General features: G+C 39.5%; 2 protein-coding genes and 1 non-coding gene across 4 annotated transcripts; 1 reads left to right on the top strand and 2 right to left on the bottom strand.

The window, feature by feature from the left end:
* Positions 1–3,250: 3,250 nt before the first annotated feature.
* Positions 3,251–3,357, bottom strand: LOC136221210 (small nucleolar RNA R71). The gene has a single exon (XR_010684990.1). It is a non-coding gene; the product is annotated as a small nucleolar RNA R71 (small nucleolar RNA).
* A 28,190-nt stretch (positions 3,358–31,547) lies between these two features.
* On the top strand, positions 31,548–34,345 carry LOC136218407 (probable E3 ubiquitin-protein ligase BAH1-like 1). Of its 2 annotated transcripts, XM_066005260.1 has the most exons (6): positions 31,549–31,906; positions 32,332–32,570; positions 32,648–32,908; positions 33,174–33,311; positions 33,848–33,906; positions 34,014–34,345. In XM_066005260.1, exons 1-6 carry the CDS (start codon positions 31,747–31,749, stop codon positions 34,117–34,119), a joined length of 963 nt encoding a protein of 320 aa, XP_065861332.1. In that variant the 5' UTR covers positions 31,549–31,746; the 3' UTR covers positions 34,120–34,345. The 2 variants fall into 2 exon arrangements, with proteins under 2 accessions (XP_065861333.1, XP_065861332.1); XM_066005261.1 differs by lacking the exons at positions 33,848–33,906; positions 34,014–34,345 and adding an exon at positions 33,705–33,841 and having other exon boundaries at positions 31,548–31,906.
* A 327-nt stretch (positions 34,346–34,672) lies between these two features.
* LOC136218409 (nucleolar protein 16) lies at positions 34,673–36,523 on the bottom strand. The gene is made up of 3 exons (XM_066005262.1): positions 36,035–36,523; positions 35,170–35,291; positions 34,673–35,091 (listed from the first exon to the last, which is right to left on the bottom strand). The coding sequence occupies exons 1-3, from the start codon at positions 36,366–36,368 to the stop codon at positions 34,978–34,980; spliced, it is 570 nt and encodes a 189-aa protein (XP_065861334.1). The 5' UTR covers positions 36,369–36,523; the 3' UTR covers positions 34,673–34,977.
* Positions 36,524–72,089: the final 35,566 nt, after the last annotated feature.

Genomic DNA, 72,089 nt, shown 5'->3' with positions numbered 1-72,089 from the left:
AAATTAAGATATATCATATTAAAATACACTATTTTATTTTTTAAATTCATCTATATCACTTTTTACAAAAAAAAATTATTTTTTTTTTTGTTAAAAAATCATCTTAATACTAAGCAATTTTAAAAGTTAATACAATAATCATCTTAATACAAAAATCATCTTAATACAATAATCCTACAAACCATTATTTTATATATAATTTATTTTAATCATAAATTTTATCAATATGTAAACACTCTCGTTAGAAAGCTGCTTAAAAAGTAATAACTTTATTTGACACTCACCACACTCCAATAGATGACATTCTTCAAAAGTCGTCAAAGTTATTGCTACATTATCAAACATTCTTCCAAGCACTCTTTATTGGAAATGTTCTGAGAGTATCTCCAATAAAGATTGCTTCGAAGAGTGCCAAAACTAGGGATGGCAACGGGGCGGGACGGTAGCGGTTTTGCATCCCTCATTCCGCCTCCAATATTTTCGGGGGAGGTTTTGAAAAATCCAAAAAAAAAAATTCTGAGATTTTTTAGCACCCGCCCGCACGGTTCTCCACGGGTTTCGGGGAATCCTCAATCCCAAATAAAATTTAAAAAATTCCTCAAATTTAAAATTCACCATATGTTACAGGTATAAAATATCAGTTTAGAGCAGCAATAAAACGAAATTATAAAATATAACTTTAGAGCATTAATAAAATAAAATTAAAGTACTAATATAATAAAAAAAAACTTAACATCAGTATCAGTACTGATATAATAAAAAAACTCAGCATTCAGTACTGATATATCTAAATACATGTGATATATCAATAGTAGCAATAAAACAAAATTAGAGTACTGATATAATAAAAAAAACTCAACATTCAGTACTGATATATGTGATATACCAAGAGCAGCAATAAACCTAAATTAAATTGTTGTAGATGTAGATAATAGTATTAGTTAACTTATCAAAATACTGATTATTTTTTTAATCACATTTAAATACTAATTATCTTATATATATATATATATATATATATATATATATATATATATATATATATATATATATATATATATATATATATATATATATATATTTGTTAAGTCCAAAATATACCTTAAATATTATCAATATTTATATCAGTTCTGCTACGAATTTGTGTTGTTTATATCTATTTAGAGTACTTTTACGTCCGAATATGTTTCTTTCATGCAAGGTACCTAAATATTTGATAAAATCCAAATAGGAGCGAAAAAGGTCAGAAACGAAGGAAAAATCCTACAAAAGGAGTCAAAGACGATGAAAATCAAACGCACTGAAACGAAGACAAGGAACGAAGTCGGAAACGGAGAAAAACCTCCTGTGTCGCGACTGAGATTCCTTATTCTCGGTCGCGACACGCGTCGCCCAGGCACTTCTCTCCTCCGTTTTGAAGACTGAAATTTACCCCCTATTCTCGGCAGAGATTTTCTATTCTCAGCAAGATCAGATTTTCAAGCAGCACAATTTACAAATGTTCGATTTCAAAGATACACGTCCGTTCGATTAGATAGAAATGTCTCTTCACAGCAGACACGTCCCCTAGACTTGACTCTTCAACAACTATAAATAGATAGTTGATTTCAGAGTTGATATATAGAATTTTTTAGAGTTAAGATTTAGTGCAGAATTTATGCAGAAATTCTGAGTCAAACGATTCAGAGTTAGAAGTTTGATTTTGTAAAAACGATATGATGTAGACACATTGTTTATCAAATAATTACATACACAGTAGCATTTAGATTTAGATTTAGATTAAGATCTGTTTATATTAGTTTAGATTTTGGTAGTAGAAGAACCATCTCTATTCTGAAGATTCAGCGAGAAGATTAAGTAGCGGATTCGACCCAGGAGCCTGACAAACTCTAACGAGGTTTGAGGAAAGGATTGACAACCCGAAACTCTCATGTCGTTTGAATGCTTCCATGCTTTTTATTCTCTATAAACTTGTATCAAATTCATACTTCATCTAATAAAGTTCATGCAATTCAATAAATTTTTATGTAGCACTTCTGTAAACGATCGGAAGTGAATTCTGGTGTTTTCATTAAAACGTAGTTAAATTCAATATCTTTACAAGGAAACTTTGTTGAACACTTAGACAAATTCATTCTTCGAGAATTAATTTGGTTAAGGTAGCAATCTATCCCGACCGTAGGAAGATTGTCTACGGTTCAAAACCTTTTAATTGAAAGAGTTTACGTTATTACACTTTTATAGTTTATACAAAGTTTAAAGTTGTTTTCTTTGCTTAATGCAAACGAACACAATTATTCTCTTATTTTAAACACTAAACGTTTCTGTTTTGTAATTCATATTCAAAAGAGAATTGATTTCTAACATTCTACATATTCTAGCCTAATTCTTATTCTATCAATCTCAAAATAAATTTCAAATAACGATTATCTATTTTTATAAACCTTAAGTCGTATTTAAACTACACATAAATAAGTTTTTTGTTGAAAAACGTTCCATGTGGGATCGATATCTTTTTATTACTACAAGCGAAATCGTGCACTTGCGGAAATCGCTCAATAAGTTTTTTACGCCATTGTCGGGGAACGCCAAATTTTTTAACAAAAATTTAGATTTTTTCGTGTTTTATTTCGAATCTAGGTTTATACATACTTATTTTAACTTTTGTAATTTATTAATTTTAATTTACTAACATATTTATTTTTCAATTCTGTTTTGAAGGTAGTTTTGGTTCGTGCAAAAATTTCAAGTTCATGCGCAGTTCTCGAAGTTCGGGCATAACACCAAACCCAATTGACCCAGAAATTGAAAAGACCATTAAAAAGAAAAAGAAAGACAAGAAAAACAAAATTCAGAACCACAGTTAGAAAATATGGCAAATCCACCAACACTTATGGAATATGCTAGGCCAGGGGTGGCCGGTGTAACCAATAGTATCGTTAGACCCAGAAGCATCGCAAATCAATTTGAAATTAAGCCCGCTTTGCTTAATATGTTGTAAAATAACGTAACATTTTATGGATTACCTAACGAAAATCCTAACACCCATTTGACAAATTTCCTTGAAATTTGTGACACTTTTAAAATACCAGATGTGACTGCCGAAGCAATCAAACTTCGACTTTTTCCCTTCACTTTAAAGGATAGAGCCAAAGAATGGTTAACTTCTATGTCAGGCGCAATATTTGCAACTTGGGAACAATTAGCCTAAGCGTTTTTTTCAAAATATTTTGCTTTAGCAAAAACCGCAAGAGTCATAAAAGAGTTAACATCTTTTTCTCAGAATGATAATGAAACACTCTATGAGGCTTGGGAACGTTTTAAAGAACTTCAACGTTTATGCTCACACCACCAATTGCCCGATGCACTTTTAATTCAAACATTTTATGATGGATTGAATCCTACAACTAGAGGATCATTAGATGCTATGTCGGGAGGGTTATTTATGAAGAAGACATCAGCCCAAGCAAGAGAACTTCTGGAGGAAATGGCAATTAACAGCAGTATGTGGCCCGCGGAACGTGGACACATACCGGTGGCGAAACCATCATCCTCAACCACATCATCAGTTAAAGGTATAGTGAATCTTTATCCAGTCATGATGTTACAAGCCCAATTTTCTGCTTTATCGCATAAAATTGATAGATTTATGGCACCGTGCGATGCCAATGGTAATCCAATCCAAACGGATGTGGATTATGAAGGTATGAGCGAGATTGAACAGGAAAATTTTGTCCAAGGGCAAAACCAAACTAATAATCCTTACTATAATACTTATAATTCTGGATGGAGGAATCATCCTAACTTTAATTGGAAGGATAATAATAATAATGCAAATGCTAATCAAAATCGTACCAATAATATTATCAAAATCAATCAAGAGATATGATTAGCACTTTATCTTCTAAAATCGACAAATTTATAGATACTATCGGTGGAAAAATAAGTAATCACGGCGATGGTTTTAAACGGATCAAAAATAAATTCGATCAGCTTATTAAAAACCACTCATCTAGCATCCATAATTTGGAGGTTCAAATTGGTCAAATTGCTAAATCAATTCAATCCCGAAAAGAGGGAAGTCTTCCTAGCCATACGGAAGAAAATCTGAAAGAGCAAGTAAAGGCTATCAACTCTTCGTTCAGGAAAAAATTAATTAGGTCCGGAAATGCCCGGAGATTCTACTTTACCAGGAAATGATTTACCAACGAAATCCAAAGAAGATACATTAAATGCAAAAAGTTTACCAACTGACTCAAATACAAAAACTTTTGTACCCAAACCACATTTTCCACACAAAGTCCGAAATAAAGATTATGACAAACAACTTTTAACATTTTTAGACAAACTTAAAAATTTGCATATTAATTTGACGTTTATGGATGCGATAACGCAGATTCCTAACTATGGTAAGTTCTTAAAAGATTTGATTTCAAAGAAAATTAGTTGGGAAAGAATTTCATCCATTTCGCTAACTGAGGACTATAGTTCAATAGTGTCAAGCAATTTGCACACTAAACTCAAAGATCCCGGATGTTTTACCATCCCATGTAAGTTGGGAGATATTGAATTCTCAAACTGTCTTTGTGATTTAGGAGCAAGTATAAACTTAATGCCGTTGTCTATTTTTAACAAGTTAGGTTTAGAAGAAGATATCAAACGTACCAATATGGTTTTGCAAGAGCAGCAATAAAACAAAATTAGAGTACTGATATAATAAAAAAAAACTCAGCATTCAGTACTGATATATGTGATATACCAAGAGCAGCAATAAAACTAAATTAAATTGTTGTAAATGTAGATAATAGTATTAGTTAACTTATCACAATACTGATTATTTTTTTAATCACATTTAAATACTAATTATCTTTTATTTATATATATATATATATATATATATTAAGCCCAAAATATACCTTAAATATTATCAATATTTATATCAGTTCTGCTATGAATTTGTGTTGTTTATATCTATTTAGAGTACTTTTACGTCCGAATATGTTTTTTTCATGGAAGGTACCTAAATATTTGGTAAAATCTAAATAGGAGCGAAAAAGGTCAGAAACGAAGGAAAACCCCTACGAAAGGAGTCAAAGACGACGAAAATCAAACGCACCAAAACGAAGACAAGGAACGAAATCGTCGCGACCGAGATTCCTTATTCTCGGTCGCGACACGCGTCGCCCAGGCACTTCTCTCCTCTGTTTTGAAGACTGAAATTTACCCCCCCCCCCCAATTCTCGGCAGAGATTTTCTATTCTTGGCAAGATCAGATTTTCAGGCAGCACAATTTACACATGTTTGATTTCAAAGATACGCGACTGTTCGATTGGATAGAAATGTCTCTTCGCAGCAGACACGTCCCCTAGACTCGACTCTTCAACAACTATAAATAGAGAGTTGATTTCAGAGTTGATATATAGAATTTTTGAGAGTTAAGATTTAGTACAGAATTTATGCAGAAATTTTGAGTCAAACGATTCAGAGTTAGAAGTTCGATTTTGTAAAAACGATATGATGTACACACATTGTTTATCAAATAATTACATACACAGTAGCATTTAGATTTAGATTAAGATCTGTTTATATTAGTTTAAATTTTGGTAGTAGAAGAACCATCTCTATTCCGAAGATTCAGCGAGGAGATTAAGTAGCGGATTCGACCCAGGAGCCTGACAAACTCTAACGAGGTTTGAGGAAAGGATTGATGACCCGGAACTCTCATGTCGTTTGAATGCTTCCATGCTTTTTATTCTCTGTAAACTTGTATCAAATTCATACTTCATCTAATAAAGTTCATGCAATTCAATAAATTTTTATGTAGCACTTATGTAAACGATCGGAAGTGAGTTCTGGTGTTTTCATTAAAATGTAGTTAAATTCAATATCTTTACAAGGAAAATTTGTTGAACACTTAGGCAAATTCATTTTTCGAGAATTAATTTGGTTAAGGTAGCAATCTATCCCGATCGTAGGAAGATTGTCTGTGGTTCAAAGCCTTTTAATTGAAAGAGTTTACGTTATTACACTTTTATAGTTTATACAAAGTTTAAAGTTTTTTTCTTTGCTTAATGCAAACGAACATAATTATTCTCTTATTTTAAACACTAAACGTTTCTGTTTTGTAATTCATATTCAAAACAGAATTGATTTCTAACATTCTACATATTCTAGCCTAATTCTTATTCTATCAATCTCAAAACCAATTTCAAATAACGATTATCTATTTCTATAAACCTTAAGTCGTATTTAAACTACACATAAATAAGTTTTTGTTGAAAAACGTTCCCTGTGGGATCGATATCTTTTTAATACTACAAGCGAAACCGTGCACTTGCGGAAATCACTCAACAATATATGTATAATATTTTATTTTATTGTTTGAGGATTTTCCGGGGATTTTACGGTCGATTTTTTGGGACGGTTTGCGGGTCCCTGCGGTTCAGGGATAGTAATACCCACCCCCACCCAATTATAATGTTCGAGACTAAAATTTCACCGGCTCCCAGCTCCGCACCCAAAATTTTTGGTTTTTCCCCGACCCTATCAGTTCGGATCCCTTCGATTTTCCCCCGCCCCATTTCCACCCCTAGCCAAAACTTAATACATCATACTAAAATATAATATTTTATTAATTTAATCATCCACATCACTTTTGACAACTTTTGTTAAAAATGCTCCAATAGTAACCAACTTTAAAAGTTGTCGCAATAGCCCCACAAATCACTACTTTGTCAACCAAGAGTGAATAGAGAGAGAGACTCGCCAAAAAGGTGCATCAATAATAATCAAGTAAATCATTTTGTATATTAAAAAAAATTGACAATCTTAAAGCAATGTTGTAAAAAATTAGCAACATTCATTAGCACCCATCATCACTCAAATAGTAGGCACCCTTTAAATGTTGTCAAACTCAATGTCATATAGTTGATACTCTTTTGAGCACCCTCTATTAGATATGCTCTAATGGTTATATCCAACCATTGACACATCACTCATTTATACTGTTACAAAATATTATCCTCGTTTAAAACACTCTTCTTAAATAACTCATCTAATGGTTAGGTACTTTTATTATTTTATTAATTAGTTTAGCAGCTTAAAAAAACAAAAAGAAAAAGAAAACAAAGTTTTAGTTCAAATGAATGAGGGGGTGAGACAAAAAAAAAAAAGCATATTCATGCTTTCCACAATTGTTTGACGCGCTCTCAAAGACCATGAAGACCACTGAGTGTTTCCATGTTGGACATGCCAACACGTATATCTCCATCCCTCAGTTGGTTGCCATTTTCGAATTTCTTCTTTAAATTCAATATCAGTGTCTAAATTCAGATACACACCACTTTTGGATATACCGATTTTTGCACAAAGTAATGGTTTGACATTCATAGATATTTGCAGACCAGTCCTAAAAATCACCACCAGAGGTGTTCTAATACATTCTATCTATTAAAACAGAGATGTATACATACTAAAAAAACAAAAAATTTGTTATTTTCAAGTCTCTCCATTTAGGTTTTTCCCATCAGAGTGTTTGTCTCTCCGTCCAAGCATTGTCGTGAGAGTGTTGGTTTCTACCACACCTACATTTAGTAGTTTGACCTTTCTTAGGTTCTATCAATATATTATTCAAGGGCTCGAGGAAATCATGTTCCGCTAGCATATATGCAACCTTGATGCTCCAGGCATCATGGTTATTCCCATTCAATTTGAGTTTTTTGTTCAATTCATCAATGATTGATTTGGATGCAATTATCATTGTAATAAATTGATCTACATTTATTGTACAAGTTAATAACAAGTTATCTCTATCATGCATCTAGGTTCTCCATGCAAGTTATACCTAATCAACAAAGTTTCTCACTATATTCAATATTGATAAATTTTATTAAGAAAAATGAAATAAGAAAAATAATTAATATTTTTATCCATAAAACTAACAGAAACTACCTCAAAACTTCTAAATAATTCTTATTGTACCTAACCAACCAAACTAAGTTCTAAACAAGTTTACTTTCCGATCACATAACCTTATCTTTCTGTCCGGGATGGAGTTTCAAACTTTCTCAGTTAGTTCATCCGGGACTCGACTAAAATTTCTCTTGTAACACAACATTGCAATTTGTTTTCGAGAATTTAGATCCATGTAGGAATTAGCTTCAATCATACTTACTCCTAGGCGGTTTAACCATTCCATAAAAGTCAATATAGCTGGCTTATAGCTCATTATGTTGAACCTCCAACAATCAGCTAATAAATTTCTTAGTTTTGGAGCTGAAAGTGAATTTCTTAAAGTTTTAAATAGCAGTCCTTGGTCTAACCCACGAGCTAAACCTCCTGCCATTATTCCCTTTGCATCAAAATTTTCATCCTGGTGATTAGGGATGATGTTTCCTTGATATCACCGCGTCGAGCAAAACAACTCATCTTGCAACGTTTGATTTCCTTCATCAAATTATTTAGCTAGATAATCTGAATATGGTAGCAAGTAATGGCAAGAACTAGGATAGTAAAAGCTATAACTGCTAAAGAAATATAATCAGTAACTAAAGATTTCTCAACCTTTATTATCATAAACAAATTTTGAACAATTCTATTTGGTCCAAAATATTTTTCTGGAATTACTAAAAATTTTCTTAAATATTCCATAATTTCTAGAAATTTTTAAAATTATTTATGTAATTTTACAATTATTTTTAATCTAGTTTAGTTTAAAAATAAATATCGTGTTCATAAAAAAATTAAACAAAATATCCTAGAAAATCAGAAAAACTATTTAAACATGATCTGGAAAAAAAGAGGAAAAAACACCTCCAAAAAGTAATGCACGCCCCACCTAGGGCATTGGGGCATGTGGTTCATGCGTCACCTACAGTGGCGGAGCCAGAGCTCAAAGTCCGGAGGGGCTCCATTGCATGAAGATTTTTTTTCTTAATAACAACTTAAGGCTTTGATTCATAGTAGTCAAATCAAAATTTTCAAATTTTTGATAATATAAGGGTAAATTTGATCATAATTGGAAAGATTAAGGTACAAAACAAAAGATTCAATATAAAGTAAGGATAAGATGCAAAAATACTCTAATGTTTACACCTAAGAATAATTTTACCCCTAACGTCTAAAATGGTGCAATTTTATCCTTAACGTTGGCAGTCAATAGCAATTTTATCCCTAGCGTTGACAAGTTTGGTCAATTGGAGAAATTATTCATTAAATTGTCTTCTCGGTCATGAATTTTGTAACATAAAAAAATACAATTGAAAATAATAAAGGAGAATAAGGTTAATAATGATTAAAAATGATACTTAATATTGATATTTTTAAAGGAGAATGAGATTTAAGGGAAAAAATTAAAATGAGATAAAAAGTGAAGAGAGGGAGATTTGAACATAGGACTAATTGGATGTAGAGATTCCTTTCATTATCAAACAACCAATTATGCAAACTTAGTTTTATGTCATATAATCACATTCTACATTATAAGTACTAATTTTAACTATTTTGGGGGCTGCTCGGGATTGAACCATTGTTCGTCAAGGGTGTTCCGGATGGTCGGAGGGTCGGGAGACCCTCCCCTATCCCCCTAGCTCCGCCCCTGGTCACCTAAGGCATCAGTGTGTGCGGTTCACATGATGCCATGTGGCATCTCGTGATTGTGCCATGTGGTGCCCGTAAACTAATCGCGAAGTGCCATGTTGGTGAGGTCGGATTTTTGAAACGACAAACTGACTTTTAGATATAGACATCACATGCTTTGTCTACGATTGAAATAGTGTTTCAAAGCAGAAAATGTACTTTTTATCGCAGGAACATTGTATATTGTATATTGTGATTTTCAGTCTATTTTAATAGAAAAACTGTCCAAAAATATGTTATGATCATATAAAAATTAACTCTAACATATTAATTAATTTTTATATGAATATAGTTATCATTTCGACTATTAATTCTGAATTAATTAACTAGAATATAAGTTCCCGAGCTCTGAGACCAATGAATGGTTATGATTTTTCCTATCCAAATAATCAAATGGACTCAAATACGAGTTTGGGGTTTATCTTTTGGATCTTTGATTAATTTTGAGTAAGCAACAGAAGAATCTTTTAGAACCACGAATTTATATCATCAGACACGTTTTTCTCATGCCAAAGTTATTTGGAATGAATAACGATTAATCCACGAACTAGGAACGAAGTCCCACAACAGAGTGTGACATCGAAAATAAGGGGAGGAAAGGGAGATAGATTTCTCTTTTTTATTTTATTGTTTGTTATGTCTGACTTAAACCTCTATTTACATATTAGAGTTTTTTTATCTTTCAAGAATTAGACAAAAATTAATAATGTTGAGATATTCATTATAATAAAATTAGATTAATTAATTAAAAATTTTAATTATCTAAATTATTAATGAGGGCGCCAACTCCTCCCTCTTAAATTAAATAAATGAGTAGATCCAAATTGTTAAAAATAAGCAAAGATAACAGTGTGGGCGGAAAGAAAGGGGCACAAAGAAAAGTTCACATTGGATTGATGTCCTCCCCTCGTTATTTTCCACCCTCCAATACTTATCTGCTTTTCTCTCTTTTTTCTTTCTTTAAAAAAGAAAAAGAGAGTAAAGGTTTCTTTTCTCTTGTTTTATAATATTGTTTATTTGGTAATATGGAATTAAATTAGGCATTGCTCTCTTTTTCTATATATGTTAAGGATGGATTTTAAGGGGGTGTTTGGTAGCTGATTTTCGACCTTCTGTTTGCCTTTTCACTTTGAAAATGAGAGTTTAAGGTGTTTGGTTAGACACCTCCTGTTTGCTTTTTGTAGCCGAGAAAGTAGCTTTTTATAAAAAATAGGGACTCCCTGCTTTTTGGAACAGCAGTCTTTTCAAACAGCAAACCGTAACAGGAAACAGCAAACAGCAACAACAAACAGCAGATAAAACAAACGGACCCTAAAATAGTCAAATGAATTTTAAAATACTACTAGGTTATAGAATTTACATTTGATTTTACGCCTCTTAATTAACTAGTGGAGAATAATAATAATAATAAAAAGAATTGAATTCCAAAATCGCACTTTAATTCTAGGACTTCATTCATATCTGATTCTGATTGCTTAGCTGTAACCAACCAAACCCTTCCTCCGCGTGGCACAATTCCATTCAAATGCCTATTTGCCATTTTATCTATGTTATCATAACATTTGCTTTTCGATATTTTAAATAGCCAATATTTCATTTATTTTAAATTAAAAAATTAAATGATTTGTTAATTTTGTATCACGAAATAAAAGTTAATGGCCTTTTTATCATCAAAATAATTGTACATTTTTTTATTAACCGATTTCATTAGTTGATGATAGTCTAAATTTGTTTGATAAAATTTGTTTATGTAAGATGATAAATAAAAATATAATAAAAAATTTATTTGAGGTTAAAATGTAATAATTAGACGTAAAAATATCATTACAAAGAGATGGAATATTAAGCTAATTGAAACAGCCCGTAAAACCAGCCTTTTCAAAATTAGCCTTTTGGATTCAATAAGCTCTATCAAACATTTTTTCACCAAACACCGCTATTAGAGGTTTGACTAGTCAAAACCTCCAAAGTGTTTCAAACCTCTAATTTTACTCCAAAAAATCTATTTACCAAACAGAGCAACTATATCAGTTAATCTTTTATTTTAAAACGGGTTAAATATCACATATAAAAAAAATACTTAAGTGAACAAATGTTACCAAATGATAAGCAAATGATAAAATTTTAGGTATCACATCGTTAAATATGTTTTAATCCTAAAAAAATGGAATTTGAGATATGTGTTGAGATCAATGTTGTCAAACCCGAATTAGAAACTGGCTAGGTCTCTGATCTAGGTTAGACTGGATTTGTTGATCTTCAACAATTCGATAAGAATCGTGGTCCAATCGGAACTCAATATGACCCAATTTTTTATTTTTATTATTTAAAAGAAAATTACAAAAAAAAATGGTAAAAAAAATCTCTTCTTTTTAATATGTACGTTTGTTGTTGCTTCCCCTGCTTCTCGTGCTTTAAATATGTCGATTTTCATTTTAACGTAACATGATTACATGTAATCTGATTTTTTTTTTTATTTACTTGGTATTGTTATAATGCTGGAAATGTTCATTAGTTTCTTGCAATGTCTTAAAGGTGTTATTTATGTATATGAACTTGTAATTGAACGTCCAAACCTCCTGCCGAACCTTTCAATGGTATCTTTGTAGACAGAATAATAGGTCAGAGAGGGGTCAGAGTTCGGGGACCCCCTCCGATGCCTAAGTCAATAGGTTTTGGAAGGGTTGAAGAGTATGAACTATTTGAGAGATAGACGTGTTAATGTATCCTTGAGTATGATTCTACCTGCCTATTTAAAGGTTTATGTTGAGCCACTCTTCTTCTGGTAATCCTATTTGTATTAGGAATCTTTCTTCATTTAGAAGTCTTGCTTTAGGAAAGATCTTCTATGGGAGAAGTCTTTGCTCTAGTCGCATGGGGGTTTGTCTTACTAAAGAACAATCCATGGAATTCTTTAATGGATCCGAAAGCCTATATTTATATACGTGGTGTTAGATCTATTGGAGATTTTAGGTAAAATGGTTTTTTAGCCATTGCTTTTGCTTTGTAACTTTATGTATCCCACATGGGAAACTTATGAGTTAGTTGAAGGGTTTATATTGGGTTGGGCCTAATGAGATATTAAATTGTGTTTAGTGGGTTTTGGAAAATATACCACACGCGCGCGCGCTCGTTCGTTCGTGTGATGCCCGACTGGGCTGGACCCGATTTTTATTTGGCCATTAAATATTTTAAAACTTTTTGACTAATTCTCAAGCTGTTGAAATCCTATTTCCACTATCCCTATTTTTATTCAATAATACTACAACGTTCGGTTTTCAAACTAAAATAAAAGGGAATCCTTAGCAGTTATGTATACACATGTTTTCCGATTCTCTGATTTCCATCTCAAATATTATTTCTTCTATAGGCATTAAATTCTTATTGTTCCAAAGCTTCGCCCTAGAGTGCACTAGGCCGGTGCTTGTTGTGTAAACCTTGATTGACGATCGGACTTCCAGATTATACCAGAGTCTGCCGTAATCGTTTTCAACTCAGTGGGTTTGTCCACGACACAACGATTCCATTCCGATAAGTTGTTATGTTCCCTCTTTTGTTTCTACAATTTGAAAACGATTATTTTCTATCCATCATCATGTCTGCTCTAATTTCAAAGAACATTCCCGATCTCTTTAAATTAGAGCCCTTAGACGGTCTCAACTACAAAAGATGGTCTAAAAAATTCTTATATTTTTTTGAACAACTAGACCTCGACTATATTGTTCTTTCTGATCCCCCTGTCAACCCAAACGGTCCTGCTATGTCACTTATTGTTCAACAGTATGATAACCAGTCTGCCAAGTATGAAAAATATAACAAAACAGTTAGAGGTCATCTCCTTAATCATATGTCGACCCCACTGTTTGATATATTTGTGAACAAAAAGTCTTTGAAAGAAATTTAGGTTTCATTAAAAGATAAGTATGAATCTGATGATGCTGGAAAAAGAAAGTATGTTGTTGGTAGGTGGCTACATTACCAGATGGTTGATCAAAAACCCATCATTGATCAGATTCATGAATATGAGAATCTTGTTACTGAAGTTCTCAGTGAGGGAATGAATATGTGCAATATGCTTCAAGCCAACGTTCTGCTGGAGAAGTTTCCTCCGTCCTAGAGTGACTTCAGAAACCACCTGAAGCACAAAAAGAAAGACTTCAGTCTCCAGGAGTTTGTTAGTCATATGCGAACTAAAGAAGCAAACGGAATGAAAGATAAGCAACTTTCCTCTATTTCAGTTTCTATTAATGCTAATGTTGTTGAATTTGCCGTGATTCCAAAATACAGATCAAAAGGACATGCAAATAAGTCCCAGAAAGGCTTCAAACAAAATAAGTCTATAGAACTAATTTCCTTAAAATATTTTGTGAAGAAAATGGCATTATACATGAAACTAGTGCGCCATATACACCACAACAAAATGGTGTAGCTGAAAGGAAAAATAGAATGCTTAAGGAAATGATGAATGCCATATTGATTAGTTATGGTATGTCTGATAATATGTGGGGGGAAAGCTGTTTTATCTGCATGCTATATTTTAAATAGAGTTTCCCATAAAAAAAACTAGACAAAACTCATTGTGAGCTTTGGAAGGGGCTTTCGCCTAATTTAATTTTTTTGAGGGTTTGGGGTTGTCTTGCTAAAGTTGTTTTTCCATCTTTTCGAAAACCCAACATTGGGCTAAAAACCTTTGATTGCATTTTTATAGGATATGCTTCTAATAGTGTTGCCTTTAGATTTATGGCACTGGGTGATTATACTATATGTGAATCTAGAGATACATAATTTTTTGAAAATATTTTTCCTTTAAAGAAAACTCTTGTGTGTGATGATGTTGGTCCCTCTAATTCTATGCATGCTAGTGATTCTCTTGCTTCTAGTTCTTTGGACAAACATGATGAATGTGAACGTGAACCTAGAAGAAAAATAGCTAATAGTTTTGGACCCGACTTTATATCCTCTTTTCTGTTAGAAAATTCAGATAAAATAGATGATGTTTTTATGTCTGCTTATCTAATAGAAGAAGATCCTCCATGACCTCTATAGATGCTAACTTTTGGAAAGAGGCAATTAAAAATGAATTAGACTCTATTATGGTAAATCACACTTGGGATCTAGTTTATTTGCCTAAAAGGTCCAAAACCATAAAACTTAAATGGATCTTCAAAAGAAAAAGAAGACCTGATGGATCCATTGAAAAGCTCAAAGCTAGATTAGTTGTCGTAGGCTATATTCAAAATAAAGGAATTGACTATTTTGATACTTACTCTCTTGTTACTAAAATTTCTACTATTAGAATTTTAATTGCAATTGCAGCAATTCATAACTTGGTGGTACATCAGATGGATGTAAAAACAACTTTTCTAAATGGTGATTTAGAAGAAGAAATCTATGTGCAACAGCCTGAGGGAAACATTGTACCTTGTCAGGAAGATAAGGTATGCAAACTAAGGAAGTCAATGTATGGCCTGAAACAGGCACCCAAACAATGGTATGAAAAGTTTAATTCTACTTTCCTTTCTGATGGGTACATTGTTAATGGATCAGATACATGTGTTTACTCTAAATCGTATGGATCAAATTATGTGATTGTATATCTTTATGTGGATGATATGCTTATCTTGAGCACTAATTTAGAAGTAGTGAATAACACTAAAGCATTTCTAACATCACAATTTGACATGAAAGACATGAGAAAAGCTGATGTAATTCTTGGTGTAAAAATTACAAAACTGAAAATGGGTTTTCTTTGGGACAATCACATTAGGTTGAGAAATTATTGAAAAAGTTTGATAGTTTTAATGTGGTGCCAGCTAGAACACCCTATGATCCTAGTATATGTCTTACTAAAAATAAAGGAAAATAGTGTTTCACAAGAAGAATATGCTAAGATTATTGGGAGTGTTATGTTTTTAATGACTCATACTAGACCTGATATTGCATATGCTATAAATAGACTGAGTAGATATACTCACAATCCAAATGATGAACATTGGAATGCACTTCGTCGTTTATTTCAATACTTGAAAGGTACCATGAATTTTAATTTGCATTTTAATAAATTTCCTGCTATTTTAGAAGGATATTGTGATGCAAATTGGGTATCTAATAATGATTTGGTATGCTCTGTTGAAACACATTTCCACATGATTTTAATTTGACAAAATTATTTAAGTTAATCCATGATTAAGAGGCAATTAAATTTAAGTGCTTTGATTTAATTGTACTAATATGGTTGTTTAATGTTGAGTATAAATATAAATGAAAACAGAATCAAAAAGTAAGACAAGACGAAGTCAGCATGAGAACACAGCATAAGCTGATTAAAGAGAACTCAGCATGACAGAAGAAAAGTCGTCTTCAGAACAAATACTTAAAGATGAAGTTGATCAAAGAAGCTGAGTGGAACGCAACTCAGTATCAAAGAAGAGAAGTCTTCCTCTAAACTAATGCTTACAGACGAAGTTGACCACGGAAGCTGAGTAAGAATATGACTCAGAAACAAAGAACAAAAGCAGCGTCAATACAGTCAAGCAGAGTGTTCGTCAGGACAGCACGAATGATCCGTTTGTTAGAAGATAAGATCCGACAACTGTCTGCACCAATAATAGAAACCTTGGAATTACGCACAGAGTCAATTTCGAGATGCATGGGTCAACTGTCCGTTAGCTAAAAGACGAACTGGCACTAGAAGACGCACCTGCGGGAAGAAGACAAGTCTGACGCCAGCTAATTTCAGACGACAGGATTGGCTTGCAAATCTGAAGCTGACCAGAACAATGACGCAAGAAAGAACCGTTTGAATCTAACGGATAATTCCAGATTCAAATCATTACAGCTTCAGACCTCAACTATAAAAGGACAAGTTCATTCTTGGATCCTTTGCCGATTGCTGAAATAGAAAAGAGAAAAAGAGAATCATAAAAAGCACATTCAAACAAGAAAAAGATTTTACACCAAACTTCCATTTCTGTGTAAAAGCTAGATTGATTTTGTAATCATCTAAAGTGTTCTTCATCTAGAAAGAACAAGTTTGTATCAATTGTAAAATTGAGAGAGTTGTGCTGAGTACTCAGTTTTAAGTACTCAGTGGTAGAGAAATATAGGTGTTCAGTTATAGCACTTAGTAGGTATTGAGTAGACGAATAGAGGAAGGTACTCTTGCATATTCAACTGCCCTGTAAAAGGTTTGTGCTCTACCTTTAAAGAGCTCAATATTGGATTGAAAAAGCCCGGAGGGACTCTGGGGACTGGACGTAGGCGGAGAGGCCGAACCAGGATAAGTCTTGCTGAGTAATTTCTAACTCTCTCTCAATATATCTATATAAGTGTTGCTTGATTAAATTGCTCAGGATATTAATTGTAAAAGCTGACACTGAGTAATCTTGGTGCTGAGTTGGAAGCTGACCTCAAGTGTTACTTCCCAACTCACAAGTAAAGCAGTTCTAGTCAGCATCTGACTAAAGCTGTCTTACATCTCTCGGCCGTGATGACCTAAACTAAGTTAAAACACTTAAAGAGTTGATTAAGTCAGCATCATTAAACGAAAAAGTTATATTAGTTCCTAACCCCCCCCCCCCCCCCCCTTGGAACTAATCACACGGGACCAACAAGTGGTATCAGAGCATGGTAGCTCAATACTCAAAGATATAACTATCTTGAGCTGATCCCGATAAATGGATGAGAACAGCACTCGTTTCCTTCCAGGAAATCAAACAACACAGATACTCCCTGAGGGATTATCAATTAGTCGGCCACCCTTGTTTTTCGGCTCAAATTATACTTTTTGGAAAAACAAGATGAAGAACTTTATTCAAGCTACAAACATGAGTGCGTGGCTTGAATAGTTCAAGGCCCATATGTGCCTTACAAAACAGTAGACAACGAAAAAGTTGTCAAGAGTGAAACTGAGTGGTCAGAAGATGACCTTCAGAAATTACAAAATAATGCTTCGGCTATCAATATGCTTCACTGTGCTCTAGATGCTGCAGAGTACAATAAAATTTCAGGTTGTGAGTCAGCACAAGAAATATGGAAGAAGCTCGAAGTAACCTATGAAGGCACGAGCAAGGTCAATGAGTCAAAGGTGAACCAACATATGAGACTGTATGAGCTGTTCGAGATGAATGTGAATGAAGATATCTCGGAGATGAACTCAAGGTTCACAAATATTATAAATGAGCTTAAATGTCTCGGTAAGAACTTCACGGAAGAGGAACATGTGAAGAAAATCTTGAGAAGTCTACCCAAGAGCTGGCAAGCTAAGAAAACAGCTGTTGAAGAAGCTCAGGACTTGACCACGTACAAATATGACGAGCTGATCGGATCTCTACTGACTCATGAGATCTCTATGAAAAATTTTGAAGCTAAAGAAAAGTCAGAAGACAAGAAGCAGAAATCACTTGTCATGAAAGCTGACTCAACCGAAGCTGGCTCATCAGATGATGAGGAGATGGCCATGTTCACAAGAAAGATGAAGAAGCTGTATAGAAAGAATGATAAGAACGGCAAGAGGCCATACAAAAGAGGCGATAGGTACAAAGCTAAGTCCAGTGACAAATAAAAAAAGGACAGCTCCAAGCCTATCACGTGCTTTGAGTGCCATCAAACTGGGCACATTAAGTCAAGCTGCCCTAACTTAAAGAAAGAAAAGAGTGGAAGCAAAAAGGCAATGGTGGCCACATGGAGTGACAGTGATGAGTCAACCTCATCAGAAGCTGACGCAAATGAGACAGCAAATATATGCTTCATGGCCGATGACGCTGCTGACCAATGCCAATCTGAGCAAGCTGACCTCTCAGATGATACTGACCAAGAGGACCACTCAAATGAGGTAACATCTCTTCTCTTGCTTAGAAACGAAATGGTTAATGCCCTGAGTGATCTCTATACACTAACTAAAAAGTGTAATAAGAAAATTAGAGCACTCAGCAGGCGGTGTGATGAGATCGAGGAAGTCAAACTGAGTGACATCCGACATCTCCTTCAGGACAACACCAGGCAAGATGAAAACTTAAAAATAATGCATGGATTTGTCTCTGAAGTCCAATCAGACTCAAAGAAGCTGAGAAAGGACATCATAACCATACAGAACCAGCTGAGTAAATCGGCTAAGAAAGGGTTCTATCCCAATGCTGAGTATCAAGGTACTGGTCAATATAAACGGTTCAATCAGTGTGACTGTTGTGGGAAAAGAGGACACACCATAGATGTGTGTTGGTATACTCAGCGGAATGTCCAATGCGACTTCTGCGGAAAGAGAGGCCATACCACTAAGGTATGTTGGCATGCTCAGTACAATCATGCTGACCAAAAACAAAATCACTCTCAAAGGGTGACCTATTATGACTTTTGTGGTAAAGCTGGCCACACAATAAAAATATATCGTCACAAATTAAAACATGATGTAGCACCTGTCTATGCTAACCTACGAGGACCCAAAAAGAATTGGGTACCTAAAGATGAATAATTCAAAATGCAGGTGAGCCTGAGGTGCGTGGAGAAGTCAAAGCTTTGGTATATTGACAACACATGCTCGAGGCACGTGACAGGTGATGAAACTCAATTCATCACACTTGAGCGTAAACGAGGTGGAAGTGTAAGCTTCGGAGACAATAAAAAGGGCAAGATAGTCGGTTCAGGTACTATCAGAGGTAACCCTACTATTGAGTCAGTCTCCTTAGTCAGGGGTCTCAAATATAACCTATTGAGCGTAGCTCAACTGTGTGACAGCAGGAGAAAGGTTGTATTTGATTCCACTGAGTGTCGGATACTCGAGGGAAAAACAAACAATTTGATTTTAACTGCTCCTCGTGTTGACAATGTATACATGTTGAGTTTAGAAAAGAATGTTTCAAAAAATATATGCTTAGTGTCAAAGGAGGACAAATCCTGGCTATGGCATAGGAGACTTGGTCATGTAAGCATGGACCTCCTTGCCAAACTAGCAAGAAAGCAATTAGTTGAGGGATTGCCCAAACTTAGATTTGAGAAAGATCAGTTATGTAATGCTTGTCAGCAAGGTAAACAAACGAAAAAGTCTTTTCAAAGTAAAAATGTTGTCTCAACCAAGCGCTCATTGGAATTACTACATTTGGACCTTTTCGGGCCTGTCCAGCCACTCAGCTTGGGCGGTAAGAAATTTTCCTTAGTCATTGTAGACGATTTCTCTAGGTATACTTGGATCATCTTGCTGAGTAGCAAGGATGAAACATTTGAGATGTTTCCCACATTAGTCAAAAGACTTGAAACTGACAAAGACCTAAAAATAGCTCATATTAGAAGTGATAATGGCGGAGAATTCAAAAACCAACAGTTTGACGAATTCTATGAAGTCAGTGGCATTGACCATAATTTTTCTGCTCCTAGGACTCCTCAACAAAATGGGGTTGTTGAAAGGAAGAACAGAACAATAGTTGAAATTTCTAGGACAATGCTCAGCGAAAATAGGCTTCCAAAGTACTTCTGGGGTGAAGCTGTCCACACAGCATGCTATATACTAAATAGGGCTTTAGTTAGACCTATACTCAAGAAAACCCCTTATGAACTCTGGAAAGGAACAAATCCCAACATTGGCTACTTTCGTGCCTTTGGGTGTAAATGTTTTATACTCAACACAAAAGAAAACCTTGCTAAATTTGATGCTAAAGCTGACGAAGCGATCTTTCTTGGGTACTCAACTAACAGTAAAGCATATAGGGTGTATAATAAACGAACTCGTGTTGTAGAAGAGTCTGTACATGTTGAGTTCGACGAAACTGACCCTGCAGGAAAGATAACTCAGTCTGCCGAAGATGACCCAAGCTTAGCTTCCGCTGACCAAAATGGAGCCGCTGAGTCATCACCACAAGGGCTGACCAAAGGTAAACACGAACCCGAAATTACCTTTGCTGACCAATCTACTCATGCAGATATTGTAGAAACACCTATTCCAGACACCTCAACATTACCTAAAGAAGTCAGAATTCCAAGAGGACATTCGGAGAAGTCCATTCTTGATGCTGCTGAAAACAAGCTGACGACGAGAGATCAGCTTAGAAAATATCTCAGCAATGTTGCGTTCATCTCAGTCTATGAACCAAAGAATTTCACCGATGCTGAGCACGACGAATTCTGGATCAATGCTATGCAAGATGAGCTTGATCAATTCAAAAGAAATGAGGTATGTGATTTAGTACCAAAACCTAGGAATTAAAAGACCATAGGAACTAAGTGGGTCTTTAGAAACAAATTAGATGAGCAAGGCAATGTATTCAGAAACAAAGCCCGACTTGTAGCCCAAGGCTATAGTCAGCAAGAGGGCATTGACTATGGTGAGACTTTTGCTCCCGTTGCTAGGTTAGAGGCTATACGTATATTGTGTGCATATGCTAGTTTCATGAACTTCAAACTATATCAAATGGATGTCAAAAGTGTTTTTCTTAATGGATTTATAAACGAAGAGGTATATGTTAGTCAGCTTCCTCGGTTTGAAGATCCAAAGTTTCCAAACCACGTTTATAAACTCAAGAAGGCCTTGTACGGCCTGAAACAAGCACCTCGTGCTTGGTATGAGAGGTTGACCAGTTTCCTGCTGACCAGGAACTATGTCAGAGGCAAAGCTGACACAACCTTATTCATTAAGAAGAAGGGTAAAAATACCCTGCTGGCACAAATTTACGTAGATGATATAATCTTTGGTGCTACTGACGAATCTATGTGCAAAGAATTTAGTAAACAGATGCAAACTGAGGTCGAGATGTCTATGATGGGTGAACTCAACTTCTTCCTTGGACTTCAAATCAAGCAAGGGAAGAATGGCATCTTCATTAGTCAGTCTAAGTACGTCAAAGAAATGTTAAAGAAATTCGATATGGAAGAATGCAAGCCCATATCTACCCCAATGGGTACTGACACTGTCCTTTGTGCTGACGAGAAAGGTAAGTCAGTAGATAGTAAATTATATCGAGGTATGATTGGCTCTCTACTCTATCTTACTGCTAGTAGACCTGGTATTCAGTACTCGGTATGTTATTGCGCAAGATATCAAGCTGACCCCAGGGAATCTCATCTTATAGCTGTGAAAAGAATTTTTAGATATTTGCAGAGCTCAGTTAATTCAGGTTTATGGTATCCAAATACAAATGACTTCACACTCATTGGATACACTGATGCTGACTATGGACGAGATAAGCTAGAACGTAAGAGTACTTCAGGAGGGTGTCACTTCCTTGGAAGCTGTCTAGTATCTTGGTTCAGCAAGAAGCAATCATCAGTGGCCCTGTCAACAACTGAAGCTGAGTACATTGCTGCTGGAAGCTGTGTGGCTCAAGTCCTATGGATAAAGCAACAGCTTGAGGATTATGGTGTAAAAACAGAAACAATAGAAGTCAAATGCGACAACAAGAGTGCCATTGACTTATCTAAAAATCCAATCCAACACAGCAGGATGAAGCATGTCAGCATAAGGCATCACTTCATAAGGGATCATGTACTCAAGGGTGAGATCAAGCTGACCTACGTTCCTACAGATGAACAGCTTGCGGATATCTTCACAAAGTCTCTGGCTCGTGAGCAATTTAACATACTAAGGGAAGCTATCGGTATGTCTAATCCTCTCCACTAAAATTGTAACGACCCGGTCCGGAGTGGGTGGTGCCGGGGTAGAAGGCTTGAGCAAGGAGCGGCCCTAAGAGATGGCGATGGGGGCAGGAATGAACCGAATCCCACATCGGAAATGGAGAGGGAGTGATTGGGGCTTATTAGTAAGATGAAAATCCAATACATGCAGACGCGTTTTAAAGCCGTGAGGCCCAATATGTTGGAATTGGGCCAGAGCGGACAATATCTACATGGTATTGGATCAGGGTGTTACAATTGGTATCAGAACCAACTCTCCATGTACGATGTGTGGTTCAGGGACGAACCAGGCGAAAGCTGGTGGGCCTGTAACGACCCAGTCCGGAGTGGGTGGTGCCGGGGTAGAAGGCCTGAGCAAGAAGCGGCCCTAAGGGATGGCGATGGGGGAAGGAATGAACCGAATCCCACATCAGAAATGGAGAGGGAGTGATTGGGGCTTATTAGTAAGATGAGAATCCAATACATGCAGACGCGTTTTAAAGTCGTGAGGCCCAATATGTTGGAATTGGGCCAGAGCGGACAATATCTACATGGTATTGGATCAGGGTGTTACAAAAATTCCATGTTTAAATTGAATGTTGAGTGATTACCATGCTGAGTGATTCGTGCTAATTTAGTAACTGTTGCATGCTGAGCTAAATATGAAATATATCACTCTATGATGAGTAGACATACACACTGAGTGATTAACATACGCTGAGTTACTATGCATGACGAAATTCTTCTACGTAAAACTGACTAGTCAGGATATCAAACGTTTAGAATTCTAGATACTGGGTAAATCCGTTGCAAAATTAATGCTAGCACGCGTATTAAATAGCCACCTAGGATGATGTAGGCGCAATAATTAGAAAACACATTCGCCGATTGTGTCATAAATGCCAGAATTATTATCGATTGATTATCTCGAGGTCAAACCGCCACTTCAACGTATCAGATCAACTCGACATCTCTATAAATAGTGGATGAATTCCCACCTGTCTCTCTTTACACTCAAAATTTCTGGCATCCAATCTCTCACACTCTCTCTCTCTCTTGAATCCCAAAACCTCTCTAAAATCCTTGAGAAAATCATGTCTGATTCTCAAAACATCTCCGGGGCCGATTACGACCAAAATCGCTCCGATGAAAACCCTCCATCTCCTGCTCAGCAGGACTATGATGAGACTTCTATTGAGTCTCAAGGACATGGTCAGCATGACCAATCCAAGGTCAATACTCCGATCAAGAACCCTCATACTGACCTAGCAACCTCTTCGAAAAAAAAGAAGGAAAAGAAAGACAAGCAACCTAAGGAAAAGGAATTTCTCCAGGTCTACAACTGTGTAAAGAATTGTGAGGTACTTCGTTGCCGGTGGTTCTCCCCAAGTTTTCTAACAGCTGAGAAGCTGTTCTGCGAATGGATCTCTAAAAACGGGTGGTCAGAATTCTTTTCTCTGTCCGGTAAAACTTACCCCCGGTTAGTAAGGGAATTTTATTCGAATCTCAAAGTGGATAAGGACAACGCCGACCATCTAGTCACCAAGGTCACAGGTAAGGAAATCACAATAATTCCATCCTATCTAGCAACTTTGCTAAAGCTGCCGAACAAAGGTAAAGAATTCAGATCCACAAACGTCAAACTTGACTACCCTGTTGAGTTCTGTAAACCGACGACCCACAAAGGAGAAATAGCCAGTACATGTATGGGTCAGAATAAAAAAATGGCTCATTACATCCTGACCAACTTCATATTCCCTAAGGTCAACTCTGCCTCATCAGCCTCCAATTTCGAGCAAAACTTCATCTGGCACATACTGACCTACAAACCACTCAACATGCCCGTATTTCTCATCGGTGCATTCCAACGGAGTACTGGGAAACTCAGGATGGGTTCCCTCATCACGAGAATTCTTGAAGACCAACAGGTAAACACGGTTGGTGAAGCTGAGTCATGGGGTACTGAGATCATAGCGGCACTGCTGTTTGGGTTAGCTTACAACCAACCCCTCAAGTCTAAGAAAGGAAATGGGGTTGTTGAAGAGAATGAGGAAGCAGGTAATGCTGAGGGAGGAGCACAAGCTATGCTCACCAAGAAAGGAAAGATAGTGGTGGTAAGCAAGGAACCTGCTGACCGCACTCGGCAGGACAAAAAGTGGAAAGCTGACAAGTCAGCAAAGAATGTGAACACAGCTCCAAAAAAGCTAAGAATAGTATCCAGTACGAGGAAAGCTGATGCTGAGCAAGGTCAGGAGGAACCTAAGTCAGCAGAAAAACTGAAAAGGCAAGTTGAGCCTGAGGAAGAGAGTGAGGAAACTCCTGAGCAACCTTTGCAAAAGAAGAGGAAACCTTTTGGGTTAAAACCGATTGATGCACCTCCTCTAGACTTTTTAGTCTCTGAAGACTCACACTTTGTAAGAAGTCAAGAGATTGATCTTGAGAAAACCCCTGCTGACCAGGAAGAATAATTGGGTGATCTTGGAGGCCAATTTGATGATGAAAAGACCGATAATGTTGAACCAAGTGGGGAAGTGGATGCTGAGCAACATCAAACAGTTGATACTGAGTAGGTTGAGAATCCAACTGAGCAGAGTAAGACAGTTGATGCTGAGTCCACAAAGAAAGACAGGGTTGTGGAAGATCTCAATGCTGACCTTGGGTTGAACTCATCTTCTGAGTCCCTTGACTCCATTGCTGCTGATCCAACTCCTCCAACTCATAAGACCAGCACTGGCAAACGACTCAAGCGAAAATCTCAAAAGTCTCCTATCATTGACATTCTGGATGATTCTCCACTAAGAGAACCAATTACTGCCCTCACAAAACTCCAGTTTCAATTCTTCTCTAAACCAACTCCGGATCAACTTGGGGAAAAGCAAGCCTCTATTTCTCAAGCTAAGGAACAAGCCGACTCCAAAGCTCCACAAGGTTATGCCGAGCAAGTGCTCGAAGTTCCTACTACTCAAGATAACGAGTTAGCAAAGGAAAATCCTGCTCAGGTCAGCTATGAACTACTTCAATCTTCTGAACCTACTCGGCTTTAGGCTGACTCTGAACAGGTCAATATCTCTGCCGATCCACCTCTTCCCAACTCTTCAATGCAGAATGAAAATCAGTCAGTTCCTACTGCTCACCTAAACAAAAGCCCAGTTGCTGACCTAGCTGGCACATCCAAGTCTGGACAGCATAATACTCCTCCTCCATCCAGTCCTATTCCATTTCCGGCTTCTGAACCTCAACATGATGAATCTTATGCTTACCTGCATGCTACTGAGTCTAGACGAAGAATCATTGACTCAGCTCAAGCCTTAATTCAAGATATTCATCAATCCAATGTCGATGCTGCTGGGTCTGTCAATGTTGAGCCAACTCAACTCTCTTCTGTCACTCAGCTTTTGACTGAAATCAAGGGTCTTAAGGATCTACTGAGTGTCATGACATCCTTTCAATCTCAACAACCCAAGCAAGAATCTATAGTAAAGCTGGCTGAACTCCAGCTGACAATGGTCAATCATATGAATGCTATCCAGGTCCAACTCAACACCTTGTCAGTTGCAAACTCAATCTATGCAACCTCTACTGAGGTTAATCAGCTTTTCACCCAGCTAAGTTCTGATCTGATCGGGACTCGTGAATTAGTCTCCTCCTCCTCCCAGTGCTCCATTGAGCAAATCGGCGAAGCTGTTCGCCTACTCAACTTGAGTAAAGAAGAAATGGATACTGACCAAGTAAAAACAAATGAGATTCTGCAGTATTCTTAAGCCACACTTAAACATGTCCGGCATACAAACGCTCAACGTCAGTTCTACGATTCTGCGTTGCTCAAAATGTACCATCAATCATATGCCAAACTGACAGAATCTATAACTTGGATAGGGAAATCACAGGAGTATCTCTTGAGCATGCTGAGTGCTAACATTAGGATCCCTGCTGCCACTCTGGATGATGGCATGGCCATCTTCGACGGTCTTCGGGAGAGTACGAGTCAACTCCAATCATACTCAGCAAAACTGGCTCGTGCTGTTCTTCGCGAGACCTTTATTCCCCCTTCATTTGATGCTGGCAAAACGGGGGAGAAAGAAATGCGAGCTGCTGGAACTCAGCAGAATATGGGAGAAGCATCTGGTTCAGGACATCAGGGTCAACAACAACAAACCGCCAAAGGAAAAGGAAAAGTTAATCCTGCTCAGTAAGCTCTAGTCAACAGGAAGAAATAGATTGGCTAGTTTTAGTTCTTGACTTGTAATTTTATCTGGCGTGTTATTTCATGTTTAAGCTGACCATCTATATATTTATGCATCTTTCATTCAAACTGATAAATCTTATGTGATGCTTACTTACTTGTTGTGCTATATGCTGATCTGTCTTAAATGAACAAACAAACAAAATTAAAAAAGGTACATACTCAGTACACATTAGCTCTGATACATCCTTCCATAAACTATGATACCTAAACTATCTATGTATGAAACTAAGTAAACATATGTTTCAAACATTGAACTCTTCTGAAAACTGACCTAGGCTCATCTGAATTAGATCTTGGAAGGTCTAGAATTGAACTAAGTCAGTATAGGCGTGTCTTAATTTTTTTTACTCGATTAAATCTTAGAAGGTTTAGAGTTAAGTTAAGTCAATAGATGCAACCCTTATGGGGGAGTAACTTCAGAAGCATAAAAAGAATTTCAATCATGGGGAATCTCAATGCTTTGTTCCATTAATTAAATATTTTTCCAACATCAAAATGGGGGAGTTTGTTGAAACACCTTTCCACATGATTTTGATTTGACAAAATTATTTAAGTTAATCCATAATTAAGAGGCTATTAAATTTAAGTGCTTTGATTTTATTGTACTAATATGGTTGTTCAATGTTGAGTATAAATATAAATGAAAACATAATCAAAAAGTAAGACAGGACGAAGTCAGCATGAGAACACAGCACAAGCTGAGTAAAGAGAACTCAGCATGACAGAAGAAAAGTCGTCTTCAGAACAAATACTTAAAGATGAAGCTGATCAAAGAAGCTGAGTGGAACACAACTCAGTATCAAAGAAGAGAAGTCTTCCTCTAAACTAATGCTTGCAGATGAAGCTGACCACGGAAGCTGAGTAAGAATATGACTCAGAAACAAAGAACAAAAGCAACGTCAATACAGTCAAGCTGAGTGTTCGTCAGGACAACGCAAATGATCCGTTTGCTAGAAGACAAGATCCGACAACTGTCTGCACCAATAATAGAAACCTTGGAATTACGCACAGAGTCAATTTCGAGATGCATGGGTCAACTGTCCGTTAGCTAAAAGACGAACTGGCACTAGAAGACGCACCTGCGGGAAGAAGACAAGCCTGACGCCAGCTAATTTCAGACGACAGGATTGGCTTGCAAATCTGAAGCTGACCAGAACAATGATGCAAGAAAGAGCCGTTTGAATCTAACGGATAATTCCAGATTCAAATCATTACAGCTTCAGACCTCAACTATAAAAGGACAAGTTCATTCTTGGATCCTTTGCCGATTGCTGTAATAGAAAAGAGAAAAAGAGAATCATAAAAAGCACATTCAAACAAGAAAAAGATCTTACACCAAACTTCCATTTCTGTGTAAAAGCTAAATTGATTTTGTAATCATCTAAAGTGTTCTTCATCTAGAAAGAACAAGTTTGTATCAATTGTAAAATTGAGAGAGTTGTGCTGAGTACTCAGTTTTAAGTACTCAGTGGTAGAGAAATCTAGGTGTTCGGTTATAGCACTTAGTAGGAGTTGAGTAGACGAATAGAGGAAGGTACTCTTGCATATTCAACTGCCCTATAAATGGTTTGTGCTCTACCTTTAAAGAGCTCAGTATTGGATTGAAAAAGCCTGGAGGGACTCTAGGGACTGGACGTAGGCGGAGAGGCCGAACCAGGATAAGTCGTGCTGAGTAATTTCTAACTCTCTCTTAATATATCTATATAAGTGTTGCTTTATTAAATTGCTCAGGATATTAATTGTAAAAGCTGACATTGAGTAATCTTGGTGCTGAGTTGGAAGCTGACCTCAAGTGTTACTTCCCAACTCACAAGTAAAGCAGTTCTAGTCAGCATCTGACTAAAGCTGTCTTACATCTCTCGGCCGTGCTAACCTAAACTAAGTTAAAACACTTAAAGAGTTGATTAAGTCAGCATCATTAAATGAAAAAGTTATATTAGTTCCTAACCCCCTCCCCCCTTCGAACTAATCACACGGGACCAACATGCTCCACTAATGGTTGTGTTTTTGTTTTGGGTGGTGGTGTCGTTTCTTGGAGATCATGCAAACAAACTTGTATTGCACGCTGAACCATGGAATTAGAATTTATAGCACTTGAACTAGCTAGTCAAGAAGCAGATTGGTTGAGAAGTTTATTGGCAGATGTTCCATTGTGGGGGAGATCTAATGCACCTATCTCACTTTATTGTAATTCTCAGGCAGCCATAGGTACTGCAAAAAACATTATCTATAACGGAAAGAAAAGACACATTCGCATTAGACATAGTGCAATAAGACAACTCTTTAAGAATGGGGTAATTGCCTTAGATTATGTGAGATCAGAAAAGAATCTAGCTGATCTGTTCACCAAGGGGTTACCTAGAATAGTTGTTCTAGAAACGTCGAGGGGAATGGCCCTAAAGCCCACTTATTAAAGAAAGTATGGTGGATACCATACGTGGTCAAACGAAACCATACTATCTTTTTTATACACTATATTTTACCCATTCCTATGACATATGACAGTGTGTGTATAATCCATAGCCCGTGGTGTGGTGGTTCATTTATATGAACTTGATGGATGCTCCTTTTGAGGTTGAGTTATGAGAAACTCTTAACGGTCTCTTATAGAGATCACCTACATATATGTGAAGGTGGGCCGCCTTCTATGAAAGACTTTGGGTTGTCTTTCTAGAGCAGTCATGAGATCCAAGGTATGCGCATGACCATTAAAGACGCTATTGTTTTTATCGCGGAACAGTAAAATTTTGTTTAAAGGTTTTCTTTACATGTTGTGAGGGTCTCAGTTAGAGTTGTAGAAGTTCAAGTGCAATTCACTTCTAAAACTATAACATGTTGCCTCACATGTATCAATTCAATTAGAAGATATTGATACTTAAGTTTTTTAAATTTATTACTTATTGCCCATAAATGATTTATTATTTTTCTTAAAACTGTTTTACTATAAAGTCATTTGTGGGGGATTGTTGGAGACTTTAGGTAAAATGGCTTTTTAGCCATTGCTTTTGCTTTGTAACTTTATGCATCCCACATGGGAAACTTATGAGTTAGTTGAAGGGTTTATATTGGGTTGGGCCTAATGAGATATTAAATTGTGCTTAGTGGGTACAACACGCGCGCTCGCTCGTTCCAAAGCTTCGCCCTAAAGTGCACTAGGTTGGTGCTTGCTGTGTAAACCTTGGTTGACGATCGAACTTCCAGATTGCACCAAAGTCTGTCGTAATCATTTTCAACTCAGTGGTTTTGTCCACGACACAGTGATTCCATTCCGATAAGTTGTTCTGTTCCCTCTTTTGTTTCTACAAGATTTGAGGGTCCTTAAAGTGCCACGTATTTTGATTCGTTTTATACTATATTATATGTCCCCGTCCTACTTTTCTGAACTCTTGCATGGTTTGGTAAAAGGGAGAAAGAAAAATATCTTCGGCTTCGAGCTTTTTCCTTCGGTCTCTTTTACTGCTTGGGTGCCACTTTCCCTATTTACACGTGTCACGACAAACTTTTTGGGAAATTGTTTGCACCCTTACGCCTAACTCGCGTTATCCATATGGCCTGTTTTTACTATCATCTTTCTTCGCATTTATCAGAGGTTCTGGAACGACGGCTAAGTTAATGATTGTAGACATTTATTGTACCTATTTTTATCGTATCTTCTTCGTTTTTTATACTTCTCCTCTCTTATAAATGTGCTTTAGCTCGCCCATAATTATTTTTGTTGCTTCCGTATTTCCAAAACTTCCCGACTTTGTTCTGCGTTTCGAGCTTCGATCTGTCTATTTTCTTCAGTAAGTTTCATTTTTCATATTCCTTCTTCCTTTCTATCTTTAGTCTTTCATCTTGCTTATGGATCATAACAAGCCACAAGTCCACATTTTTCAGACCGAAAGATATTACCGCATAGAAAGATGTTCAGGATGGCTTAATACATACCCAGCCCCCTAAAGTTGTCCATTTTATTCATTTAACCCCTTCAACTTAAGAGACATCCTTTTAACCCCCTAAACTCCAAAAAAACGCTACTTTTAACCCCCTATTTTAGAATGCCGAGATATAATGTTGTCCGTGTGTATCACCCGCGTGACACGTGTGTATCCTGTATTACCCAACCCCCTAAAGTTGTCCATTTTGTTCATTTAACCCCCTCACCTCACGGGCCGCCCCTTTAACCCCCTAAACTCCAAAAAAACGCTACTTTTAACCCCATATTTTAGACTGCCGAGATATAATATTGTCCGTGTGTATAATTTGCTCTTTTCTTTCCTACTTTCTTCTTTTGAAAGTCCTTAATATTGAAAAATTGCTATAAATATCATTTAGTCATCACTTCTCTTCCACTGTATTCTATACTTCATATCAAATCAGATTTTAACTCTTCCTTTGTATTGCCTTCCACTGTATCTATATACACTGTAGTCATAATTCATACAAAGTTAAAGCATTTTTTACAATTCCAACGTGGATTGAGACCAAAAAAAGCACCAATTAAAAATTATAAAGACACCAATTGAATCTTCTTTATCTCCAATGCCCGTACTTGAGTTGGAACTAGGATTTTTTTGGAGTTTAGGGGGTTAAAGGGTTGTCCCGTGAGGTGAGGGGGTTAAATGAACAAAATGGACAACTTTAGGGGGTTGTATGCATTTTTTTTACCGTTGGAGGCAAGAACAAAATCCTCCCACGCGCCTCCTGTGTTTGAGACACAAACGTTGACTAGGTCAATGCCACGTCGGATGATAGGGGTTAAAAGTAGCGTTTTTTTGGAGTTTAGGGGGTTAAAAGGATGTCCCTTAAGTTGAAGGGGTTAAATGAATAAAATGGACAACTTTAGGGGGCTGGGTATGTATTAAGCCTTTATTTATTATTGTTATTGTTTATTTTGATACGGATTACACAAGAGGCTCTTTTGCCGTAGATGTTAAGATTATGGTGAGATTGAGACAGTTTTTTAATTTCTATGAAGCATGACGATGAAAATGAAGTAGTCAAGAAGTTATTAATTACCATAAAAAAAAAAAAGTCAAATCATCATAATATGTTAAATTGAGATGTGGATGCAAGGAAATAAGAACTACAATTAAAGCCATGAGAGATTAAAATAGCATTTTTAAGGTTTAGAATACTAATCTAATAAAAAAAAAGGAAAACTTGAGTGAATAGCTCTCCTATCCTATCGTAAGCCTATATAATCGTTCTCACCCTCTGAATTGCTCCTGTTTCTTGATGCTAGATTTATGTGATTCATTTTCTTAGAATTGTTTCATAAGACAATGAAATTCTGCAAGAAATACCAGGAATATGTGCAAGGCCAAAAAACTGAATTGCCTGGTGTTGGTTTTAAGAAACTCAAAAAGATTTTGAAGAAATGTAGGAAAGATTTTCAATCCCACCATGATGTCGATGGACAACGCTGTCCTCTTCATTGTCCAGGTATCTGCTCTCTTTCTTTCTAGGATTAGTATTTCTCTAGATTCTTCTAATCCGGTTTGTATTTGTTTGTGAAATTTCAAATCATTTCTTCAATGAGGTTTTAACAACTTCTACAATCCAAATAGTATGCAGATCAGATCATTGCTTTTAATTAGATGACCTCTCCCGACCCGATGATTTTAATTCGTACAGTCTTTTCTGAGCGGATACTAATACCATGAATTCTTGTTATATTTAACCATTCATGTGCGAAATTTGTTGATCGACAGCTTTTAATTAAGAAGATAATACTTCGTATGCAAAGATTTGTTGATTAATCTAGTATGATGATTCTGAAATGGGACATTGATTGAAATTAAATGGTGAAATATGCCTTTGTTTTGTTGCATCTGAAACTCCTTTTTCTAATTAAGATTTACATGTAGTGTGTGATGGAACCTTCTTCCCTTCCCTTCTCAACGAAATGTCTGCAGTAGTTGGATGCTTTAACAAGCGAGCACAGAAATTGCTTCAGTTGCATCTAGCTTCTGGCTTCCGAAAATACTTCATCTGGTTCAAAGGCCGAGGAAATCACGGTTCCTTGATGCAAGAGGGCAAGGATCTGGTTACCTATGCACTTATTAATGCTATTGCAGTTCGAAAAATACTAAAGAAGTATGATAAGGTAGGCTCACTTCTGTATAATCAATTAATTGAATTGTGGTGCTTAAATTAATACGTATGATTCTGTTTTGGTTGCAGATTCATTACTCCACCCAAGGACAGGCATTCAGGTCTCAAGCACAGAGCATGCACATTGAGATTCTTCAGTCCCCTTGGCTTTGTGAACTTATGGCTTTCCACATCAATTTAAGGGAACAAAAGGTCAAGTCAAAGAAGAAATCACCTGCCTTGTTCGATGGCTGCTCGCTAATATTTGATGACGAACATAAGCCTTCACTCTCTTGCGAGCTCTTTGATTCCGTGAAGCTTGATATTGATTTGACTTGTTCAATATGCTTGGTAAGCTACCCATTTCATAGTTTTAGGTTATGAATTCTTTAACCTTGAACATGACATAAAATGGGAAAATCAGATGACATTATGTAAATGGTAAAAGTTGGAAGAGTTTGGTGAGTTTTGTTTTGGTAGATAATTGGGGTATAAGTGCCTTCTGCAAGTGTCTTGATGTTCTTCAGTAGAGTATATAAATATTCATTGAAGAGAAGAACATATACATTGAGTATTAACGTGCGTACTTGAAGTTCATTATGATTCTTTGTTACAGGATACAGTTTTTGATCCAGTTTCTCTAACATGCGGCCACATATTCTGCTACATGTGTGCTTGCTCTGCTGCTTCAGTAACAATTGTGGATGGACTTGAGGCTGCAGAGCCTAAAGAAAAATGCCCATTGTGCCGAGAGGTTAGTTGACATTTCATTTCTATTTTCTTCTACTATGAGACAGTCTACCACAGACGTACAGTCTTTTGATGGTAGAAAACAGCTTCTGTGTTATATGTTCTGGACCTGGTTAGTTCATGTTGGAGCACTTAAATGCAAATCCCAATTGTAGAAAATCTCCCGATTGGTGTTTTTTCTATTGGTATATAGTGTGGATTAACCTACAACTTTTTTGTTGTCCAACTTTGTTTCTGCACCCTCTTCGTGGTTAGCCATCTTATATGCAGATAAGGTGTATGCAGTTTGATGCTATCACACCTCCTGATCTTTGTTTGCTTTGGTACCTGTTGCTTAAGAGTAGAGCGTTCGAACCATTTCAATTCACAAGATAATGATATTTAATCTGCTTCACAGCTTTAACAGTTTCGTGTCTAAGCTTTTGGAAGTTGCTAGTAACGGGGTTGGTTCTTTAACATGAAGGCTGCAAATCAGAAAGCCATTACAGCTGTTACATCCTCACATGCAGTTAGTAATTATTTTGATTTTCTGATTCATAGGCTGGAGTTTTTGAAGGAGCCGTACACTTGGATGAGCTTAACATTTTGCTGAGTCGAAGGTATTTTTAGTTTTTCTTGTACAACATTTCAGTTTAATATATCATAGCAAATTTCCCTCCGTACAATTTCAATGTTAATAGCATTATTCAATCTCTTGTCTGAACAGCTGCCATGAATACTGGGAGAAGCGGCTGCAATCAGAAAGGGCTGAGAGGATTCTGCAGGCAAAGCAACACTGGGAAACCCAATGTCGGGCATTTTTGGGCGTCTAACTTCCTCATCTTCATATTGATTGATTTAGGATTCCAAGATAGCGTGGTTGATTATGTGATCTTTGGCTTGCTGGCTGCTGGTTGATTTAGCACAATTCTTGTATATAATAGGTCTTTTAGCTAAGCTTTTTTCATTTGTATATATTATCTGTCTCTGCGAGAGTTCCGATGTGTTTGTGTTGTAAATATTGGTTCACATCTTCAATTAAATTTTTTTTTTCTACCACAACCTCAATCAATTGAAAGACAAGAAACAAAAAAAAAAAAAAAAGTCACTTTGCATGGATGTTTGCCACATCATTTTCGGAGAATACCATTTTGGACCAAAAAAAAACCTATACTAAATAATTGCTTGCGTCTGGCAATTGAAAATTCAATTCGGATGTCAAATGTGTGCCTCCGGCATAGGCAAACATAAAACTTGTAGTACATAAATCACTCAATAAATAAGCCTTTCTCTTTCCTAAACTGGAAAGATTTTCTCAGCGTCACATAAATCAGTCACTGTTCTGATTAATGTTAGAAAAGGTAAACAATATTGGCTAAAAAGAAACAAACTTTAACATTCAGTGGTCATCACTTATCTGGTTATAAAGAAGGGTCCTGAAAGTTAGTGAATGCTTTGCTTATTCCGGGACAAATCCAAGTAAAATGTCCAATGGAGCATAGCATTCGACAATCAACAGCTAGCTTCCATTTCGTCCTGCTCATACATTCTCCACTTCAAGTATTTTTGTTATTTTTAACACTATCAAAATTATGCTTGCATGCTGACTTAAAAGACAATGCAAAAATTACAGATACTCTTGTCACAAGGTTTAAAATTTAGGAACACATACATCTTGGACCTCAAATAAATCAAGACACAATCAAGGGATTTTTATCTTTGTATGTCTGAAATCTTCTGCACAGTTTCTCAAGATTTGCAACTGAATGCTGCATCACGTTTAATTTTGTATCCATGAACATTGCCTGTGAAACAACAAAAAGATATGGTGAGGCCAACCACCATCAAAAACATCATCATCACAAGAAAGTCCAAAGGCACACCTGGTAGTTATCTCCATATTTCTCAACCAATCGACCAATATGAACACGTTGCATAGTGGTCAATGGTTGCAAAGGCGCACCTTTCCCATCTCTACGCTTCTTTCCAAGGGCTGATTTCACATCTGCACACAAAGAAAAACAAAGTTACATTTGAAATCAAGAGAGAGACTAACGTTTAACAATGCGATACAATGTTAGTGCCACTTGTAAACATTATCATGACCCTCTTACAATTATGAACTAAGCAATGACATTAACTAATCCATCAAGTAAAACTCACAATCAACCACACAACGAAGCAACTCCACCCAAGATTAAGCTACACAAACAAGTTCAGGACTTGCAGAGACAAAATTAATATAGAAGAACTACAAAGGCACAGGCCAATATATGTGCATTTAGCATATGATTGAGGACAAGCTGAAGGTTCATCTTCTGTTTGCTAAAATCCACCAAATAAATTTACCTTCATACGGAATACAGTGGTATGTATAAAATGGCATATGAATTAACCTAAGCTAAAGTGTAATGCAACAGTATAAAAAAAAAGAGGCATATGGTTTAAATTTGGCTCAATTATGCAAGAACAGAACATATATATTTGGACTATCGAGTACTTAATTTAACTGGAATAAACAATATGAGCCACACACACACACACAAAAAAAAAAAAAAAAAACACAAGTAATTTTTCCTGAAATTATCTCATAGATGAAACAGAGAATCTGCTTGCCCATTGAGTAGCAACATAGTATACGGTAACTGCAATAAATAATAACTGGCAACTAAAACCAATGCGAAAATTAAGCTAGGGATTCAATTCATGACAAAAAAAAAAGGAAGGGAGAAGATTAAGAAAACTAACCATCTTCCTCGAGGTCGCTACCGGAATCGATGGGTTCAAACTCGTCGGCAGGTAAGTCCGGAAGGGGCGAAGGGACTTGGAGGGATTCGGATTCGATGATGTGAGAAGTACGGGATCTAACGCCAAGGAAGTTAGGGTTAGAAAGGACACCGAAGGATTTGTAGTTTTGGATGACACTGGCTTTGTGGTTCCATTTGGAGCGATCAGTGTGGATTAAAGATTGAAACTTTGGAGGGAGATTGAATGCTGGTTTGAATGCGTTTTGGTTCTTTTTAGGAAGTGCAACACGAACCTTAGCTCTTGATTGCTTGTATTTCCTTCTGGACCTTCCCATCTCTTCCTTTCCCTTTCCTGTCTGCTTGCTTATTTATTTTTGCGATAACCAGTAATTAGGGTTTCTTCAGGGTTTTAGTCAAGTCCCTCTCCCTCCAATGAAGCCCTAACGCTGTCGCGAGCTTATTTTCTTGGAAGTAATAAGGGTCAATTTCGTCCTAAGTTTGTTCAGCTATGAATTCGCAGTATTTGACTAATTAACTAAAATAGAATTCATTTTAAATATTTAAATATTGTGAATTTCAAAACTCAGTATTTAAATTTCAATTTGAACTGAATTTTTTTTTTTTTTTTTTTTGAATAAATTTGAACTGAAATTTAGACCCCAAATTAACCCTTAATTCATTTTATTGAATCCTAAAACGCACTGTTTCAGAGGTTGAGAGTCGAAATTTGAAATAACAATTTTTTTCCTAAACCCTACAGATTTAAAATTATCCAAAATAATCATTTGATTCCTGAATTTAATTTAAGGTACATCCTATTAGCTTCTCAATCATTAATTTTGTAACGTGTCCTTTTTCCGTCCACCCGACAATGGTGTAAGGGCGGGTGATCAGTGAAGCTTTATTAAAATTCAATTACATCTCAGCTATTTTTTTGGAATTTCAGAAATATAACACTAATTAACTTTTGATATTCATTAAAATAAAATTCGCCGAGAAGGTAATCAAAGAGAGAATGTTCGGATCTAGCAAAAAAAAAACAATGTGTAAGGGCGGGTGAACAATGAAACCTTATCAAAATTCAACTACGTCTCTACTATTTTTTGGAATTTCGAAAATATAACACTAATTAACTTTTGATATTTATTAAAATAAAATTCGCAGAGAAGGTAATCAAAGAGAGAGTATTCGAATCTATAAAAAAATTGAGATTGGAATTGTCTTGTGTCAAATCTTAGCTTTTCTGATGGTAATACAATAGAAATAGAATTCAGAAGAGAGAATTAGAGAAGAGGGATAAGAAAGAAGACAGAGAAAAGAAGGAATTTGTAATTGATATTCTCATTGATTGCTTGGCTAAGTAAAAGCATGACCATAAATACAGCTAGAATAGCTGAGGTCGCAAGGTACATGATAGTTGTGTTGGTCCTTTATAACGTTACAAGTATAGTTCCAAGGGGGGGTTAGGAACTATTTAAACATTTTAAAGATTTAGGGCAGACTTCTTTTCTCAAGAGAAAAGGTTTTAACAGCGGCGCTGAGTAATCAGTAAGATACTGGCTTAGTCAACTGGTGACTAGGTCAGTTTCTTGACTTGAGTCAGGAGATAGCACTTAAAGTCTATTCCTGAGCTCAGATGTTCGATGCGCACAACTCAGCTTGACCTCTTTATTTGGTCAGTTTTTGGTTATTTAAGCAAGCAATATATATAAGGAGTTTAAGGTAAGAAATACGTTACTCAGCAGATTTATCCAGGTTCGGCTTCTTCTAAGCCTACGTCCTGTCCCCGGAACACGTTCCGAGATTTCGAATCCTCTACTGAGCTCTTTAAAGGTAGAACCTCAAACCTTTTACAATCTTAGCAACTGAGTATAACAAGAGTATCTTCCTCTATACCTCTACTCAATCCTAATCTCTCGCTGAGTACTATAACCGAGTACTCAGCCTTTCCTTTCTAATCTCTAGAAATGATAAGTGTTTGTCCTAAACAATGATTGCTAAGACACCTTAGATGATTGAATAATCACTCTAGACTTTTACACAAATATATGAAATGTAGTGTAATATTGCTTTGCTTCTTGCTTGCAGAACTTGTGTAGAAATTTGGTCAGCGTAATGGCTTGATCAAGTTATGTGTAGAATGAAGCTTCTGATGGCACTATTTATAGAGATGTCTTGAGGCATCGGTCATTTCGAATTTCGAAATAACCGTTGGAGGGAAACGGCTTCCTATCGTTGTCATCCTGAGTTGCTCAGAGCTCTCGGCCAATCAGATTTGTGTATCTTCTGTCCTCGGTCAGCTTTTGGTCAGCTCGGTAGAGTGTCTCACTATTTATGGTAAAGTCAACTGGACAGTATACTGTGTCGTCTGAACTTTACCCGAAGTGGAAATACTTTGTCTGGAAGTTTTCCTTAGCCAGCTGCTGTCTTGTACGCTTTGTCGAATCAACTCAGTAGCTTCGTTCCGAACTTGTTCCCTGAAGGTCTTCTTGATCCTTCTCTTGCTGAGTTGCGTTTTGTACACAGCGACATCGTTTTGATAAACGCGGGCCGAGTTGTCTTGAGTTGTTTGACTTGGGCTTTGACTTTCGTATTGGGCTTGGGCCTTTTAATTCTTGTGTCTTATAAACAATTTAACTCAACATTGAACAAATACATTAGTAGAATAAATCAAAGCATTTAAACTTAGTGTGTTTAGAATATGTTTTTCAATTATACTTAAACAATTATCAAAGCATTTAAGAATATGTGTTTAAAATAAATGAATAAATAAACAAATAAAAACTATAACATAAAAAAATAAATAGAAGAAGAAAATAAATAAAGTAAAAGAAAAGAGTCTAGTCCTCGGATAATACCTTAAATTCGGTATCTGACAGTCGAAGCCGATTGATTCCACGAGTTGTCTTCTTCCGTTTTTTATATTTTTTAGTAAAAATTTAACTTTAGGAAATTCGGAATTTTTGAGAAAAAAAAATATTTTTCTCAAAAAAATTCACTTTCTCTCTCTAAAAATGTTTAGAGTGAGAAAGGCTCCCAAAATTCCTCCCCCCTTCTTTTTTTGGGATCCGTGCCCCTTTTTATAGGGAAACGGGTCCCGGAACAATGGGCGACGCCCGAGTAAAATCAGGCGTCGCCCAAAGCCGTTGGGCTACCGCCCAACAATAGTTGGGCGGCCGCCCAACGATTGTTGGGCGATCGCCCAACAATTGTTGGGCCGTCGCCCAACAGCGTTGGGCGAGCGCCCAACGCGAGGTTGGGCGCGCGCGCCCAACTGCCGTTGGGCGTCCGCCCGACGCGGTTGGGCGCTCGCGCCCGCCTACCGTTGGGCTTCCGCCCGACGCGGTCGGGCACTCGTTCAACGGCCACCGGGGCGTGTCTTACGTCGTCGGGCGTGCATGCCCCGCGGCTGTCGAGCTCGCGCTCCGCGTCGTCGGGCGTTCATGCGTCGTGACCGCTGAACGCGTGTTCCGCGCTGCCGTGCGCACACGCCTCGTGGCTGACGAGCGCGTGTCCCGTGCCGCCAAGCTCGTGTCTTGCTCGGGCACCGAGCGCGTACCATTCATGGTTGGATGCGTGCGTCCGACAGACATCGAGCGCGCGCTTTGCGTCGTCAAGCGGGCGTCCGACTATCGTCGAACGCGCGCCAGCCGCCGCTAAGCACTCGCACCGTGCCGTTAAGCATTCGCGAGCTATCCAATCGACAACAGCGACCGACCGTAACTTATTTATTTTATTTATTTATTATTATTTTTTTCCTTTTTGAAACTTTCAAAATCAATCGCTTCCACCGTCTTGTTTCCAGGTTTTCGTCACAGGTCCTCCGACGCGGTGTCTACAGTTGCCCATACTTTTCTATTTTGACAGTGATGTGTGTGTTTTGAAAACGTTTTTTGCTAACGTAACACATGCAATGTAAAACATATAAAAGTAAAAGACACGTAAAGAGTAGGAGGGAGCATACCTGACCTTCGCGCTGCGCGCTCCGGTGTCGTTCTTTGATTCCTTCCATCGTCGCCTCTGGAGTGGCCGTCGATGAATGTTCTTTTCTCGGAATCTTGCGTACGTTGGTTATGGGTAAGAATGGCTCAAAAGCAATTTCGGTCTGCGACCGTGAGTGAAATGGCTCAAAAGCAACTCCGGTCAGCGACCGTGAGTCAGATGGCTCAAGCGCGGCCCTGGTCCACGACCGCGGGTTATATGGCTCAAAAGCGACCCTGGTCCATGACCGCGGGTGATATGGCTCAAAAGCAACTCCGGTCTGCGACCGTGAGTTAGATGGCTCAAAAGCAACTCCGGTCTGCGACCGTGAGTCAGATGGCTCAAAAGCGACCCTGGTCCACGACCGCGGGTAAAATGGCTCAAAAGCAACTCCGGTCAGCGACCGTGAGTCAGATGGCTCAAAAGCGACCCTGGTCCACGACCGCGGGTTACATGGCTCAAAAGCGACCCTAGTCCACGACCGCGGGTGATATGGCTCAAAAGCAACTCCGGTCTGCGACCGCGAGTTAGATGGCTCAAAAGCAACTCCGGTCAGCGACCGTGAGTCAGATGGCTCAAAAGCGACCCTGGTCCACGACCGCGGGTAAAATGGCTCAAAAGCAACTCCAGTCAGCGACCATGAGTCAGATGGCTCAAAAGCAACTCCGGTCTGCGACCATGAGTAATATGACTCAAAAGCGGGGATTGTTTCTGGATTTTCTTACAACACTGTTGTCTGTATTTTCTTACTGGAGCTATCGTCTCGGGGGTTTAATAGGAACATGTTTTAGTCTGAAATGATATAGACTAACGATTGTTTTTCTGTTGACTGTCGTCTGTATTTTGACTGGTGTCACTGTTCTGTAAAAATTGACCGTTGTCTGGAGTTCATATCTTGACAATATTGGCTGCTGTCTGGGAGAAATGCAGGCTGAAACGGACTGCGAATCGGAGGTCTGTGCACCTAGTAATTAATTATTTACTTTTTACCTTTATGTCAAATCGTACCTTTTTCACTATTTACGGGAATGTCATTCCCTCTTACTATATAAGGTGGTGGGGTTTCATTTCAACCCCACACCTTCTCTCTCTTCTTTCTCTCTCTAGACTTTGATTTTGGATTATTCTCGGGATGGATTTAGATGAATGGGATGGCACTAGAGGCATGGACGAGGTTTACGTAAACCTAGATAGAGTGGATCCCTTCCACGACCCTACAACGCATCTGAGCCGGACACGCTGCAACGAGGTAAGTAATTTCTCACTTTTATTTGATTCAAACTCTAGGCTTTAGCATTCCTATCCGAACATGATTTGCATGCTAACCTTTAGATTGCTTTAGAGGACTTTAGCTAGAAAACATGAATTTCTTCACTTACAAGTAACACTTGTTTATTTCTGTGTGAGAATGCGCACTATATGCATGTGAATAGTGATACTACGAATTTATGCATGCTAACAGTAAAAACAATGTGAATAGTAAAAACGTGAATAGTGCACGTGAAAAGTAAGAACGTGAATAGCGTACGTGTATAGTAAAAACTTAACTAATGCACGTGAATAGTGAAAACTTAACTAATGCATGTGAATAGTAAAACTTAACTAATGCACGTGAATAGTGAAAACGTGAATAGTGCACGTGAATAGTAAAAACTTAACTAATGCACATGAATAGTAAACTTAACCTATGCTCCTTGTCAATGCGGACGAGAGTGGATTAAAGAATTAACTAAACCTTACATGAGCGACCCTAAAGGAGAGACTTTTACAGAAAGTTGGCCCTAATTGACCAGATGTCTCTATGTTAGATAATGAAAGAATGCCTAGTCTTAATGCGTCCCCATTAATTGCATGCTTTAGGAACTGTATTTAAATTTTCTTGTCTTGTTCTTTCTAGTTTATTGAGATTTCTGGGACCACCGCTGAGATTCACTCGTGGTATGCTAGGCTGGGCGCCGCGGCAAGAGCCCGCGTGCGCGAGTTGGGCTTCGAGCCTTTTATTGTAGCATTGCCCCGCACCAACGGGGTATGCGACCGCTTTGGCTTACGCGCCTTATGTGAGCGGTGGGTTGACTCGACCCACACTTTCCACCTTTCTTTCGGGGAGATGACCATCTCGCCCATGGATTTTTCACTGCTGACAGGGTTGCGAGGGAGCAGCACTCCCGTTCCCTTTTATTTCGATATGATGCGACCACGGGTCGACCTTGCTAGGCTCGCTGCCTTGATTGGATCGGGGGTTCGCCCATGCGCCAAATCTACTCCGGCGAAGTTTATTTCCACCGCGAGCCTTTTGAGTCGGCGAGATTTTTGTGAGACTGACGATACCGACTTGGCGGTTCGTAGCTTCTTGGTATATACTCTGAGTGAGACGATTTTCCGCACGAAGGGCGGGAAGGTACACGCGGGTCTCATTCAGGCACTCAGCGATCTGGATGCGGCGGCTTCCTATGATTGGGCGGGGGCAGGCTTAGCCTTTCTCTACAAGTTTTTGGATCTGACTTGCCGGAAGCGCAAGGATTTCGGTGGTTACACCTTCGCTTTGCTGGTACGCGACGCCTTTTTTACTTGCCCGTCTTATCTTCTTTGCGTCTTTCACACTCCTAATCCTTGTTTTTACCGCAGGTGTGGGCGTATGAGAGGCATATTCTTCCCAGCCGGTCTCGACCTCGACCGAGAGTACCGAGGCCGCCTCTCATGACCCGGTGGAGAGATTTCGACTTGGGTGCCGAGAGGACACGGACGGTGCCGCGACTTCTAGATTGGATAGACTCGTTGACCCTCAGACAGGTAGATGCTGCCTAGTCGTGTTAGATTCTTGTTTGATCCTTTCTGACTTTCTCTTTGTGCATTTTTTTAGATTAAGTTCAGGTGGGACGACCTCGACTTCGGTCCCGATTATACGTATGTATCTATGATCCAGGAGCAGCACTGTGTGCTCACCGGCCCCTGCGTGCGGGCATGGTATTTGGGGGACCGAGGCATCACCGGAGTTAGTGACGCACATTGGACACCGGGTGAGATCCCCGTCTCTATGTTTGTAGTGCGGACCATGCCCCTATCGGTCGTTCGTCGGGACTTGTCTCGTCGGTTCGTTGGTAGAGCGGTGTGGGTTCACTCCGGGGGCCGCGAGCTTTACTTATCTACTCTGCTGAGCGCGAGGGATGCCCCGACGGCAGCGATGGAGGTGGATCCGGTAGCTGATATATTTTCGAGGGAGGCTGTCGCGGCAGTCTTTGGTCAGGAGGAGGTCCCGGTAAGTGGTTCCGCCCTCTTTTTATTTCACCTTTTATTCATGAGATGTTTAGGGGTTTTTATTGTGTTTTTTTTTTTTTTGCAGGAGGTGTCTTGGAGGAGTGCACATTTATCTGATTTCTTTGACGGCACTCGAGCTCAGACACCCGTGTGCGAGCAGCCTTACTATGTCGGTGAGTCCTCCAGCGCTGCCCGACCAGAGAGATCATCCCTAGGTGTGCCCCTACCAGACTACGGGCGAGATTTTGCCACGATTTGTTATGACGAGTCCGGGGCAGCTTATGCGGGATTTGAGACAGCTCCTCCTATCTTCACCTCGAGGGTCCCCTTTGATCCCTCAGATGCTTCTCTGACTACGAGGGAGACCTGCACGGATTACGTGGGGCTGTCTGGTTATCTCCGAGATCGCCTCACCTTGCGCTGCACCGATCACCTGATATGTATCATTATTTTACTTTAGTGTAGTGGAAGGTATGCATGTATGTATGATTTATGTTCGTGCCTACGCTACTTCTTATTTTTATCTGTTTTTCCTTTCTTTTGCTTTAGAGCGATCTGCATGCCCACGAGAGGAGGCAGAGCGAGTTGGTGCGGGAGGCCGACGCTCGGGTCGGTCAGGTGTATCAGGAGAGAAATGACCACTGGTCAGGGATGATGCGACGGGAGGCTGAGGGTCGCCTTGCCGTCGAGGAGAGGGCGCGTGATGAGTCGATCGGATGCCTCGCTGCCGAGGAGAGAGCATGGGTCACCGATGAGAGAGCACGAGTTGCTGATGAGCGAGCGCGAGCTGCCGAGGAGGCACTATCTACGGAGCGGGCATCACACTTGAGAGATTTTGAGGAATATTGGGACTTCCCTCCGTATTAGGCTCGTTATGTATTGCTTTGTAGCTTTCATTATTGCCTTGTAGCTTTTATTGGAGTTTCCCCGCTGTATAGCTGATGTATAGGGAGTGGGGTGGATAGTAGGTAGGCTTTTTGTGAAAAGTATGATAGGAAATGTATAACTCCTGATTCATATTACCATGCATTCAGTAGATTATGATGATTCCAATCATTCTCGTCAAATATATTCATGCCTTTATTTATTTACAAACAACAGAAATACTTAGTCTCTTATACATTGTTTTTGTATTTGCTCAAGTCATAACTATTGTTACCAGGACCCGCCTTTTTTCGGTTTTCAGATCCCAGCGATTTTTCAACTCTCCTTTTATTATCCCGGAATTTTCAAATGAGCGCCCTTTCGGGTTTTCACCCATTGGGATGTCCCTTATTGTTGCATAGGTCGCCCTTTGCGGGTTTTCGACCTATCGGGAATTTTTATTTCTTTCTTTTTTTTTTTTTTTACGAAAAGTATTTCTTAAGCCTATCCAGGTTGGTAGGTTCGGAGAATTCCATGCCATCCATTGTGGTTAACTTCACCGCTCCTTTGCTTAGTATCTTCTTCACGACGAATGGCCCTTCCCAGTTAGGCCTAAACTTGCCCCTAGGGTCGGTGTGCGTCACGCGGATCTGTTTCAGCACCAAATCTCCTTCTTTGATAGGGCTGGTCTTGACTTTTTTATTGAAAGCCCGAGCCATCCTTCTTTGATATAACTGTACGTGGTAAAGGGCTTCCATCCTTTTCTCGTCAACTAGAGCCAACTGCTCATATTGCCTCTTCACCCATTCCGCCTCGGGAATTTCTGCCTCTACTGCGATTCTCAATGACCGCTTTTCGATCTCAATCGGCAAGACTGCTTCTGTTCCGTATACCAAGGAGAATGGCATTACCCCCGTTGAGGTTCTAACTGTCGTGCGATAAGCCCATAACGTGAGTGGGAGGTGCTCATGCCAATTCCGATGTGATTCCACCGTCTTTACGAGAATCCTCTTAAGGTCCTTATTAGCTGCTTCTACTGCTCCATTAGCCTATGGACGGTACGTAGAGGACCTATGATGTTCAATGCCATATTCTCGGAAAAGATTTCTTACTTCCCCCTGAAACTGGACCCCATTATCCGTAATCATGTGATGAGGCACTCCGAACCTGGTGATCAAGTGTCTTTCAATGAACTTTCTCATCTGCTTGGATCCCAGTTTGCTAAACGACTCTACTTCTACCCACTTGGTGAAATAATCGATGGCGACTGCAATAAACTTATGTCCATTTGAAGCGTTAGGCCTTACTTCGCCAATGATGTCAATGCCCCAAGCAGCGAATGGCCAAATAGGTGCCAACACATGTAATTCCATGGCCGGAAGATGACTGCAATCGCCGTGGATTTGACAATCGTGACATTTCTTTGCATACTCGTTACAATCTCTTTCCATGGTGAGCCAATAGAAGCGTTGCCTAATAATTTTCTTAGCTAGTACTGCTCCTCCCATATGGGCTCCGCAAATTCCTGAATGTACCGACTCCATTGCCTCGCGGGCTTCTCCCGCATCCAAGCATCTTAGTTGTAACCCATCAATGTGCCTCTTGTAAAGCAAGTCGTCGTGGATGACGAACTGACGAGCTAACCTTCTAATCACAGCTTGATCCCTAGGTTCTAACTCTGCCGGATATGTTCCATTTTTCATAAAGTTCACGATATCGAAATACCACGGTTTTTCATCTGCCCCTAACAGCATTACGTCTTCGTAGCACGGTTTGTGAGATCTTCTCAATACCAACGGTTTCGAAGCAAGGTTCCGGGGATTGTCCCAAACTGACACCAAAGTGGCCAAGGCATCCGCGGCCTGGTTCTGTGCTCAAGGAATATGATAGAAACGACATTCCTTGAATCTTTGTGCCAACCCCTCTAGCTGATCTAGATATGGACGTAGCCTTTCTTCCTTTACCTCCCAATTCCCTTGTGCCTGTTCGATGATCAACTTTGAGTCACCCCAAATTTCGACATATGATGCTCCCAGTGCCGCTAATGACTCTAAACCATAAATGCACGCTTCATATTCGGCCATATTATTGGTGAGAGGGAAGGATAACTTCTTGGCCATCGGGATCCGTTCTCCTTCCGGTGAGGTAAGTAGTACTCCTACTCCGGCCCCATTCGAATTAACTGCTCCGTCGAAGAACATTTTCCATGGTATAACTTCGATTGCGTTCAAGTGTTCATCGGGAAAATCATAGCTTACTTCTTCCTCTTCTGCATTCAGGGGTTGGTTAGCCAGAAACTCTGCCACGGCCCTCCCTTTGATAACCTTCTTCGTCACATATTCAATGTCAAACTCGGACAAAAGCAACAACCATCGGGCTAACTTCCCTGTCAAGGATGGAGTTTGGTACAGATACTTCACGGGGTCCATCCGAGAAATGATGATCACTTTATATGATTGGAAATAGTGTCGTAGTTTCTTTGTCAACCATACTACTGCCACACATGTCTTTTCGATCATATTATACTTAAGCTCGTACTCTAGGAACTTTTTACTCAGATAATACACCGCGTGCTCCACACCGGTGTCTCCCTCTTGAGCCAACATTGCCCCAATAGATCGCTCCTCAATTGCTACGTAGAGGAGAAGCGGCTTTCCCAGTTTAGGCGGTCTCAGCACTGGCGGATTAGACAAATAGTTCCGGACACTCTCCAAAGCTTGCTGACACTTATCATTCCAAATAGTGGGTTGGTCTTTCCTTAATAACTTAAAGATTGGCTCGCAGATTGCGGTGAGTCTCGCTATGAACCGACTGATATACTGAACCTGCCCCAGAAACCCTCTCACTTCCTTCTCATTCTTCGGCGCCGGCATCTCCTGTATAGCCTTCACTTTATCAGGATCCACCTTGATTCCCTTATTTCCGATTATATAGCCTAAGATTTTCCCCGACGAAACGCCGAAAAAGCACTTCTTCGGATTTAACCTTAGCTTGAATTCCGCAATTCGGGCCAAAAACTTCTCGAGCGCGGCAAAATGCCCTTCTCTTGTCTCTGATTTGACCATCATATCATCCACGTAGACTTCTACCTCCTTGTGTATCATATCATGGAACAGTGCTATGGCCATTCGCTGATAAGTTGCCCCGGCATTTTTCAAGCCAAACGGCATTACTTTGTAACAGTATGTCCCCCACTCAGTCGTGAACGAAGTTTTGGCTTTGTGCTTTTCGGCCATCTGAACTTGCATGTAGCCCATAAAACCATCCACATTCGTGTGTAAGACGCTTGACGCTGCACTGTCGATCAATACGTCAATATGAGGCAATGCGAACTCATCCTTGGGGCATGCCTTGTTAAGATCTCTGTAATCGACGCACATCCTCACTTTGCCGTCCTTCTTCGCAATTGGTACCACATTTGCGACCCAAGGGGGATAGTCAATTACTTCGATGAACCCTGCTTCTAACTGCTTTTTCACCTCCTCTCTGATCTTGTCTGCCCATTCTGGTCTCATACGTCGGAGCTTCTGCTTTACGGGCTTCGCTTCGGGGTAAGTTGGAATATGGTGAGTTACGATTGATTGATCAATTCCAGGCATGTCTTCGTATGTCGAAGCGAATACAATTTCGTATTTTTTAATTATTCTCTCAAATTCTTTTCTCTCTTCAATAGTTAATGCTTGAGCAATTTGTATAAGTTTAGGATTTTCATCCGTACCAAGATTGAAAGTTGACATTTCTATTGCATTGATTTCAAATATAGGCATGTTATATGAATGAGAATGCATGGAATGATCATGATCGACATCAAGCAAGTAAGCAAAATCAGAATTCATTTCATTGATAGCATGGGTGATTACATCATCTGATTCAAACAAAGTAGTAATACAATTTTCATCATCAAGGTTCTCGGGCTCCTCATGAACCTTGGAGGTACTAGGTTCATCTCCTGCTCCTGCAGTTGCTTCGATGGTGATGACCTGCTCCTCGGCATTTAAATCCAGCATCATAATCTCCTCGACAAAGCAGCTCGCCTTTCCTTTGCCCTAGTCGGCCACATCATTGAAGATTTCGAATCCCGGCAGAATCTTTCCTTCTGTGCTAGTCCATGATTCGGGGGTCCCTGAATACACCTTTCCATGCCCCTCATTCACGAAGTACTTCCTCAAGCCCACTTTTCCTTCGCCACTTGCGTTGGATGGACCTCCCTGCTCATATCCCAAACCCCTCCGGGTTTTCTGACTCTTAAAGTCCGAAAATTCTGGCAACCCCTGATGGTGTGCTCCTAAGCCGATTCCTGGGATGAAACCTCCCTTCATCATCTTCACCACATCGGTGGTCATGCTGGACTCATAAATCCCGGAGACTTGGAATCCGGAGAAAAGTTGAGGCTCAATTCCCAATGCTGCCACCGAGCTCAATTTCTCAGCTCTGATTGTCACTATCTCCTCCTCGAAGGGGAATTTAATCATTTGGTGGAGCGTGGAGGGCACACCTCCCAGCTTATGGAACCAAGGGCGTCCCAACAGTACATCAAAGGTTACCGGTATATCCAGCACGGTGAACTCAGTTTCTTCTTCATGTGGCCCTACTTTCAACTTGGCCTTGAAGACTCCCTCAATGTGCCTACGGCTGTCATCATACGCTCTAATCACAGTTTCAGAGGTTGTCAGGTCTCCTCTCTCCACTCCCAACTTCGACAAGAGTTTCAAAGGACAAACATTGATGGCCGATCCATCATCGACCATCACGCAACTAGTCTTCTTTCCGTTAATTTCCACTCGGATATACAAAGGCTTATTGTGAGCCTTCCCCTCTTCTGGGAGATCCTCGTCAGTAAATGTGATCTCAGTCTTCTTTCGGGCCATAATTGCCCCTACTAGCGCTGCCGGCTCAGTATCGGTGGAAATAACCAGATTCTGTAATTCTTTCATCAAGTTCTCACGATGGTACTTGGAATGGCATAGAACTTCCCAGACTGTAGACTTAGCTTGTGTCTTCTTCAACTGCTCCAGAACTTGGTCATCGGGCTTAGGAGCCGACCCTTCTCCAATCTCAGTTTCTATCATAGGTGCCTTTCCCTCGGCCACACGACCTGATCTCGTCATTACCGCGATTTCCGGCTCATCATCCGATTCGTCCCAAATGTTAATAGGAATCCTCTGATTGGCATCTTCCTCGTCCGAAGAACTCTCCTAAATGTCCACGACCATTAAATCCATGACGTGAGGAACATTCGGATTCAAGTAAAAGGGATCCGCCGATCCATACAAAGCCCAACCTATCAACTCATCATAGTCACGGAGGGACACTCTGCTCATCCTTCTTGCGGCCAACGGAATAACACCTCGTTGTATGCACATAAGCTGCACCTTATCACTCATTGTTTCATTACACTGCTCATAACGGCGTCTCCACCTTCTAGCATAATCCACAAACGGTTCCTCGGGGAATTGCCTGATCCTATCCAGATCGTCCAGGGATCCCATCCACGGAATGTACATCTTATATCTTGCCACAAAGGCACTCCTAAGCGGTACCCAATGACTCATTTCTTCCTCTGATAGACCCTAATGCCACAATAAGGCTTCACCCATCAAGGTTTCCAAAAAATGTTCATGCAACTCACCCTGCGGAAATTCGGCGTCATACATATGATTGCGGAATAACCTCGCGTGCTCAACAGGATCCTGGTATCCACCATACCTAGGCATTGCTAACACCGCATCAGGTGTTTGATAAGACGGGGAATCCGGGGTTTGCTCTGCCAGCATCCATACTGTATACTCTTTGATAAATCTTTTCGTCATTGCTGCCCAATCGGTCTTAACATACATCGGGAATGACATGTACCACATTAATGGTTCACCCATCAACGAATTGCAAAACAAGCTAGTGATCTCTTCCTCTTTAAAACCCAAGGGCACCATAGCCGACAAGTAGAAGTGAAGGTGCTCCATTGGGTCCTTATTGTCGTTATACTTGCTAACCCTCGGCAACGGACACTTGATAGGTCCAATCTGCATCGCAAAGCGCTCCGCAGTTCTGTCTTCAGCTCTTTGGTACTTTTCTAAAAACAAATCCGACAACCGATCCCAATCGTGCTTGCAAGAATCGGGTAATGAGTGGAACCATTCCAAAGGTTCGCCTACCAGCGAGTGGTGGAACCATTGAGCAATTTCATCTACTCCGAAGGATTCAATAAACATGTCGTGCATATATTCACGCAAGTGCACCTCGGGATCTCTTCCTCCACTAAACAAACCCAAATCTGGCACAATAGTCCGAGACGACCCTTCTCCGGTCTCTTTCGCACTATCCTCATCATACGGTGCTCCACCATCCGAACCTTATCCCATCGGTTCATCCTCTTGTTCTTCACCAAGGAAGGACACATACAGACCATTTCCCACACTGTTCTTTTCGTCGGAGTCCAACAACTCCTCTACATTCTCCCCGAAGGACTCCATCACTACAGTTTCCGTTAAACCAACTCCGATCATGCTCACCCTATGATTAGGCAATGGATTGCGCCTAACGGAAGGGTTCGCTGATGAAGGATCAGCTATCTTCTTCTCCTCGATTAAATCTTGGATTTCGTGTTTCAGCCTCTCGCAATTCTCAATTGTATGCCCATAATTGCTATGGAACTCACAATACCCTCTAGCATGTATCTGCGAAGTAGGTGGAGCTTTGTTATACGGGGTAAGGGCCTTCAACAATCCCTTTTTTTGCAGACGCTCAAAATTTTTTGCGTAAGTCTGATCGAACTTGGCGAACTGCCTCTTTTCAATAGCATTAAGATCAAGCACTTGCACTGCTGCGAATTCCGTACTTGCACTAGGCCCTTCGGCACTATATCCAGATTTCGTCCACTTGGTATAGGCTTTCTTTGGCTCCCCATCCTCCTCAACGGTCAAGGCACAACTATACATCTGATTGAAATCGGTAAACGGCATATACCGCAACTCATTCTTGATATAGGGCAACGTGTTGCCAACCACCATTCGGATCTGATCCTGCTCGAGCGGCTTTTGTTTCATCACTGCGGCCTTAGCCCTCCATCTTTTCACAAAATCGGAAAAGGATTCCCCAGCCTGTTGCTTAGTGCTCTCTAACTCTTTCAAAGTGACCTCCAGCATGGTGTTAAAGCTATATTGAGCGATGAATGACTTCGCTAATTCCTTCTAATCCCTCTTTGTTACCATCGGAAATGCATGAAACCATGTGAGGGCAGCCCCCTCTAGGTAGGTGTTAAACAGCCCTAAGACCTGATCCTCAGTCAGGATCGTGTGCTTCATCACAGCAACATACTGATTCATGTGAGCGGTGGGATCTCCAGTTCCATCGAACTTTTTCATGTCGGGGAGACGAAATTTCAGAGGCAAGGCTGTTGCTGACAAACAATTCTTCAAGTTATAGAAATCCTGACTTTCAGAACTTCCTCCGCGCAAGTCCTGCACCTCTTGTGTGATGTGTTGCTTCCACTCCTCTTCCTTAGCTTTCTCCTTTTCCAGCTGTTTTCGGATATAATCCTGATAATCCTCCTCATTCCCAAAGCGAGGGCCATCGTTCACCTCATTCTCAACACGCTTACTACCACTCTTGTTGTCCTTCAGTGCTAACTCAGCTAGCTGGGCCAAGATTGCGGCCAACTGATCATTGATATTGTTGACAGAGTTTTCCAATTCAGCCACTTTCTCGTCGGTCACCGACATACTGGCGGAAGGCTGAGTATACCCGGATGAAGATGATTCAGAAGCCACAACTACCGATTCGGAACTGTCTACTCGTAGCTGATCAAACTGTCTGACAAGCCGATTACTCTCGCGAAACCACAATCGCTTAATGATGATGTCTGCGCGAACGGTATCCATTAGTATGTATGCATGATTTTATATGCATGATTCATGGTGTGTGCGTTTATTTATTTACGGATATATAAGATAAGAAGAACAAACGTCAGTCTAATTGCACGTATCACAACATCTCTCTTCCACCCTTATTCCTCCACACACTCGTTGGTCCAGGTCTCTTTCCTAGGATTTTGGTTTTGGGCTCAGATTGCGGTCCAGGGGACGCGTGATACCGTCGATTATTGCGGAAAGGTAAATCATTCATCAGACATCACGGTTTGTTTTGACGTATCAACATTCAGTGACTAAGAAATCGACCAAGTTGGATTGTACTTTCGGAATAACTCGTCTTTTGTCCTTTCGCGAGACGCATTAATTCGGGTTTTGACTCCCTTTAAGCGCATCTCAGTTTTTAGACGTGGTACGAGTTATTCTTCTAGTCCAATCGTTCGTTATCGTCCATGACTCGTTCCCTTTTATTCACGTGGATTCGTATCTCGATTTTTGGATTACAACGGGATCTTTTGGATCTATCGAGAGACGTAACCACGCATTTATTTAGTGATGAAATCACTTTTGGATTTTATTTTAGGGAACGGACTCATCGCGTAACGCGTTTGTTCTTAGCGTCGAGGATCTGTTTGCTCATTTTTGCTACGTGAAAGACGGCGAGTCTTATCTTGAGCGCACGGTAACCTTTCGGCTAGCAACAGTTCGTTGTTCTTCCCAATCCTATGGGATATATCATCTTAGTGTGGTTATAGAAAATCAACCTTTCGTTAAATCGCGTGTTTGTTCGAAGCGAGGATATCACCGTTTTCTTTCCTTTAGGCGTGAATTTAAGCAAACACGTATATCGGGCCATATTTCTTACAGTTTTGGTAACGGTCGAAATGATCGAGTCGTTAGTCAAAACCCACAGTCTCGTCCATATGGCGCAATTATATGGTTTGGCTTAATTCGGCTTCGAGATTTTAAACGGGGTATACACTCGTTCGAGGCACGTATTCAACGGCATTGGTTTATTTTCTTTAACTACCCTCGGGATTAATATATATCGTAGATTCGGAATGATTTTGGTCGTTTAGTTTATTTTTTGCTTTTCTTTTCTTAGTCACTTCTGCGGATACGTCCATTTCTCTTAAGGACGACACGAGGCATAACGTAAAAGCTCATCTTTTATTCGGAAGGGATGGGCTACTTGTGCGAAACTTTTCATGTTATATCAGGGTCATCTGAAACAGAAATGTTCTTCGTTTTCGTTTCGTTATGATCTCGTCTTATCCCAATTTATTTAAAGAATGTGAGTAACGGCTACTGTTAATATAGTCTTTTGAATCGAGATATAACTATCCTTAACACCAAACCAATTTATACTAATACGTGCTTACATCATAACGCATTTTCTGAACATGTGCCTTCGTCGGGACACCGAAAGGGACAAGGCGGGCCGCACATGTTCATTCATATGAGATGACTAAGTCGTCTTTAGTTCAAATCGTTTCGGTGTTTAGGGTAATTAGTACGTCGATTTACAAGTATATATTAATGCATCGTCTCATTTTCTTTACATAATTTAGGATTAGACACGTATCATGGCGATTTGAAAACACGAACCGATTCATTTATCACATTAAAAATAGTAACGGGTAATCCTATGGAAACTTCTAAGGCTACTATATGCTGACACGGCTGACCGCGGGACCTCACAGGACCGCACAGATTCGCCCCTAACGAATGGATGGGGACCCTCTGGCGCCTTACTGTAAGGGGGAACTTACGCTAGCCTCTTTCGAGCGACGAATGGACTCTCGCTAGAGGTTTCGCGGAAATTACCCAAAAGGTTTGCAATAATGCACATGAATGCATACGAAAAGAAGTAATACGATCCGTCCCCGTTAAGGGCTTAATACATGCCTTCCGGAATTAAATTTCTCGCTTCCCCAGCAGAGTCGCCACTTGTTAGACGAGGTGCCGCGGCCTAATCTCCCAGGCGGACCGGGGGGTGGACAACCTCATGGCGACGTAAGCGGTGATTGGCGCCGAAAGCAACCAATCGTGGAATCAAGCTGCTCGGCAGGACCGGAGCTCGGAGATATGGAAGAGTCGCCACCCACGAATGGGAAAATGAACACCGATCCCTTGCGGGAGACCGGTGTGGGTTCGGGAAACTTAGGTACGAGCCGAGAAGGATAGCTCCTTTCCGGAGAAAGGCTACTAGGCACCCCGACATCGCCCGGTTATGAACCACCGGCCTCTTACTCAGCATGTTAGGCGATAACGGACTAATCATATACTTCTTTAAGTTTAAAATTCATTTGAAACCTTTTCTTTCTCTTTTTAGAAACTGTTTTGAGCATATATTATTGGAAAGCCACATTAGTAAAGAATCACCCATTTATATTATACATACACAGAGAAGGGGGAAGAAAGAAGTGGTTTACGACTTTATTTAAATGTCATGTTGTGTATTTACTCTATGCTAACTCATTTCCCCAAAACGAGTTCATTTACATGGTTCGCACCTTAATCGCCGTTGGAACGATTTAGGTGCGTTTTAAAACCCCGTTTGATGAAGTTCACCCGAATCGCCGTTGGAACGACTCGAGTGTTTGAAAACGTTAGGATAAAAACCTTTTAATAGGAAAACATGATTAAACATACAAGTCAATTTTATTTTGTACAAACCCTTTTAGAAAATGATTCAAAACTCTATTATTCACAAAGAAAACGATTTTAATTACAATGTTCGCTTAATCCGCCTTTGGAACGGATTAAGGTTTTAAAACGTGATGTTTTGGAACCAATTTTGAAATATTAACAAAAATAACTCCATTTATTTACGTTAGGAACCTCTAAAAATTCATTAGTGTAAAGGATTAAATTGAAAACTCTCTTTTTGTGATTTATTTTCCCCTCTTACTTAATGGACTCTTTATCTATTATGATTATAATAATAAACCCATTTAAACCAAGATTCACACTCAAATAAAGCCCATTTGAAACCCGGGCCCATGGATGGGCCAAAAGAATAAAGAAAACAATTTAAGCATATATATATACATTTAAATCAAAAAGAGAATATGAGAATGAAAGTTAATAAAAAAAAAGGAACTATATAATACATGTATGAAAATACTAGATATAATACATTTATACTTTAAAAATGTGAAAATAGTAAATAAATCTCATAAATAAGAAAATAATCTTTATCCAAAATAGTTTCATATAATAATCAATAACATAACCCATATACCCCAAAACTACATATATACACAACTAATATAGTTTTGAATATAAAAAATAACATATACCAATATCTACTAATTATTTCCCAAAATGCCCAAGTAAATAACCTTTAAAATAGGATCTAATATAACTCAAATGAATAAAAAAGAACATATATATACATATACTTATGTTTAAAAATTAAATAAAGAATGATATACAAATATCCTAAATAATTATATACACCAAATATCTAAAATAGTTTGAAAAACATATATTACATAACTATACATATATATATTAAGGATTAAAAGCTTAAAAGTTAAGAAAAAGGGATTGAAATGGCATTTTTTACGTTTTGGCAGATTTACCGACGGAAAATCCGTCGGTAAACAGCAATTAGTGACAGAAATGGCAAATTACAGCAGCACTCCAATTATTTCCAAATTTATTCAAAAGCTTTAAATTAAATCTAATACAATCGTTTTGGATTTCCGAACTACCAAAAATGGATCATAGTCAATAACGGAAGTTCCTAAAACGATGTTTTTATTTTAAAACATTATTTGGAAATTTCTTTTAAATTAAAAACTTATAATTACAACGTTTTTCGATACCCAAACTACCTTTTTATCGGATCACGGTTCGTATTGGGATATCAAAACGAGGTTTTTTATTTTAAAACAAAACCGAATTTTATTCAACACGAAACGAAAATTAAATAAATATGCTAATTAAATAAAAAGTGACAAAATAAATGAATAAATAAACAAATAAAAACTATAACATAAAAAAATAAATAGAAGAAGAAAATAAATAAAGTAAAAGAAAAGAGTCTAGTCCTCGGATAATACCTTAAATTCGGTATCTGACAGTCGAAGCCGATTGATTCCACGAGTTGCCTTCTTCCGTTTTTTATATTTTTTAGTAAAAATTTAACTTTAGGAAATTCGGAATTTTTGAGAAAAAAAAATATTTTTCTAAAAAAAATTCACTTTCTCTCTCTAAAAATGTTTAGAGTGAGAAAGGCTCCCAAAATTCCTCCCCCCTTCTTTTTTTGGGATCCGTGCCCCTTTTTATAGAGAAACGGGTCCCGGAACAATGGGCGACGTCCGAGTAAAATCGGGCGTCGCCCAAAGCCGTTGGGCGGTCGCCCAACGATTGTTGGGCGGTCGCCCAACAGCGTTGGGTGAGCGCCCAACGCGAGATTGGGCGCGCGCGCCCAACTGCCGTTGGGCATCCGCCCGACGCGGTTGGGCGCTCGCGCCCGCCTACCGTTGGGCTTCCGCCCGACACGATCGGGCACTCGCTCAACGGCCGCCGGGGCGCGTCTTACGTTGTCGGGCGTGCATGCCCCGCGGCTGTCGAGCTCGCGCTCCGTGCCGTCGGGCGTTCACACCTCGCGGCTGTCGAGCTCGCGCTGCCGGGCGCACACGCCTCGTGGCTGATGAGCGCGCGTCCCGTGCCGCCAAGCTCGTGTCTTGCTCGAACACCGAGCGCGTACCATTCATGGTTGGATGCGTGCGTCCGACAGACGTCGAGCGCGCGCTTTGCATCGTCGAGCGGGCGTCCGACTGTCGTCGAACGCGCGCCAGCCGCCGCTAAGCACTCGCACCGTGCCGTTAAGCATTCGCGAGCTATCCAATCGACAACAGCGACCGACCGTAACTTATTTATTTTATTTATTTATTATTATTTTTTTTCCTTTTTGAAACTTTCAGAATCAATCGCTTCCACCGTCTTGTTTCCAGGTTTTCGTCACAGGTCCTCCGACTCGGTGTCTACAGCTGAACATTTGTGTGACGTATGTGATTGAAGGTTTGTCTTGTGATAGACATCATCTCGTTTTGTTTCATTGCGTCAGTGTCCATCTCCTGCTTGTTCAGATTCAGCAATCGAACAGTTTCACCAATTTGCTCCACTGAGCACTGAGAGTAAGAAACCATTTGCTCATTGGTCTTGAGTTGCTCGGTGTGAAGCTAAGCAAAGAGCATCTTTACTTCATCAGAAGTTACATATCCAGGGTTCACAGCTGACAAGTTCTGTACTTGCTGTTGTAGAGCATTTAAGTGTTGCACAGTTGTCAGCTGGGTCTCGGCCAGCTTGGCGATGGAATCCTGCTTAGCTTACTGTGTTTGATAGGAGATGATGATACTCAGTAAGTCCTTAAATCCCTTAACTTCGTTCAGAAGCTGAGTTACTTTGGAAAGCTGAGTAGTCTCCACATTAGAAGACCCAGCAGCAGGAGTAGACGATTGTTGAAGGTCTTTGATCAAGGTTTGTACTGAGTTGATGATGCGTTTGCCAAACTCAGTGACATTCATGTAGCTTAAAGAACCTTCATTCAATTGTCCAGATGTATCGGTATGACCGATGGGAGGAGGAGTCAAAGGAATGACATGGTCAGTGACTGGAAGTGTTGTTCCAATCTGCACTTGAGGTTCTGGTAGGGTTGATTGATCGGCATAGATGTTAATTGGAGAAGTAGAAACTCGAATACTGTCAGTGTTTATGGGGGCAGATACATTTGGAGTCAGCACGATGCTTGAATGGACAGCATCGACAGTAATCGCCTCAACCTGACTTGTTGAGGTGGCGGAAGCACTTAAGTCGGCATGTTCCTGTTGAGAAGAAACAGAGGCTTGCTTTTCTATAGATGCCGATGCAGTAGAAGGTTGTTGTCGTTTGAAAAAATTTAGCTTCAGAGCAGAATGGTCCTGGGTTGGCTTTTGAATAGTGAAGTCAGGAAGACTTGGTGGTTGTACAGGAGGCTCACTGACTGTCTTCTCACATGCCTTAACCAACCTTCTTTTTCTAGGAGGATTGTCAGCCTGTATAGACTCTCCTGAGTGAGATGGAGAAGATTCTTGTTGCTCATTATTAAGCTGGTCAGCTTGTACTTGGACTTGATCAACATTGTGTTGGTCAAGTTCTTGGTCTTCTCCAGCAGCCAACACAGTATGGGCTTGCTCAGCTGCAACCTCACTGGTTGTTTCCTCATCATCCTCAGCGTCATCCTGACCGCTGGCCTCTTCTTCTTCGTCATCTTCTGAACTATCACCATCTAGTTCTTCCTCGACTTGTGCAATAAACTGGTCGTCCAGATGCACTTCTTCTTCTTGTTCCTCAGTTTCAGGCTCATCTTGCCTGCTTCATTTATCAGCTGACTTAGGTCTCTCCTGACCCTTAGTACCAGCTGACTTTTGCCTCTTAGCTGGAGACTCAGTATCATGTGAAGGAGTCTCAACAGCTTTCCTCTTACGAGAAGCGGGGGCCTTAGATCTTTTCCCTTTCTGCGGAACAACTGTTTCCTCAGCTTGTCCAGCAGCAGCAGCAGCTTTTCCTTTCTTTAGAGGCTGACCGAACTTCAATGCTCTCAGTGAAGCTGTTGTGATCTCAGATCCTTTAGCTTCTACTTCATCAGTTAGGTCTACCTGATGATCAATGAGGATCCTGGTGATGAGTGATCCTAGCCTTAGAGTTCCGGTACTCCTTAGGAAGCCAGCAACGAGGAATACTGGCATGTTGATCGGCTTGTACGTCAGCATATGCCAGATGAAGCATTGCTCGAAGTTTGTTGCTGAGGTGGTGCAGTTAATCTTGTGATAGATAAAATAACTCAGCAGATAATGAGCCATCTTCTGGTGCTGACCCATGGAGGAACTGGATACTTCTCCTGAGTGGCCTGCAAGTTTACAGAAGTTGACCTCGTACCCAGTACCATCCTGATCTCCAGATCTCCTTAGCCTTGCTCCCTTAGTTTTTAACTTGAGCAGATTCCCTAGGTAGAGAGGGTTGATGAAGATGGTTTTCTCTTTCACCACGGTTACCAAGTAGTCCTGGTTATCATTGGCAACGCGAAGGTTGTGGTAAAACTCCTTAACAAGGTCAGGATAGGTGGGATCCCTAATCGAAAACAGCTCAGTCCATCCATTCTGTGAAATCCACTCACAGAAGGGTTGTTCGGATTGTACGAAGGCTTCAGATACCCATCTTGAGGGCTCAACCTTCCATTCTCGGACGTTTTCGAAGACCTTTGAATAGGTCCTGACTTTTTTAGGCTTTCCCTTACCAGAGGAGGTTTGGCCAGTTTTTCCTTTGCTCGGCGAGGTGGCCTTGGTAGATTCCGGCACAGAGGTTTGCCTGGAAGTTTCATCGGAGCTGTGTTGGGGTTTAGTGTCCTATAGACAATTGTTGCAGGATACAAACTTATTGTAAATGAATTGTTCTTTATATCATTTGTTTTAATAAGATATATGTTTTATAACTATATAAAGGCAATCCCTTTTAAAGCACTAAATAAAGTCTAATAAAAGGAAATCCGTAAGTTTGTTTAAAGTGATTATAAAGTGTTCATACAAGCATGAAGTGAGACAAAACTTTATAATAAACTAATAAACTTAAAACCACCCCAAGTCAAGTGATATGTTTAGGATTGATATATCACTGTTAAGACTTGTATGTAACAATGTCTTCTGTCCAACAGAAAGCTGATCTCACAAGCTTCATATATATAGATATCTGGACAGTTACATAGATCCGATGAAACGTCGTTCATTAGGATTGGGGATCCGATTTGAGATAACAGGATGGGTAGATTCGTCCTTGTCACCTATTCATCTCATTGGTATTAATAGGTATAAATAATCCTTAGACTCAAAGGAATGTTAATTGGTCATCCTGAATTACTGAATGTGAGACTTTGATCGCGTGGTCCCACGATCCTTAACAGAGATGACTCTGGGGTGTGAACTGCAAAGGTTGGGTGTCACAGGAGGTAATGTCAGGGTAGTTATACATTGGATTGAGCATTTATCACTCCCGACGAATGGGAGATACGTCCAAGGATCGCTTGTGGAAGACTCGACTCTAAATCCTTGCAAGGTGATAGCTTAAGAGTAGAAATACAGATTTCACTTAACCTATCTATTTGAGTTGACTCGGCCTGTACAAGTAAAACGAACGTCTCGCTATATGTGACTTGACATCATCCATAGTCATAAGATTCAGTTCAAGGATGTAGTTGATAAAGGATCGAATTATACTGTAACTAATACGGAAGGGTTAACGACAGAATCAACCTGTCTTCTTAACGGACTCTGGGGGAATGATTACGGACATACCGATAACATGCTCTGTTCATCATTCCGTTATGCAAGGATTAAATATAATTCTTGAAGAAATTAATTTAATAGTTGCATACGGCCAGAAGTAGTAAGGACCTAATGGATCACACACAAGACTTGGAACCAAAAGGAGAGATGGATATGATTAATAGATGGAAGCCCAAAATTAAGCCCAGTAAGGCCCAATTACATGGAGGGGCCGAAATTTATATGTATTTGAGTAAGGAATTAATTTATTCCATTCATCCTAATTTGATTAGGATTGTGAAATTAAATTAATTAAGAGATAATCAAGTTAGGAGTTTTAATTAGATTAATATACTCCTATTATTATCTAACTAGGTTATTTATTATTATCCTAATTATATTAGATATATAGTAAGATAATAATTAGAAATCCTATTCCGAATTGGATTCCTATTAAGTAACCTATTCCTATCTAACTAGGGTTTAGATACAAGCAAATATATATACCCCTCCTACATGTGAATTTCGACCTAAGCCTCTACCCTCCCCTAAAGTGATTTTCGAAATTGCTTAGTTAGAGAGAGAAAAGAATTCTCATCCCCAAGTTCGTGGACAAGAATTCATTCGGCATTCCATCGATTGATTAATCTAATTCATCCCTCTTTCTCCTTGATCTTGTGTTGGTTAATTAGAGGTAATCTATTTTGGTTACATCTTATAAGGGTTGATTCTAATTTAACCTCACCGTGTTCACGAAAGAAGAAAAACAATCAAAAGGGAGAAATTCGTTTTTCTTCGCCTACATCAGGTCAGTTCACTATTTCGAGGATTCCCGGATATTGAACCGTCGGATCGTCTCGATTTTTGGACAGTAGCTTCTAGACATATTCTTCCATGTTTCCACCGAAGGGATTGTCGTTCGGAAGTCTGGAAGGTCTGTTTCAAATAGGGGCAAATTGGTAAACAGTTTACCTCTTCTTTGAAGTTGTGGGCACTTCGTTTGCAACGGTAGATTGATCATCGAAAGGTATTTCTTCTTATCCCTATTTATATGAAATAACGATTAACGGATCCTATGGTTAAAATGAAGTAGGCTAAAATTTTTATATTTCCGCTGCTATACCTTAGCCCTATTTCCAACAGTGGTATCAGAGCCAGGTTAAATCCGTTATTTCATATATGAAAATATAGAAGTTTTCAATAGGATTGAATAAATATTTATGGTTAGGATTAATTGACAAATAGTATTGATTGATTAATTCTAAAGATAAATAAAGTTTTGATTAATTGTTAATTAAAACTGATTATGCTTATGTTCCTAATTATTTCGGTTGATAATCATTATAACAAAATCTATTAGTTTTATTTTTAGATTAATAAAATTAGTTTTATTGATTCTAAAGATAAAACGGAAATCTATTGTAGTTTTTCCTATTTCTGAAAATCGCTTTTCAACCGTTTTGAAAATCTGATATATATGTGTTTAAAATTAGTTTTGAATATAAAATATATATACATGTTTCGGAAATTAATAGTTTTCTGTTTTGATTATCGAATGAAAATTCGTTTAAAAGTTTGTTTTTACCAAGTTGTAAATCAAAGCGTTAAATGAATTGAAATCAAAATAATTGGGACATGCATAATCAACGTTTTGTATGGTTATATTAATATAAAGATATAAAACGATTAGAAGTAAAATTGGATGAAAGTTAATTTGATAAGTTAATGTGATTAACCTAAATATTACATAAGACAGTTATGTAATCAACCAATTAAATTTATTTAATTGAGTCTTTGCATGTTTGGAGTTATGGACATATTTGGACCCTCTTTTAGTCTTTTGGTATTTTTGAAATAGGGCCTGCGCGTCCTGCCTTTCTACTATCTATTGTAATTTAGCCTCTCATCTGATTCCCTTCAATTCAATTGAAGTTTTCTTTTAGTAGTATAGAAATTAATATGTAATTTCAAGGCGCCATGGAGAAGACGGAGGACCTAAAGAGAAATATGTAATAGTTAGTATTTCCTTAGGTTTGCCCTTTTATTCCGTCTCTGGCTCGACGGAATAATTTAGATGATATGTCCATAACGCCAATGTATGTGTGAATGTGTGTCTGATATATGCTAAAGCAAATCAAGACTAAGTTAGATTATGAGACTTAAATAAAAATCCCTCATTAAAAGTTAAGTAAATAAATAAGTTATTAAAATCGGTTGCCCCTCCCTAATATTATAATTCAGCCGGCAGTACTGGGGGCCTTTGGGTTGTTGGCCAAAGTCAAGCTCGGGGTCTTATGGTAACACCTGGATTATCGAAAATCGTTCTTTCATGAATATGGGGTAATACTTAAACTAGAGTATGATAATTGGATGGGCAAACTCATGTTGTCATACACTAATGGGCAAAATGGTTGGGATTAATATGAATGACATATTAGTTACTAATGTGGTTAGTAACCCAATAACTTAGGAATCGCATTCGAGATGTGATTGATTGAATGAATCTACCTAACGAATGAGACTAGTTTGTTGGCTAAAGTTAAGGCGAAATCTCAGGAGTTAGGATCCTAGCTCACTAAAGGATTTGTGAAATTCTTCGAATTAATATGGAGGGTTATTAATTTGGCAAAATAGTGGGAGCAATCTGAAATAAATTAAAAGGCCTATAATTTTAGATTGTTATACTTTAAAGCAAATGAATAACATACGTTTACTCTTTCTCACTCTCAGTTTAATGAAACACTCTTAAAATCATGACTAACACCAATCTGCAAAACACATTTACCGATAACAAGTTGAATAGTTCAAACTTCACCGACTGGTATCGCAACCTCAAAATTGTTTTGAAGTTCGATAAAATAGGGTATGTATTTGATACATCGATACCCTCTATCCCTAATAATGATGCTCCAAATCGAGGAAATCGATGCTTACAAGAAGCACAAGGCTGATGACGATCATGCCGGATGCATCATACTTGCATCGATGACATCGGAATTACAAAGGCAACTATGCCTGTTCCATCATCATGCGCCTAAAGGAATTGTTTGGGAAACAAACCAGGTGCAAACGCTACGAGATATCCAAATGGTTATATCGTTGCAGGATGCAAGAGGGCACATCAATCATGACACATTATGTCAAGATGATTGGCTATATTACCAAACTTTCTAGTATTGGATTCGCGATGGATAACGAAGTAAGTGTAGACTTAATTCTTCAATCCCTCCCAAAGAGTTATTCATAGTTCATCATGAACTATCAGATGAATGACTTGCAAACCTCTCTTGAAGAGCTTGCAAATATGCTCAAGTCAGTTGAGCCCAATATTCAGAAAGGCAAGGCAATACCGGCTATTGTCATATAGGGATCAAAGAAGTGGAAAGGGAATTCTCCCGATCCTAAACATCCCAAGAAAGGTAAGAAAGCCATGCCCACTAAAGTTAAGGGAAAGGAAGTGAAGAAGCCTAAAAGAAAGTACCACTATTGTGGTGACATGGGGCATTGGAAGAGAAATTGTTCTTTGTACCGAGCTACCCTCCAGAAGGGAAAAGCCGGTACTCCAAACATCTGGTATGTTCTATATTTCGATAAAGAACAAACATTGCGATTTTTATAGAGATGGGATTTTCTATTTTTCAGGAATATCACAAAATGGGATTTATGTGTTAGATTTCTGTTTTCGCAATTGATACCAAAAGACATAAGCTAGATAATTCAACTTACTTGTGGCATTGTCATATAAACGAGAGACGCATGCTAAAGCTACATTCAGATGGGCTTATAGATCCAATCGATTCTGAATCATTGGAAACATGCGAATCATGTTTAAAAGGTAAAATGACAAAGACACCCTTTAGCAATAAAGGTGAGCGTGTATCAGACACTCTAGGACTCATTCATTCAGATGTATGTGGCCCTATGTCAGTCCAAGCAAGAGGAGGATTTAGATACTTCATTAGCTTCATAGATGACCATACTCGCTATGGTTATATCTACTTGATGAGGCACAAATCAGAAGCTTTTGACAAGTTCAAATGCTTCAAGAATGAAGTGGAAAATCAATTAGGAAAGAAAATAAAGACACTTCGATCTGATCGAGGTGGCGAATATCTTTCTGATGATTTTCTGAATTATCTAACTGAATGTGGGATATGCTCACAATGGACACCTCCCTATACACCACAACACAATGGTGTATCCGAGAGGAGAAACCGTACCCTATTAGATATGGTACGGTTGTTAGACGAGGTGCCGCGGCCTAATCTCCCGGGCGGACCGGGGGGTGGACACCTCATGGCGACGTAAGGGGTGATTGGCGCCGAAAGCAACCAATCGTGGAATCAAGCTGCTCGGTAGGACCGGAGCTCGGAGATATGGAAGAGTCGCCACCCACGAATGGGAAAATGAACACCGATCCCTTGCGGGAGACCGGTGTGGGTTCGGGAAACTTAGGTACGAGCCGAGAAGGCTAGCTCCTTTCCGGAGAAAGGCTACTAGGCACCCCGATATCGCCCGGTTATGAACCACCGGCCTCCTACTCAGCATGTTAGGCGATAACGGACTAATCGTATACTTCTTTAAGTTTAAAATTCATTTGAAACCTTTTCTTTCTCGTTTTGGAAACCGTTTTGAGCATATATTATTGAAAAGCCACTTTGGTAAAGAATCACCCATTTACATCAGTTCAAAAATACATAGGAAAGAGAGGGGGAGAAGGAAGAATTGATTTATTTACAACGTGATTTATGTTCCGTGTTACATACTAATTCTATACTAATTCACTTCCCCAAAATGAGTTCATTTACATGGTTCGCACCTTAATCGCCGTTGGAACGATTTAGGTACGTTTCAAAACCCCGTTTGATGAAGTTCACCTGAATCGCCGTTGGAACGACTCAAGCGTTTGAAAACATCAAGATAAAAACCTTTAATAAGAAAACGTGGTTAAGCATACAAGTCAATTTATTTTGTACAAATCATTTAAGAAAACGATTCAAAAACTCTATTATTCACAATGAAAACGATTTTAATTACAAGGTTCGCTTAATCCGTCGTTGGAACGGACTAAGGTTTTAAAGCGTGATGTTTTGGGAAACGATTTTGAAATGTCAAGAAAACACTATTTATTTACATTAGGAATTTCTAAAAAACCATTAGTTTAAATGATTAAATTGAAAACTCTTTTTGTGATTTGATTTTCCCCTTTTTCCTTAATGGATTCTCTACTTGTCATAATTACAATAATGAACATATTTAAACCAAAATTTACTCCCAAATAAAGCCCATTTGAAACATGGACCCCTAAATGGCCAAAAAGAATAAAGAAAATAATATAAGCATATATATATACATTTTAATCCAAAAAAGGAAACATAAAATGAAAAGAGATTATATTATACTTATATGAAAATACTAAATATAATACGTTTTTGCTTCAAATATGTAAGAATAGTAAATAAAACTCCTAAATAAGAAAATAACATTTATCCCCCAAAATAGTTTTATTTAATAATAACTAATATAGCCCAAATATCCCAAAACTATATATATACATAACTAATGTAATTTTAAATGTCAAAATAATATCTATTCATCCACTAATTAATCACTCCCAAAACACCCAAGTAAATATTCTTTTAAAATGAAATTCATTACCATTTAAGTAAAGGAAAAAGAAAAGAAAAGGTATATATACATATACTTATATTTAATAAAAAATGATATATAAACATCTCAAATAATTATATATACCAAATGTCTAAAAATAGTTTGAAAATATATATTACATAAATATACATATATATACAAAGGACCAAAAGCTTAAAAGTTAAGAAACAGGGACCAAAACAGCATTTTTTACATTCCAGCAGATTTACCGACGGAAAATCCGTCAGTAAACAGCAATTAGTAGAAACGGAAAATTACAGCAGCACTCCAATTGTTTCCAGATTTATTCAAAAACTTTAAATTAAGTCTAATTCAATCGTTTTGGATTTCCGAACTACCCAAAATGGGTCATAGTCAATAACGGAAGTTCCTAAAACGACGTTTTTATTTTAAAACATTATTTGGAGGTTTCTTTAAATTAAAAACTTATGATTACAACGTCTTTAATACCCGAACTACCTTTTATCGGATCACGGTTCGTATTGGGATATCAAAACGAGGTTTTTTTATTTTAAAACAAAACCAAATTTTATTCAACACGAGACAAAAATTAAACAAATACGCTAAATTAAATAAAACGTGATAAAATAAATGAATAACTAAATAAATAAAAACCATAACATAAAAATAAATAGAAGAAGGAAATAAATTAAATAAAATAAAAGAGTCTAGTCCTCGGATAATACCTTAAATTCGGTATCTGACAGTCGAAGCCGATTGATTCCACGAGTCGTGATTTTTCGTTTTTTTTAGTAAAAATTTAACTTTGGGAAAATTTGGATTTTTTTGGGAAAAAAAATATTTTCACCAAAAAATTGACTTTCTCTCTCTAAAAATGTTTAGAGTGAGAAAGCTCCAAAAGAATCCTCTCCTTTTGTTTCAATGCATGGGGATCCGTGCCTTTTATAGGCAAATGGGTCCCCGGACAAATGGGCGACGCCCGAGTAAAATCGGGCGTCGCCCAAGGGGGTTGGGCGGCCCCCAACCTTGCGCTGGGCTACCGCCCAACATTGTTGGGCGATCGCCCAACAATTGTTGGGCGGTCGCCCAACAGCGTTAGGCGAGCGCCCAACGCGAGGTTGGGCGTGCGCGCCCAACTGCCATTGGGCGTCCGCCCGACGCGGTTGGGCGCTCGTCCAACGGCCGCCGGGGCGCGTCTCGCGCCGCCGGGCGTGCACGCCCCCTGCGGCCGTCGAGCTCACGTTCCGCGTCGTCGGGCGTCCACGCGTTGTGACCGCCGAACGTGTGTTCCGCGCTGCCGGGCGCACATTCCCCGTGGCCAACGAGCGCGCGCCTCGCGCTGCCAAGCTCGTACATTGCTCGAACGTCGAGCGCGTGCTATTCCCGGTTGGATGCGTGCGTCCGACGGGCGTCGAGCGCGCGCTTTGCGTCGTCGAGCGGGTGTCCGACTGTCGTCGAACGCGCGCCGGCCGCCGCTAAGTACTCGCACCATGCCGCTAAGCATTCGCGAGCCATCCAATCAACAACAGCGACCCACCGTAACTTATTTATTTTATTATTTTTTTTCGAAACTTCCGGAATCAATCGCTTCCACCGTCTTGTTTTCAGGTTTTCATCACAGGTCCTCCGACTCGGTGTCTACAGTTGCCCCTACTTTTCTATTTTGACAGTGATGTGTGTGTTTTGAAAACGTTTTTTTGCTAACGCAACACATGCAATGTAAAACATATAAAAGTAAGAGACACGTAAAGAGTAGGAGGAAGAATACCTGATCTCTATGCCGCATGCTCCGGCCTTGTCTTCGATCTTTGCCTTGGTTGTCCCGTCCTTGCCTCTGCATCGACTGCAGACGAACGCTCCTTCCGGCGACCCTAGTCTCTAAATCGACCGCAGGTGTATAGCTCTATCTAGCGACCCTAGTCTAAATCGACCGCATGTAAAGTTGCTCTTTCTAGCTACCCTAGTTTCCAAATCAACCGCAGGTAAAATTTCTCTTTCTAGCTACCCTAGTTTTTAAATCAACCGCAGGTAAAATTGCTCTTTCCAGCTAACCTAGTTTCTAAATCAACCGCAGGTAAAATTGCTCTTTCCAGCTACCCTAGTTTCTAAATCAACCGCAGGTAAAATTGCTCTTTCCAGCTACCCTAGTCTCTACATCAACCGTAGGTAAAATTGCTCTTTCCAGCTACCCTAGTCTTTATCTCGACCGCAGGTAAAATTGCTTTTTCTAGCGACCCTAGTCTTTATCTTGACCGCAGGTAAAGTTGCTCTCTCTAGCGACCCTAGTCTTTATCTCGACCGTAGGTAAAGTTGCGCTTTTTAGCAACCCTAGTCTCTAAATCGACCGCAGGTACTCTTCGTTTTGCATATCTCGGAATTAGTCGTTCGACCCTAATCTCTACATCGATCGTGGGCGTCCTTTCGTTTTGCATAAATCCATCATTCGACCCTAATCTCTACATCGATCACCGGTGTTTTCTTGTTTTACAGACCTCCAAATCGAACATCCGACCCTAATCTATACATCGATCGCAGGCGTTCTTTCATTTTGCATATCTCCAAATCAATCGTTCAACCCTAATCTCTACATCGATCGTAGGTGTTTCCATGTTGATGTTAGCTGGGCTTTATCACTCGTCCGAGAGTTTTTGACCGCAGTCGCTTTGATATTTGGGTTTTATCACTCGTCCGAGAGTTTGTGACCGCAGTCGCTTTGACATTTGGGCTTTATGACTCGTCCGAGAGTTTGTGACCGCAGTCGCTTTGATATTTGGGCTTTATCACTCGTCCGAGAGTTTGTTACCGCAGTTGCTTGGATATTTGTGCTTTATCACTCGTCCGAGAGTTTGTGACCGCAGTCGCTTCTTTTTACCAGGATTGCCCGCGTTTGACCGGAGTCGATGATGCCGTAGACCGAAGCCCGTAGCATGGCCTGTGCCTATTGATGATGTCGTAGACCGCAGTCCGTAGCGGGGCCTGTGCCCATTGATCGAATTTTAATTTACCTATCGGAGCCTGCCTAAACTCACACGGATTTCTTGGAGCTATCCGCGTATTTCTGCATGCGGCTTGACTTGAGTCACGCCCATTACCTGGTGAATATTTTTATGGTATGACCTAGTGTAGTGATATGTATGCACATGATTATGAATGAATATTTTTCTCTCTTTCTCTCTTCTTTTTTTTTTTTATACATTGCTTCCCTCCATTCTATTGACCGAAGATTACAGGAGAATGTGGCGGTTGGGCAAGGGGAGCGGCTACTGGATGCTGATGCTCAGATCGGACGTCGTTGTCGGGATAGGGAGAATGAGCGCTCCAACTGGGAGGAGCGAGGCCGAGCAGCCGAGGAGAGGAGTCATGTGGATATAGAAGCCCAGCGAGCTGCTGAGGGGAGTTTGCGGATTGCGGTGGAGAGCCGCCGAGTTGCCGGGGAGCGGGAACCTTACTTCGGAGGCTTTGATTCGTTTGAGGGCTTTTGGGACTTTGGGATTCCTTCTCATTGATAGTCCCGTCATTATTTCGGTTTACAACTTTATTAGTACTACCGTGATGTACGACGGGTATATGTGACAAAGATTTTTGGGTCGGCTTTTTATTTGGTGGTGGGGAAAAGAAGTGTATAACTCATGACTTACAATACCATGCATTCAGTCGATCATAATAATTCCAATCATTCTCTTCAAATATATTCATGCCTTTATTTATCTACAAACAACAGAAATACTTAGCCGCTTATACATTATTTTTATAATTGCTCAAGATACAACTACTGTTACCAGGACCCGCCTTTTTTCGGTTTTCAGATCCCAGCGATTTTTCAACTCTCCTTTTATTATCCCGGAATTTTCAAATGAGCGCCCTTTCGGGTTTTCCCTCATTGGGATGTCCCTTATTGTTGCATAGATCGCCCTTTGCGGGTTTTCGACCTATCGGAAATTTTTATTTTTTATTATTTTTTATTTTTTATTATTTTTTTACGAAAAGTGTTTCTTAAGCCTATCCAGATGGGTAGGTTCGGAGAACTCCATGCCGTCCATAGTAGTTAACTTCATCGTCCTTTTGCTTAGGATTTTCTTCACGAGGAATGGTCCTTCCCAGTTTGACCTGAACTTGCCCCTAGGGTCAATGTGCATCATTCGGATCTGTTTAGGCACCATATCCCCTTCTTTGATAAGACTGATCCTAACCTTCATACTCTTTTCATCCACCAAAGCCAACTGTTCGTAACACTTCTTCACCCATTCTGTCTCGGGAATCCCTGCTTCTACTGCAATTCTCAGCGATCGTTTCTCAATCTCAATGGGCAGAACTGCTTCTTCCCCATACACTAAGGAGAATGGAGTTGCCCTAGTTGACGTCCTAACCATCGTGCGATAAGCCCATAAAGCGAGCGGAAGCTGCTCGTGCCAATTCCGATTCGATGCTACTGTCTTTACGAGAATCCTCTTAAGGTTCTTATTGGCGGTCTCCACCGCACTGTTAGCTTGCGGGCGATATGGAGAAGGCCTATGATGCTCGATCCCGTATTCTTGGAGGAGACTTCTCACTTCCTTCTGAAACTGGACCCCATTATCCGTAATCACATGGTGAGGCACTCCGAACCTGGTGATTAGGTGCTTTTCCATGAACTTCCTCATCTGCTTAGATCCCAACTTGCTAAACGATTCTGCCTCTACCCACTTGGTGAAGTAATCAATGGCGACCGCGATGAATTTGTGTCCATTGGATGCATTAGGCCTCACTTCTCCGATGATATCAGTGCCCCAAGCTGCGGACGGCCAAACTGGTGCCAACACGTGCAGTTCCATAGTGATTATAATCTCCGTGGATTTGACAATCATGGCATTTCTTCGCATATTCGTTACAATCTCTTTCCATGGTGAGCCAATAGAAGCCTTGTCTTACGATTTTCTTTGCTAACACTGCTCCTCCCATATGGGCTCCACAAATTCCCGAGTGTACTGACTCCATTGCCTCCCGGGCTTCTCCCTCATCCAAGCACTTCAGTTGTAAACCATTGGCGTGCCTTTTGTAAAGGAAGTCATTATGGATGACAAATTGCTGAGCTAACCTTCTGATCACAGCCTGATCCCTAAGTTCTGATTCTGCCTGGTACGTCTCACTTTTCATGAAGTTTACGATATCGAAATACCAAGGCTTTTCATCTGCTCCCAACAGCATTACGTCTTCATAGCACGGTTTGTGGGACCTTCTCAGCACCAAAGGCTTCGAGGCAAGGTTCCGAGGATTATCCCATACTGACACCAAAGTGGCCAAAGCATCCGCTGCTTGGTTTTGTGCTCGAGGAATGTGATAAAAACGACACTCGCTGAATCTCTGCGCCAATCCCTCCAACTGTTCTAGGTACGGACGCCACCTTTCTTCCCTTACTTCCCAGCTTCCCTGCGCTTGTTCGATAATCAGTTTTGAGTCGCCCCAAATTTCAACACATGATGCTCCCAGCGCTGCTAATGACTCCAACCCATAGATGCACGCTTCCTATTCGGCCATATTATTGATGAGAAGGAAGGATAACTTCTTTGCCATTGGGATCCTTTCCCCTTTTGGTGAGATAAGTAGCGCTCCTACCCCGGTTCCATTCGAGGTAACCATTCTATCAAAGAACACTTTCCACCGTATAACTTCTATGGCGCTCAAATGCTCGTCGGGGAAATCATAGTTCGTCTCCTCTTCTTCTGCATTCAGAGGCTGATTGGCCAGAAATTCTGCTACGGCTCTCCCCTTACTAACCTTCTTTGTTACATATTCGATATCAAACTCGGACAAAAGCAACAACCATCGGGCTAGCTTCCCTGTTAGAGACGGAGTTCGGTACAGATACTTCACGGGGTCCATCCGGGAAATAATGATCACTTTGTAAGATTGAAAATAGTGCCGTAGTTTCTTTGTTAGCCATACTACTGCTACGCACGTCTTTTCGATCATGTTATACTTAAGCTCGTACTCCAGGAACTTCTTACTCAGGTAATACACCGCGTGCTCCACACCGGTGTCTCCTTCTTGGGCCAACATTGCCCCAATAGATCGCTCTTCGATCGCCACATAGAGGAGAAGCGGTTTTCCCAGTTTAGGCGGTCTCAGCACTGGCGGATTAGACAAGTAGTTCCGGATGCTCTCCAAAGCT

This window comes from Euphorbia lathyris, chromosome 2, assembly GCF_963576675.1.
Source record: "Euphorbia lathyris chromosome 2, ddEupLath1.1, whole genome shotgun sequence".
NCBI classification, from domain to species: domain Eukaryota; kingdom Viridiplantae; phylum Streptophyta; class Magnoliopsida; order Malpighiales; family Euphorbiaceae; genus Euphorbia; species Euphorbia lathyris.
Note: the sequence above shows the minus strand (reverse complement) of the source record. Positions and strands in the feature narration are given on the sequence as shown.

Bases quoted from the DNA above. Each gene is read 5' to 3' on its own strand.
- LOC136218407 (XM_066005260.1), top strand. From the start codon at position 31,747: ATGAAATTCTGCAAGAAATACCAGGAATATGTGCAAGGCCAAAAAACT. The intron at 32,909-33,173 runs GTAAGCTACCCA...TCTTTGTTACAG, and splicing joins TGACTTGTTCAATATGCTTG to GATACAGTTTTTGATCCAGT. The intron at 33,312-33,847 runs GTTAGTTGACAT...TCTGATTCATAG, and splicing joins AATGCCCATTGTGCCGAGAG to GCTGGAGTTTTTGAAGGAGC.
- LOC136218409 (XM_066005262.1), bottom strand. From the start codon at position 36,368: ATGGGAAGGTCCAGAAGGAAATACAAGCAATCAAGAGCTAAGGTTCGT. The intron at 35,292-36,034 runs GTTAGTTTTCTT...CTTTGTGTGCAG, and splicing joins TAGCGACCTCGAGGAAGATG to ATGTGAAATCAGCCCTTGGA. The intron at 35,092-35,169 runs GTGTGCCTTTGG...GTTGTTTCACAG, and splicing joins AATATGGAGATAACTACCAG to GCAATGTTCATGGATACAAA.